Genomic DNA, 72,089 nt, shown 5'->3' with positions numbered 1-72,089 from the left:
GGTGGACTCTTTTCTTTCTACCCTCACCCCATGTTTCATTTTAACTACCATTATTTTACATGTGTACTAATCACAAAGATACTTGTGACTCAGCTACTCAGGGTCCCATGTTCAGACAGGAAATAAAGCCATAGACTTAATTGCTGTGGCTGTTTTTCCTAGTCAGTTAGCAACCTCCTAGCCAAGCCAGCAGTCTTGCTGCTGCCTTCATTCCACCACAAGGAGGAGCAGTAAATTTAGGGGTCCAGTCTTTTCTGTCCAGGGACCAGGCTGAACCTAGCAGGTGCACTATTTTTATGGTCCAGGGTAGGAGAAGTTCTTAAAGGTGGTGGTTTTGCAGCCCCAGGCTTTCAGAGGATAACCGCAAATCATAACCAAGAGACAAAGTCAAATATTATACCCACAAAGTCAAAGAAGCCACTGTAATAAGGGCAAGAAGTTTTCAGGGAGAAAACAGGAAAAGATCCGGAATCAAAGGGCAAGGGGAAAAGGTCCAATACATCAGCTATAAAATATGAGAGGTCCTGGGAGCTCTTTCTTGCCAAATGCTGACCTTGTTACCTGGAGGGAGTACTTCACATCTGCAGGTACAGAATCAGGCAGAAAAGAGATGGAGTAGCCGTAAGTTCACCTCCATCCCTAGAGCTGTCCAAATCACTTTCAATGATGGTTTTTGTACTGGTACACGAAGCACAGTATTTAATTATGTAGACTTTCAGATGAGTGCTTCAAAATCCTTTTAGTGATCTATTTATTTTTTGGCAATTCCACTGCCGATATAAAATGCATTTAGGGACAGGGGTGAGCATCAGAAATGAGATACTGTTTAACAGAACAATCTGCACCGAGGAAATGACGTTATCATTGCCTTAATAACTCCCACGCGTAGCTTTTGCAACAGCCCAAGAATCTACTACACATTGGAGGCTGTCCTGAGTGAAATAAAGATTTCAGGAATTAAAAACATCCTATGGAGGGGCGGGTTATAGCTCAAGTGGTAGAGCACATGCTTAGCATGCATGAGGTCCTTGGTTCAATCTCCAGTACCACCTCTAAAAATAAATAAATAAACCTAATTACCACTCCCTCACCAAAACAAAAATAATTAAATAATACAATAATAAATAAAGTATTTTTAAAAATCCTGGGGAAATTTACTTTACGAAACAAAGGTAGAAAAGAAAGAATACAGCATTGGGCAGCGGTATTTATACACAATTTGCATATCAGTATCTACGTAAGCAGTGCCAGAGATTGTGAACTGCTTCTGGCTTCTGAGAAAGAATCCTTCGAGAAGCACCCACATCCACATGAGGTGGGAGATGGGGAAATGTGCTAGAAATGTACACTGTGATAACCAGGGAACGTCAGACACCTGGTTTGTATGACGTTCCTTTCCACAGTGTACTCTTCCTTTTCCACTGCAATTACCAGTTTCTGGGGCTCCAAGTTACAAAGATTATTTGTGGCAAGTTGTCTCTATAACAACACAGTGCAGGTGTACTGTCTTTATTTGCCGTGATTTCATTTGTTTGAGGGACAAAATAGATATGATTAAACTTGTGCTTCGAACCAACACAGACTGCATCCTCAGAGCGCCGGTTTCGGTGAGTCTGTCCTAGCTTCAGCATAAATAAATAAAAACGTAATCTGTTTTCATGCTATTTATTACTCACTAATAGGATCACAAGTGGAATAAAAATGCCTTTGCATTTCTCACACTGGGACTTTTTTTTAAGTCACCATCTACTCAATTATGAGATTGAGGCCCAAGAGGGATCAATCTCTGATATTCCTTCCTCAGAAGGGTTTTGTTTTCCTTCCCTCATCCTCGGTAATGACCTCTGATTCTATTTTGTAATGAGATTGAAAGGAAGCAAGTCTATAAGCTGAGAGCAAATAATTGTATTATTCTTTAAATGAGCCCATTGAAACGGCAAAGAAGGGACATTATAAATCTTTTTTACTGGGATATATATTGAGTTCATATAGGCCTAAGTTTGTGAAATGCTACACCGTATTACCATTTTCAGGATCCCACTGAGGGCTACCAGGGTAATAATAATCTCAGTAATTATAGGCGTAGCTAGCAACCATCTCCCAATCAGTCAGCTGTCTCCAAGCAACCAGGTTTAACAAGCCTGACAACTGCCACCTCATATATTCATGTAAAAGTAAAACTCTCCGACTTCAGTCATTACACAACGAATGCCTTAAGCTTTCTGACCCCTAATGGATTCGTCATTCATCTCCAGTGTCTGAGATTTAAACTGGCTCTTCCAATTCATGGCAGTGATCATTTGTTCTCTTGGCGCCAAATACTTGATGGTTCATTCAGATGTCATTTTTTTTTCTTTTTACTAAAAGCCAGACATTGGGCTTATTACATTCATTATAAATCATTCTTCCCACATACACGATTTCTACTGGGAGTTAGAATGTATATAACCATAAGCCATAGAACGGTTACCATATGACACAAGTCAACCTGCCTTCCAATTTTAAGCCATGGGGATTTACTCTTTAGGTCACAACTCCGGATTCAGCAGTTTTGACTGAATTAGCAGGACAGTTAACCAAAAAAATTTAAAGGAAGCCATTTTAGTCTGTGTGAAAGTTACTAGCATATTGCTGACCAAGTACCTTCTGTCCTTTAAAATCAGGGATCAGAGGACTTTACCCCGGAAACTATAAGCATATACTTTTATATCAGCTGACCTTACATTTGTATAATACTTTAGTTCTTTCCCTACCTTTTTCACGTACGGAATCGACCCTGTAAATCAGGTAGGGCAAGATCCTTACACTGAATTTTCAGGTAGGAAAAATGAGACACTATAATGTCATACGGCCTACCCAAGGTCAGCGTGGCAGAGCTCAGAGAAGCACCCATGGGACCTGATTACCAGCCGTTCTTTTTCCAGAAATATCACATTGATGATTTGCTATCAGCCAGGGGTCAGGTGTCGGGGAGGGGGAGTGGAGTCTACTCTCTGCATTCGCCAGGCTGCACTCTTTTTTCCTTCTGGGTTCACCCACAGCCTCACCTGGTCCCCGAAGCTGTATGTCAGATTAGAGAACTCGCATTTTTCCTAGTCCCATGTCTCCCTTTTGGCTACAGGAAGTTTGCCCAGTTCCGTATAGGGCAGAGTCTATGAGATCTTCCTTTGTTTTGTTAATTTGGACAGGTCTGCAGGGACCTTGCGTCTTACGACACGGCTCACTCTCTGGGAAACTGTCTCTCTGACTGTGCTGTACTGTTCCTGGTTTGCTTAAGTAATGGTGACATCTGGTTGAAAGAAAAGCCCTCTCTGTGACCACCCTTCACGCTGTCAATACACCTGCACACACACAAGGGACGGCCAATGGGGATTTACGCTCTCTTCTACTCGTCTTTTTTTTTTTTCTTTTTTTTTACTGTTGAAACATCTCAAATAAAACAGCAGCAAGTGGTCATAAATGCGGTCATATCTCACATTTGTCTACATAATGGAATCTATTCAGACTGGTGCAGTAGAAACAACCTGATTTAGCAAATCTACAACAGGTTCCTGGCCAAGCATGCCTGTGAGCGGGACAGAGTTTATCTGCAGGACGTTCCCTTTTCTGGATCCGCTACTCGGCTTAAGCCGGCTTCCCTGGCAACCAGTGCCTTTGCATCTCTGCTTCATTCATGGCAGATGGGAGAATTTCAAAGGGATTTATTAGAGTCTGCTAATTTAACTAATTCTCACTGACGTGTTAATGATATCTCAAGTGAAATATTGGAGTGTCAGTAGTGGTTTTGGAGCTTTATCCTGAAATATGATTTGGGATAACAGAACACTTCGTCATCTGTCACGGAGACGTCACATATGTTGGGGCACAGCTGGACTTCCATCCCTCACGTAAAATCATGATGGTAGCTCCTTAATGCCCCTATGATGAGTCATATTAAAATCCTATATTTTTACCTACTATATAGCACAGGGAGCTATATTCAATATAATAACCAACAATGGAAAAGAATCAGAAAAAGAATACGTATGTTTATGCATAACTGACCCACTTTGCTGCACACCTGAAACACACAGCCTTGTAAAACAGCTATAAGTCAATTATAAAAAAACCAAAACCTCTATATTGCTGTAAAACAAAAGGTCCTTATGGCATGGGAGAGAAACATACATTCTAGATGAGCACTGAAATCAGAATGTTGTGTAGAATTTCTCATTTCCCCTGATGAAACTTCCTTCAAAGTTTTGGACCTGCTTCCTGATTTATTTTTTTTTTTCCAATACGGGTATTTAAGGCTTCAGAATTTTGGCAAAATGAACCCACCCTCTATTTTCCTATCTTATCTCTCTTTGACAGGCAGGCCCAGTAGTTAAGGTAAGTCTCCTCTGAAAGGAGGCGGCTGTGGTAGTCACATGCCTTTAACACATTCTGTGATACCAAAGCACATGACGTGTCTACACCCTACAGGACTCTTACATGAGGTCTGCTGCCCTCAGGTCTACAAACTTCTGTTCTAGAGATGCGGCTGAGCTTCCCTTTCAAATGAGAAGGCTTACTTGTCTTCACCTTAGTTGCTGCGTCTTGCCTTCAATCTCCTTCCATTGCATCTTCTCCAGGGCCGCTGAATCCAGCATTTAGTAATTAACTCAGCAACCATGTGAGGTGCTTTTGTATATAAGTTTCCTTTGGGTATAAAATATGCACATGGTATATACCTGGCCTTCTAGTAGCCTACAAACATTCAGTATTCACATCAGAAAACATAATAAAATATGAAAGTGAATTATGCATTCCATTGTCCTAGATCACGGACAAAGGGAACTTGGCCCAGAAGAATACCTACAATTTCACCATAAGGAGAAAGGAAATGAGAAACACAGGCATCGAGACTAGAATAAGGAGAAGGGTGGGTATGTTGAAGCACATTAAAAGTGCAATGGCCTCCAAATCTGGAATCCATTAAAATCACCCAGGGAGCTTTTTAAAATGTCTATTTCTGGGCTCTACTCAAAACACAGAGAATCAGAGGCTTGGGAAGATGGGGCTCCAAAATCCCTATTTTAATAGAATATTAAATAGAAATTGTACTAGTAGCATGACTAGTTTCGGGGAACCAATGATCTTGTTTGCTGGGTACATTTATCCTTTCAAAAATTATTTATTGGTAGTATGCGTCAGTACTGGCCTGTGTCAGGCATGGCTTAGGCACCCGGACAACACAGACAAAGATCCTGTTACTGTGCGACTCTCCCACTGGAGGTGTGAGACAGATGCTGTTCTAAGGGCAACACCTGGATTAACTAAAATTCTTCTGTGCTAAAACCCTATCAAGTCTTCCTGTCCCCTACGAGCAAAGCTAAGGCACAACGAGTTTAAATAATTAATCTAAGGTTACATAACTAGTAGAAGGGGGACATGGAATTCTCAAATGCGATCTAACTCCAGTGCTGTCATGCATGGCTGGCTATATAATTTGCAGAATCCAGTGTAAAATGAAAATGCCGGGTCACTTGTTCAAAAAAAGCAAAGAGAAACGGCTGTTAAAGGTACTAAAATGTAAAGTGTTTTCCTTCCTCCCAGGGTCTCTTTTGCAACTTGCGGTTTTTTTTTTTTTTAATTTGCTATACAATGTCATTCTAAGGAAGACAAAATTACATTGTAAATGATTACATGACTGTTACCATTCATCTTTATAACTGTACAATGCCAGTTTTAAATGCAAATAAAAAAGCATTTAACTCAAAGGCAAGATCACTGAAATCACACAATTCATATTTCACAGCTTATACATTTTTGCCAGAACAGCAGAAATGTTGCATGAGACCAACTCAACTGTTTTTATTCCACGTCTTGACAGATACACACATTCTACCGCCACTCTTTCCCTTGACTTGGGGATGAGTAAGGAAGGACTGAAAGAAAAAGAAACTCTGGGCTGCCCTTTTCCCCTTTCCCACTATTATTTTCAGTGTAAGCGACTGGCTAATACAAGGCAAGGCATATGAGTAGGAAAGGATATGACAGGGTTTCTTTGTCAATCATGGGTCTTAAGAGTCATTCCCTTCTTTCTGTGTTTGAAAAAAGTTCTGGTTCAAGTGGAACCTCTTGGCTGGCAGCCTCCAGATGTTCTGAGCTGCAGACTTAAGTACCACGTTTACGTTTCACTCACTTTGAGTCTGGCTGGACTTTCACAAGGGTGGGCCCTCCAGGATTCTGTGCTCATGGTTCCTCATGATGCTACGTGGGAACCGCGGACATGTATCTCGTGTGTAACTTCTCTGCTCACACACATGCTCTATTGTCCAGCAGGACTTCGACCAAACACCCACTTAAAGATGAAGTTACGCAAAATTTCAAGATGGCTACAGCGGGGTGTTAAGCCAAGCGCGGGCCCTCTGTATAACTGTGTATCGGTATAACTGCACGGCTCACACCCCCGTGATGCCAGCCCCACCCCACCTTAACCACCACCTATGCTGCATCCCACTTGAGTTGGCTTCAGCTTGCATCATCATTCTTGTCTTTCTTGTTGAGGTTGATTCTTATTTGTAAATGTCCTTTTGCAGTATAATGACCGGGATGGAACATAATACTCTAGATCTGTTTGTTCTCAGGACCCAAAGCATTATTCTTTCCTTGCTTAGATCCTCATACTAAATGCACCCTAAGTTCCATAACTTGGAAGTGTTCCATCTCATTCTCCTCCTGACAGTACTCATCCCCTCTACTCATTGTAATACTACCAGTATTATTATGAGCACATACTCTTCAAAGTGCTTCACATAGTGCTTCTCTTAATCCTCACAGCAATGCTGTGAAGTATATACTATCTGTGGTAGACAGAACAACGCACGACCCCCATCCCTGCCCCACCAAGAGATGTTCCTGTCCTAGTCTCTGGAATCTGTAAATAGGTTACATTAACTGTCAATGGTGAATTAACGTTGCAGGTGGAATTAGATTTGCTAATCAGTTGATCTTAAAATAGGGAGATTATTCTGTATTATCTGAGTGGACTCAAGGTAATCACAAGGGTCCTTAAAAAGTAGAAGAGGGAGACAGAAGAGTTTGGAGTGATTCAATGTGAGAAAGACTTAATCCACCATATCTGACTTTGAAGGTCAGAGGGAGCCAAGAAGCCAAGAAATGCTGGTGGTGTCTAGAAGCTTCCGGCAAGGGCAAAGATTTTCCCCTACAGCCTCTGGGAAGGAATGAAGACCTGCCCACACCTAACTTGTAGCCCAGTGAGGCCTGACCAGACTTCTGCCCTACCGAACAGATGCCTCGCATTGATGGCTCTCATGATATTTCTGTTGGAGAGTGCTGATACAGAACACTGCTTTATAAACAGTAGCTTAAGAAGCGATTTTAAATAAATGATCACTTTCAACAAAGAACAGTCTCTTTTGCGAAGTATGATATAATGCAGTGATATTTTATATTTCATATCAATATTAAGCATATACCTTTATCTCCACTGATGAAGAGCAATCAGAGAGCATGAATCAAATTGTATTTTTGTAAAAAAAAAAAAAAAAAGGTAAAGAACACAGCAGAAACCTCGGGCAAGACTTTTTTTTTTTTTTTTTTTGCTTTCCTTATCTTTTTTGTTGTTGTTTGAAATTATTGCCTATCTGATAGACTGCTGGAAAATGTTTTAAAGAAAGAAAATAGAGGATAGAAGTAAGCCCTTTTAGTGCCTGCAAAGAAAACATCACCTAAGAGTTGTTAATTTTGTTGTGAACCAAGCAATTAGCTGAAGCTGGTAATTATTTAAGAAGCTTCTTATTATACCTGCCAACACGGTAGCCCAAATCCCAGGTTAAATGAAATGCGTATCTCTTCTAAGCCTGGCTTGCGGTTTGCATGTTTAGATTTTTCAGTCTCCCGGTACCCTGTGAATGCACACAATTTTTTATGTCCCCTGTTCCTTTATCACCTGCTCTCTCCTTCCTCCCAGCACTGCTCTCGCTTCTGCCAAGGCCTGGAAGCAAATAGGCAGTTTTCACCATTGAGAAGCTACCAATCCAATATTCTCTGCATAATTTATATGTGCAGCAGGGGGAAATTACCAGCGTAATTCCACTGTGTCGTTTCCACAGTTATACTCAATTGTTCTTCCCTCGAGGCACCAGTATTTTCATTTCCAAATGTTGCCTTTTGTGCCTCTGTCTTCCATTCCCTGGTTATGTATTGGACTGTGTTCCCACATCCGGGAGGTCAATCGGAAAGCCTTTTTGAATTGGTCTCTGACTTTCAGTCTCTTAGCTGGTTGTGACATCACAGGCCAGCATGAAGCACCAGAGAAACGGGCTGTGTTTACCTTAAGTCTTTGCTTCTTACGAAGAATGCAGGCTATAGATTACATTCTACATTCTGAAGGTAACTTTCTTTTTTATCCAACCTCTATAGTTTTGACTTCAAACGTTGGTTTTAAAAGTAAAATCCTCTTGGCTAATTACCATTTTCTGATTGAATTTAAGTGAAATCGAGTTTGTGGAGCCCATCACATTGATGATGCCTGTTGAAATCCTCCAATGTAAACACTCTTCTCTGAGGTCCTCCTGATAACCTGCAAACCGGTCACCTCTCTTCCCTCTGCCTTCCCATTGTCCTTTGGGTTTTCTTACTCTACCTTCAGCATCACTATGTTTCCTTAGGTAATTGTATTTATTGAGGAGGTTCAATCTTTTGTTTCATCTGTATGGAATGGTATTATTTCTTCCTGCAGTTGAACTGAACTTTCTTCTATTAATGTTCCCTTTCTCATTAATTAGTGGCTCTGTTAATTAAGTTTTTGCCAGCTGCTATACATTTTCAGTTACTATCATTACTAGCATAGGTGCATTTTGATATTTAAGACTCAGTTCTGTTCATTTATTTAATAAAAGCCTGCAACCTCAAACAAGAGTCAGGCTCTCATTTCCTCCTTCCTACATCAGGCGAACGCACAGAGCCCAACTTCTTGGTGAAGAGGAAGGGATGGGAATGGTTTGGCTCTGAGAAAATTCCTCCTCCTTTCTTCTCCTGGGAAGTTATCATTCCGAGGCTGGAGACTAGGAGAATGGATAAAGGAAGGTCACAGAGATGTCCTTATTTGATCATGGACACCTAATGACTGCAGAAATGGCCCTGGCCTGCTTCTGGCAAATTCAATCTCATCCAGGTGGTTTCTGCTGACGTGGAGTGGAGGTCTGTGGCAAGGCAGCCTCGTGGAAATGTGACCTTGCAGTTGGGCAAGGCCTCCTAGTCAGAAGGGCCTTGCACTCTGACTAAATGCTTGGCTGTTACCATCTTGAAATTCTCAATTTTTGAACAAGGGCCAGTGTATGTTCGTTCGTTCTTCTTTCTTTCTTCTTTCTTTCTTTCTTTCTTTCTTTCTTTCTTTCTTTCTCTCTCTCTCTCTCTTTCTTTCTTCCTTCCTTCTTCCTTCCTTCCTTCCTTCCTTCCTTCCCTTTCTTCCTTCCTTCCTTCCTTCCTTTTTAAATCGAAGTGTAGTCAGTTTACAACGTTGTGTCAGTTTCTGGTGCACAGTGTATAACGTTTCAGCCATTCCTATATTCCTTCTCACATTCCTTTTCATTGCGTGTTACTATAAGGCATTGATTACAGTTCCCTGTGCTGTACAGTATAAACTTGTTATTTATCTATTTTACATACAGTAGTCAGTATCCACAAGTCTTGAACCCCCATTGTGTCCTTTCCCATCCCCTCTTCCCACTGGTAAGCATGAGTTTATTTTCTGTGTCTGTGAGTCTGCTTCTGTTTTGTAAATACAGCATATTTCCATTTTTCATTGGGCCCCCTGGATTATGCAGCTGATCCTGGTCTCTGTGTAGGTAATGGTCTTGCTTCTCCCTGAATACTATTCAGTTCCATTGGGCACCATATTTATTAAGTGTCCCCCTCAGAGGGGATACTCTCTCCCTTTGCTCATGCAGCCACATTAGCCCATAAGCCACACTTTGGGTTGGGCTTGCCATCTCTTGATCTAGGTATCCATGAGGCTACTCCCCCAGGAATTCCTCTTCACATTCGCCACTGGAACTAATCAGATAGTTTTCTGTAATTTCTAAGGCTTGCCAAGAACTGGGATAGATAAGGGTTGCCTCATCCTCTTTCCAGACATAATATAATGTAATTCCTTCATTTTAATAAGAAATAAGAAACTTAATCAACACAGATAAGTGTTTAGGAATTGAAAGATTTCTATTATGGCAATTTTAGCAAATTATTTTAATTCCTTGCTAGTTATATGTCAAAAATCACACCAATGCTCTGTCAGCCATAATTATTTAATAATCTATCAGATGACAAATTGCATAGGTTCTTTTTCCACTTAGTTAAAAGTGAAGGATTAGAAACAACTTAACTTGGAAATGTATGCGTTAGCTGTTCATTAGAACCATTCATTTCTCTTTAACTTCTTCACTAATACTTCAGTTTGTCCTTTGTTTGGTATTCCAGAGGAATTAGTACCAAAAGCCATGCACGCACCACAGTAAGATGCAGGATGCATGAAAGTTGTGCTTTTCTTTGTTAAATCGGGGAAAGGTAATTGTGGAAAGGGTGAAAGACTAGGATAAAATTAATGTAGGAAAGAACACCTTTGGTATGCTGTTGAATTAAATCACGCCCTGCCATCTAAAACAATAACTCAGATCCATAAATAGTGAGATGCTTCTAAAGATTCCATAACTAGTTGATTCTTCCAACATGAAATTGATATTTAGTAAGCTCCATATACATCAAGGGATGAGAGTTCTGAGTGAACAGGATCTATTTCCTGCACTCATGGAACTTAGGGTCTAATGGCAGGTGTGGATTTTTTTAACCCAGACTTTCTTCTTTACCATGAAATTCAAAGGGAGCACATGGTCTTTGGCTGTTGGAAGCAACTGGTGTTACAAAATGGAGAAGCAGAATGGATACAGAAGACAGAGTAATAGAATCATAGCACCCTGAGAAAGCCGTGTGAGCATTCCACTTATCATTCTCAATTTACAAACGAGGGCGCCCAGCTCAGATCCAAGAAAGGTAAGCGATTCTCCCAAGGTCCATCAGTAAAACAGCCTCCACTGTTTTTGCCTACCCAGCATTCATTCCTCCTACAGTTGGTAATGACACCCCTGTTTTACGCTGAGTCCTCGAACGCTGGCTGTAACTCTTGTCACAACCAATCAAGGAAAACTACCCATCCCAAGTATCCAACCCAAGCCAAGACAAGCAACTGCTTCCCACAACTGGCAATAATTGGGGTTAACTCCTCTCAACAGTCTTCCTAAAGAAACTCTCCATTGTTCCTGATACCGAGCTGTAATAGACTAAGAGTGACCATAAATTACTTGCAACCCTTCCCAGTAAGAATAGGCTATTTCTTCACTCTTTGAATCTGGGCTGTCCTTATGATTTGTTTTGAGCCACAGAAGGTGGCTGAAATGACAACGTACAACTTATAAACTTAGTCAGCACAGAACTTGGCATCTTCTCTCACCATTTTGCAATGCTGTTGCCATGTGAAGAAATGAAATTTTTTTAATCTGAAATTCCTCTGCGACTTCTTTGCCATATACATTTTTGGGGTTTTTTTTCCCCTGATTTTAGGAGCTCCTTATATAGTTTAAATATGATTGCTTTGTGGAAAAACATGTGGGAAATACCTTCTTCCTATTTGATACCTGTCTACGAATTCTGTTTAGGATGTCTTTCGTTGAGTAGAAAATTTAATATTAACTTGGTCAAGTCTATCAAACTTTTTCTTTCTTTGAAGTTTGTTTAATATCTACCCACACTTGAGGCTTACTAATAAATGATCCCAAATTTTCTTTTAAAGATTTTTATATTTAAATTTTCACATGTGGACTTTTAAAGCACCTAGAATCAGCAAAGGATGCTGACGTGGCATGGTTTATTAAGTATTCCATTTATTCCCACCAATATTTAAGTGTCTCTCTTACATTTCGAATTTCCATAAATGTGGGTAAGTTATTTGTTATTTTTCTGATCTCTCTAATCTATGTGTTTGATCTATAAGTGTCTCTGCATCAGTAGTACTATCTTGTCTTAATTAGGTTCACTTTTTAATGCATCTTAGTATCTGATAGGGTGAATCTCCTAAGCTTATTCTTCAGCTTGTTTTAGTAGCTGGCCCTTTAGTCTTACACAGGAAATTTAGAATCAGATTGTAGAATTCACAGAACAGCTAATTGCAATGTTGGCTGGTAAGTTTTTCAATTTATAAATTAGCTTTGGAAGCTTGACATATTTACAATATTGAGCCTTCTTATCCATGAACATTATTTACCTCACTTTTAATTTAGGTCTTCCTTAATGTCTTAGAAAAGAGCTCTGTAGTTTTCTACAGTAGGGATTTGCACGTTTATTACAGATCTGTTCCTGGATAGCCTGGAGTTTTCGTTACTGTGGCTGCTTTTTCTGCAGTCATATAGATACTAATTATCTTACTAATTTTCTTGTCTCACTCATAGACAATAATTTGCACACAAAGACGATTTTGCCTTTTTTGCTTTAATTCATGTAACTCGACTCTTTTTTCTTATCTTATTTTCTGCCTAAGATATCCAGGACAACACTAAATGGGATTAGTGTCAGAGAGCATCCTTGGTTTGTTTTATTTTTCCCTGAATTTAATGAGGTCTCTAATGTTTCTCCAAGAGTATTATTTGTGCCTAATATTTCTAAAAATAGATACTCTTTATTAGATTATGGAAGATTTCTTCTTTCCTTGTTTTGTGAGCGTTGTTCTTGAAAGGTCTATTGTATCTATGAATGTATCCATCTATGCTATGCCCCCATTCTGTCGTTAAATGTTTCATGAAGTGAACCATGACATCAGCTCAACCCTGGTGTTATCTCTGAAGGCACCACTCCTGGGAACTATAATTACTACTGAGAATGTGATAAGAAGTCTAATGCTAATTATTCATTACCTACCACAATCATAAAACACTGCTAACTGACCTAAGAAAAGTGCCTGATGATCTGAAGACTTAAATAAGTATGATCTTTATCATTATTAATGCAGTTTGCTATCTTCAGGATTATCAATACAGTTTTGTGATATATTTTGCTTCCAGGAATGTTTCTTTGCTTACGTAGGAGCTTCCGTGAAGAATAAGCAAATATTTTTTTCCAGCTTAGAATTTACGCTCGTTAGAAAGTATTAAAGCAACAATGGCTTAAAACCTAACTCACTAGGGAAATTTTTATACACCTCAGTCACTAGAGGGACTTAGAATTAGCAACTTAGTATCACCCAACAACTATTATATATAAACAACCCAAAGGAAATAATTATCACCCTTATGAAAACACTGGGGTAAACAAAATGCTAGCAAGCCAGCATTATCAAATTATACTATACCTTTTCATAAACAATAGTAATAGTACAGGAGTCTTTTATCTCAGTAAAGCTAAGATGTTAATTTAATATATTATTAATAAAGGAGTAATTTAATTCCTTGGATTAATAAAGGGATTTGATATTTCAAGTTAATATCATTCTGCAATATTTCTTTTAGGAGACACTCTGCAGACTGCAAAAGAACCTTATTTCAGTAAACTGAGTATGTGAATGCCCTGCAGAGCAATCATGGAAGATGGGGTAATTTCCCTTTGCCCTTTTCCACTATTCTTTTTATTATAGCTTTATGGAATGTTGTAATAATCCAGAGAAGGATGCTCTGAATAGCTTAAATTACTGAGCACATAAAGATTTAAAGGTTAGCCTTAAGGGACATTATTATACTTCAGGTCAATAATACCTACTAACCTTTCCCATATCTATTGAGAATAAATAAAAGTTCTATAATACTGAATTTTGCTCAAACTAAAAATTTCTAGAATGTCTGCTTTGAGGTTAGGAGCTCGGGACAGAGTTCCTAAGAGAATTTTATATAAGGAGACCAAGAACATATGGAAAGCCAGCAGTTCCCCTCACGGTGTCTCTGGTTTTAATTTAGAAGGAAGGTGCTGATGGGACTGTTTGCTCCCAGTGAAACTTCCTGGGATCAATTTGGCTCCTCTCGCCTTTTAAAGTGGTCCATTTTGGAACAGGCTGTGGATAAAACTGCTTATTTTATGAGCTTTTTTGAAAGATTGGTTTAGTAAAAAGGAATGTTATTATAGCTCTGATGAGCTACTCTCTTCTCTATTCCAAGAGGCCAGCAAACGAGCCACGGCCCAGGTCCAGTCCACCAACGTGACTTGCCTTGTTAATTGTGAAGTCACATCAGGCCCAACAGAGCGAGGAGGATCCCCACTGCAGGATGCTCACGCTGTCTGAGGGGGGCAGCACTGAGCAGGGTGGGGGCCAGTTGGAGGCTGTTCTCCCTCTCTGACCACCAGCTCTGGGCCATTCTGGGCCTCAGTTTCCTCACTGGTAAAAAAGCATGGTTGCTGGATAAGCAGTAGTTTGGAGACACTTGTAGCCCTAAATTATGATCAGGTGTCCACAGGAATGCAGGTTTTAATACTCACACGTACTCCTGTGGTTAACACTGTAGCTCCATGGGCTGGACAAACTACAGCTCATGGGACAAACCTGGCCTGTGGTCTGCTTTGCACTGCCTGTGAGCTAGGAATGGTTTTTGCATTTTTAAAGATTTGCTTTATATACAAATATAATGACAACTATAAACATATTTATCTGTATGTATTTATATAGGTATATATAAAGAATAGGTGACGGAGATCGTACGTGGCCCATGAAACGCTAAAATATTCACTATCTGACCATTTACAAGAAAAGTTTGATGACTCCTGCTAGACAGTAATAGCTTAGTTACCTTCTAATTTATCCATTTATGCCTTATTATTACTTGGTCAACTTGTAATAAAAAATAAAAAATAGCTTTTAAAACAAATAAATGGACTTTTTTTCACTCTCTGATTTTCCTCTTTTACTCCCCGTTTTGTGTCCCTGGGTGAACAAAGCATGAAGTAGGCTATGGATGTTTGTTTCCTTTATATTTTTCACTTTTTGTCTCTTTTAAGAAACGTTTTTGGCCTGAGGTAATAGAATTATACTCCTGGACAGCCTTCTCAAATGTTTATACTTTTGCTTTTTCCATCTGAGTCTTGAATCCACCTAAATGAAATTTGGTTTTGGACTGAAGGAAGGCTTGGGATCCAGTGCAGTTTTTTCTCTCCATGGCTAACCAATTATCCTTACCTTTGACTGATCCGCAGTGTCATCATTCTCATAAATCAAGGTCCTATGTTCACAAAGGTTAGCTTCCAGACTTTCTGTTCAATTGGTCGGCATATCCCAGGCCCAAGTCTCTTAAGTATTATTGCTCTGTGGGAATAGAAATAGGTACGATCACGTTGGAATATACATCGGTATTGTCTAGTAAAGCTGAAAATGTGCCTGTCTTCAAACCCAGCAATTCCACTCAAGAAACATATCCTAAGGAAAGCTCTGTGTGTATGTGTGCATATGTATATATAAATAAATATACAGATATACATGAAACATGAACAAGAAATATTTCTAGAAGCATTATTTGGGAAAAAATGTAAACAACAAAAAAGTCTCATAACAGAAAAATAATTTTAAAATAGTTGTATACTTCTTGTAAAAATTATACTGAGCAAAATTAAGAAGAACGCATAGAGTATGCTTCTATTTATAAGAGGTATAAAAACATGCAAAAGTAAATGATGCATTTGATAAAGATACCCTTGTATGAGCTTTAAACAAAAATGAAATCAAAAAATGAAATCAAAATGAAGCCAAACAAAAAAATTCAGGATTATGGTGACTTCCGAGGATGAGAGAGGGTTAAATCTCAGAGAGAAAACACAGGATCTTCCAGGGAATTGCTAACATTCTATCAGTTAGAAGCTTTGCATATATTTAAAATGAACTATAAATAAATAAATGGACAATAAATTAATTATAGGCATACAGATATGAAAGTTCACTAATTTTAAATCCAACACATTCACCTTCACATTAGATTGATTTTAGAGTATATTAAAGTTTCATAAAGATTATTAAAATACAAAATGTTTCCTTTCCATTTAACCACCATAATACCATACTAATTAGCATTTCTTCTGTACGTATTATGTACCACGCACAACAGAAAAGGCTTTATAAACATAAACTCTAGTCTTAACATCAGACATGCAAGGTAAGTATTGTTACATACATTTGATAAATGATGAAACTGCAACTCAGGAAAATTAAGAATTTACCCCAGGTTTCACAGCTAGTAAATGGCATAACTGTCTTCTAAACCTACATTTATCTGGTTCTCAGTAACGTGCTCTACACACTTCAAATGTGCAATTCCAATGCATTATAAAACACAAAGTACAAGATTTGCATAATACCTAATTTGAAAAATCCACAAGACTGTCTCCACGGGCCATGGGAATTTGAGAAAAGAATGGATTGAGATTGGAGTCCAAAACCTGGCAATGTTTGTTCTGATTTGGTCTCTGTTTGTTTATTGCAAAGGGATTTTTAATTATCTCTACTAGCTCAGGTGGAATAAATGCAAACAATCTGAAATAACTAATGTTTGGTTGTAGACTGTAACCTTGATGTGTGGTCATGTCAGCCTCTCTACAAATTCCTTCCAACTTAAATCTTAACTTAGATGGAGTTGGGAATGTTGATCATTTCCATAGTCTCACTCTCCTTGGGCCAATCATGATGATCTAAAGCATGGTATAAACTCAGACTAAATATATAACTTATGAGGCTAAATGTGGTCTCATCTCCAGCCTTTTTTGGTGAGGTCTTGGTTAAGCTTCTGAGCTTCAAATGGTATTTTTAAAGGAACATAATCCAGGGGCAGAAGAGGAAAAATGGGAGAGAACTGACCTGTTTTTTTTTTTTTTTTTATGCCTACTATGTGTCAGGTAATCTACCAAATCTTTTCCATCAAATACTAAATGATCCCTTCCAACTTTATGGATGAAACAGTTATCACCTAATTTTTACATTTGCAGGGGAAAAGACTCAGGTTAAGCCATTGTCTAGTGAGCTTCAGATGACAAGTGGTAGAGCCAGAGACCAACTAAACCTTGCCCTTTGAATCTTATGTCGTGCCATAACTTTATTTTTGAACTGTGTAGATCTGGAGTATCAGTACAGTAGGCACCAACCACTGGTGGCTCCTGACCACTTGAAATGGGACTAGTCCAAACTGAGCTGGGTTGTAAGTATCAAATGCACACTGGAATGCAAAGCCTTAGTAAGAAAAAGAAATGCAAAACACCTCATGAGTAATATTTTATATTGATTACATGTTGAAATGATAATTGTAGGATATATTGGATTAAGTAGAAATATTATGAGAGTTAACTTCACTGATTTCCCTTTACTTTTTAAAATATGGTTACTGGAAAAAATTTAAATTACCTATGTATCCTGTATTCAATTTCTTTTGGACAGTGCTAATATAGACCTTTCCAGTGGGGAGCCAGGAAAATTTAGTTGGGGAAAACATTTATGCTCCTTACTGGCTGAAATACCCTGAACAAAATTTTAGTTGAACTGTGCCACGCTTTTTCATCTAACAAATGTGGACCATAACATACGCCCTGTAGGGCTGATGGTAGCACTGGAGGCAAACAAGGTAAGGCGTTCTCCAAGTATCGGGGACATGATGGGAGTTTGGGAAAAGATAACGGTATTATATTAGTGGATTTTATAGAGTTTTAAAAATCTTTAACGTTTTAATAATCTGTGTGAAACTTTAAATACTGCAATTGGAAGTCTATTGGACTTCAAAAGCTATATTTTTCTGCTTCTCACATCGTTTCTATAGAAAAAAGATCAACTGTACCTTCAGCATCATGAGACCCAAAGAGGAAGGGGAAAGATGAGGATATTAACGTTTCAAATAAGTAAATGGTTATGCAATGCGAACCTTCAAAAATGAAAGATGACAATAAATAGAACTTTGAGTTTGCTGTGTAGACCTTGACGCTAGCCACCGGTGGCTCTTGAGTGCCTGAAGTGGGACTGGACCAAACTGAGTTGCGCCGTAAGCATCAGATGCACACCAGAGTTCTCCAGAGCTTTGAGTGTGTATTTCTTGCTGACAATAAACGTTTCATCACTATTTACCATAGATAATCTGCCCACAGATAATCACTAACATTTCCCACGTCTGCTTTATTTATTTAATTATATGCAAATTCATTCAAATGGTGGTTCTTACCTCTTGCTGATGAAATATATAGCTATATGTTATACCAATTCAGAGTCCTGACTGAGGTGGAACAACACAAAAACCTTGCTTGAAAGAGCCAACTGGGGCTATCACTGTTCCTGGAGTGGTCTTGAGCTGCAGGATTTATTCGATATACTGAAACCCTTTTTTATGAGGATGACTGTGCGTACATTTTAGCATAAAACATTACTGTAGATAAATGATAAAATTTCTGCGGTGGGTTCTGATATTAATCAATGATTTCTTCTCATCAAGAAGTTCATGATAATGTTAAACCAGGGTAGCAGAGAAAATACTTTTTAATCTAGTCTGGGGCCTCTCCTGCAGTGCCATGTTTCTTTCTGTGGAGAATTCTTAGGATTCTTACTACTAACTGTAAGCGATCTGTAACACTCAAAGGACAATTATTAAGGACGAGTCCTCAACCATTGACTGCTGCTCTGAAAGCCTTTGCTCTCCCACCAATGAGCTCCACTAAGCACCATTTACCTGATTTTCTTATTATCCCAGAGCTCTGTGTGGTTCTCCCGGACACTTCCTCCGATCCGAGCACTCTATCTGAATTCTCTCAGAGGAGAGATCGATCAGCATGTGGTGCTGCTGTGACGATCAGAGGGTTTAAGCAACTTCGGGCGTGGAGAGTCACTCCTGGATGCTAATCTGAGCTGCAAAGGATACGCCATTGTAGAAATGAGAGCTCTCTGACAATTCCTGCTTTATATCATGAAATATCTCCTCTGAAGCTGCGAGGGGATGTTAGCACCCAATTACTCGGGACCCAATGTTGTGAATGTTACATCTGCAAACAGCTATTTTCCTAGAGATCATAATGATTATTTGTATCCAGAACCTCCTCTGCCTGTCTTATTATCCCTCAGCTTATTTTAGAGGGTTGTCCTCTACACCTTGACGAATCCTCTGTGTACAAGAGAACAAATGTCTTTATATATATATATTTATACATACTTATTTATATATTTATACATTTATTTATATTTATATATTTATTTACATACATGTTTCATGTACACAAATAAATTCATATATATATGTATGTGTGTGTGTGTATATATATATGTATGTGTGTGTGTGTGTGTGTGTGTGTGTGTGTGTATATATATATATATATATATATATATGTATGTATGTATGTATATATATATGAAAAGGAAAGTTTGCCTGAAGGGAAGTTCAGCCTCTGATAAACTCTCAGGGCAGCAGGCACCCCAGCTGTTTCGGCAGCCTGCTCTCTCCTCCCTCAGCAGAAGGCAGGGATGATTCTCTCTGATTTGGAACGAATTCCCAAGACGGACAGCACAGCACGCTCTGCCTCCTGCCTGTGGGTACAAGGTTCCACTGCAGAGCGCCAAGGGTTTAACAGAGGTTAATCTCCTCAAAGAAGCAGGTGGCCCTTGCCACGGCTATTTCTGTTATTGTCCAAGTTCCCCTCGAGTCTCTGCCAGTTGCTCGCCTGTCAGATTTGGCAGAAACCTGGAGTTTGCATGACTCCGTTTTTTACTCTTTTATCATCCTTTTTTAGTGCTCATCTTTTTACACGTTGTTTATTCATTATCAGAGTCCAAAAAAAAAATCCTTAAATAATGTAAGTTCAAATTTGGAAAACATGTGTCTCATGGCTTTATTTTTCCTTTGACTTGACCAGCCTCACCTCAGGCTGTATCCTCTCTTCCTCTCTAATGTGCAACTCAGAGGCTTGCAAATCCACACACATCCACCTTCTGGTATATTACTATCTATGTGTAAAATTGAAGATCCCCAAATCCCCAGTCTTAGCTCTTCATGTGAGTTGAGAAGGTTTTATGATGAGAACGTATATTCAGTGTTAAATTTTAAGGAATTGTCTTTCTGTGTGATTAAAAAAGCATGCAAATCCCAAAAATGGATTCTATGAAGTTGCTTCACATAACAGTCTTTGACTGTCACAAAGACAGGTAAAATTGGCATTTATTCTCCTTTCTGCTTCAGCTCCTGGTTGTAAACTCCACGTGAATACCTCCGATCATAATCTACAGCTTTCTTCCAGAGCTTATTATAAACAGGCAGCACAATGTGGACTATAATTTTCCACAAGGAAAACGCACTGTAGGAGATGTACCTGAGTCCTCAGTGAGCTTCAGAAACAGTAAATACCAAAGACCCTGAAGAAATTGATTCCCTGTTTCACAGGTAAGTAGAAAGTGACTGGATTGTTTCATATACATACATTTATTGAAAGGCTTTGGAACAGCAGAGCCAAATATAAGGGGGGAGAGATTCTGCTGGAGAATCTGAGTTGTGCTGCTGGCCAGACTGGATATGATCTAGAAAGCAGTGTCTTGGGAAGACAGTATTACACGATTGTATGTGCACTTTTTTATTTATATGGTTTGTATATTTAGAGCTAACCTGTTTCCTTCCTGGATAATGTATGTGTTTAAAGACATTACTGGGAAAAAATTACATGGGAAATAAATAGAGAATTCAATTTGGTAATAACCATCCTGAGAAATTTTCTAGCTGGTAGTCAATATACATTGTCTTGATTCCTATTTTTTTAGACTACTCAAAATTAGACACTGATTCTCATTTCTGTGCAGAATTTTAAATCTGCCCAGTATCAAGCAGATATCCAATAAATATTTCCAATACATCCTAAATGCCACACAAAATAATTGTCATTAGAAACTGTTCAAAATGCATACAACACAGATAAAATAAAGGTGTATGTTTTAAGACCTGAATAAATAACAACTATTTTTTTTAAGTTTGAACTATGTGTGTTGCGTAGGAGGATTACACCCACAGGTTATTATTTTTACTTCAAGCTACAGATAAGCATCACTGCTTTCCCTCCTTAGTCCCATCTTTCTTCTTCCCTATATTTCCTCATTTCCACCTCTAGGACTACATCACAGATTTTAGGTTTTTCGTGTTTTTGAAATTACATATATAAATCCATAAACTGTATGCAGCATATTATGAGTTTGGATTTGAATGTATGTAAGTGATATAATGTATGCAAATGTTCTGCAACTTGTTCTTTGCATCCAAATAACGTTTAAGATGTATCCTTGTTCATGCATTTAGTCAACTCATTCATATATAGTATTATATATAGTATTCCTATACGGTATTTCTATTATTGTCCCTTCTCTTTCTGATAGAATGTTTGGCTTGTTTTCTGTTTTCTTCTCTTGCAGACAATACCACAATGAGCAGAATTTCACATGCTTTCTTGAATACACTGTGCTAGAGAGTTCTAGGTTATACACCTGAGTATAGAATTGTAGGGTCCAAAGGTGTACACATCTTCTAGATATTGTCAACAGATAAGTGAGCAAATTTACACTCCAAGCAGCTGTTTCAGTCATCTTTACCAATAGTGGATGGTCAGTCTTTTTAACTTTTATCAATGTAGTGGTTTTAAAATGGTATCTCACTATTATCAATACCTGTGTTTCTGACAGTGGTTGTATTAGTACATTCCTCTTCTTTTCTTCTTTTATTTATTTTCTAACTTTTCTTTAATAAGCATGCATTTATTGTGAAAAGTTCCATCACATTTTATAAATCTGTTTTTCTTTTTTTATCTTCTACTTTCAATTCAATAAGCATGTATGTCAGCATTGTGTTGATTGCTATAGACATAGGCAAAAATTAATTTAGATAAAGATATAGTCCTTGCCTTCAAAGAGCTTGGGTTCTAGTCAGGCAGACAGACAGACATGTAACAAACCACAGTATTGTTTGTAGCCAAAAAAATAAAAATATTTGAGAATGTAGAAGTAGCAGAGGACCAGGATTTATTAGCACTAAAAGGAAATTCCAGCAAAGTCCTTCTGGAGATGTAATGGATGAGCTCATAGTAACTTTTCTCTGAGGATGCAATAGGCTTCAGCTTCAGATCTAGGTTCAGGTGACTGTGAAAAATAGTAATATACAAGCAGAAAAATGTGGAGCAATGGTGGGATCACCTGAAGATGAAAGGGCATTAATGATTCATTATAAGAAACAGGGTCAGAATAAACTGAGGTGGACAGGTTGACTCAGGATTCCTCCCCACCAAAGCCTCACAAAATACCCATTCTGTCCAAAGTTATATGGGCAAAGTTTCTGGGACCAGGTTGTAGAAGGAAGTAGAAAAGGAAGAGGAAGCTGATCACGACAGCCTATTACAAGTTCCCCCAGTTTCTGATCAGGCAATCACAAGGAGCAAGGCTGTGTTCCCTCCTGGCAATGATAGATGACAGCCCCGTGACACTACAGATAGACCGATGCTTTCTGGTTCACCAGGCACTTTCAAGTTATTGTTTCATTTATCATTCCATATGCTCAATAAATGGGGGAAATGAGTCTCAGAAAAATTCAAGTTGTCCAAAATCATGGAACTAAGATATAATTCAACTGAAATGAAAACACAAGGCTTTGAAATCTAACTCAACCTTCGTAGAAGGCCTTCCATTTTCCTTCTTGTAGAACTTACTTCTAAATGCAGATATTTGCCCATAAGTTATACAGATATAGATAAATGATACAGCTGGTGGGAGTATAAATTTTTTCCCACATATACAAGCGCACACACACACACACACACACAAACACACACTAATAAAGGATTACTGAGTATCCATTGATTCTCCATTCTTCAATGGTAAGCATTTACAGAAACATGAAGATTGTACACCTTCAGAATTATACCCTTACACATGTTGTTCTCTCACTGAAATTTTGTATTTATTTGCAGTTTGGAGATTGATGGCATATAATTAGAACTCAGAATTGTAAATGACATTTAATAAAGTTGATGATTGATTAAAAGTATTTCAGCCAGTAAAGGGAAATACCCAAATTAATAAAAGTGACCTGAGAGAAAAAAATGTCATTTTTCTTTTTCCTTGTAGTGAAAAGTGATTTAATGATGCAGTCTGACAAAGAGATTTATCCATGCATCCAGTCAACAAATATTTGTTGAGAACTCACTATGTACCACTCAGGGTTAAGTATTTTATGTAAATTATCTCATGCTAATTTCAATAGCAGCTCTGTGATATTGGTATTGTTAACTTTAAGATAATGAAACTGGAGGTAAGGAGATTAAATAATTTCATCAATGTTATGTATTTTTTTAAGGAGTAGAACTAACCCCCAAGTTTATTTCCGATTGTACCCGCTGTACTAGAAATACGTTTTGTTATAGTTGAACAATTATTTTCAGGTCCGTGGACTTGAAAAGTAATAGATCCCCAAAGAGTAACAAAAGATGTTCAAATATCTACATTTCTAAAGCATAAAATCCTGAACAATCTCATTAATGAATAATTGCTAACAATTTAAATAGTTTTTTACAAAAAACATAATGATAGAGGAGTTCATGTACTTTTGACTGAAAAAAGGACTTTGTACACAGGATATTAGTTTTTGTCAAGTGGTTGATTGCATTATTTTGTATTTTTCAAAACCTCAAAGCAGTAAGAGGAATAAACAGCACCGCCACTGAAATGCAGGGTAACTATGTGTCCAGTTCCATGAACCCAAACCAACTTAAGCATGACAAAATGGAAATATGTTGTAAAACTTTGTAGATCTACTTCCTAAAATGGTATTTATTTGACTTCTCCTGTTCCTTTGAAATGTTCTACATATGCAGCTTATAATTTTCACATTGAAAAAAATAATAATAAAGCTACTGGTTATTGTAAAAGGTCACCTTTCTAATTGGTGTAATAAAGCCCAGCTGGTGAGCCAATCTCCGGAACAACTCGGGGCTGGCACAGCGGTGGCAGAGTGAAGAACGTATTTGGTGAGAGGGAAGTGATTTTAGCATATGTCCTTTATTCCACATATTTGTGACTATCAGTCACCAATATCTAATTTTCCTTAAGGGAAAGCATCTTTGAATGTTCAAGTGATTTCTGCTGCAACCTGTGTCCTCGTGTTAAACATAAAAGGGTAGGCTTATCGTGATGACTATAGAAAGGGAAGTAATTGATTCTTTAGTCTGAATTTTTTTTTTTCTCAGTTAATAGATTTCCCCTTTAGCAACAGCAAGGCAAAATAATGAGGAGGCATCCCAGATACTTAAGTACAGCGAGCTTTGGCACTGCTAGTCACTAAAAGCTTATCTAGGATTTCCAGCACTCTTCACGAATGCTCCTTCTGCTCTGTGTTTAGAATAATGGAATCTTGTAGCTCCATAAATGTTAACTTCATCTTGTGGAAAAAATAATAAATATGAGTTTGACATAATGTGTATTTCTCTATTTAGCCTCTTGACATTTAAGAAAACTGTTATAAGGATATCTATTCAGAGATAGACATGCTGCCTCCTTTTAAATTGTGATAATGCTTAACAATTATAATATAATTCAGGATCCATATGAAATACAGTCTAGTACTTTTCTGGCCATAATATATTCTTAAAAAAAAACAAACCTCAGAGGAACCCTGGTGAATTCATCAACCTTGAAAATATTGTCAAAGTGTTTGCACAATATCAAAAAAAAAATACTTTAATATGACATTACAATCATCTTATGGAAAAATCAGGTTTTCTTTGGTTTGTTTTGAAAGTTTTTTTACTGCTTCAATGCTATAGACAAAATGTGTGTAAATACATTGAAAATCTAAGAAAACTGCAAACAAACATAAACTCAAGTGGAGCTATGGGGGCAGTCCTTCAGACAAAATGTCTTTCCTTCTCTGCACCAGCCATCCTGTATTTGTGGCAATTCGTACAAAGCTACAGGGTGCATCACATCCCCAGTGATGAGGCTGAACAGCAGTTTAGCTCACTGTATTACTGGCATGAAAAGTAGACACTACAAGATTATTTTCCAAATTATTCTATTCTCTTGAATATCTCAGTTTGAATTGTTTACTATTTCTTTACCTCTTCTTCAACATTATAAAGATTAATTGCATTTACTAAACAAGTGGTACCTCTATTCAATTTCATCTTTCACACCAACTACATTTTTTAACATAGAAGAATGCCAACACAGAGTAGACTACATCGGCTGTTTTCCACGACATCCATGTTAATGGAGTGTACCGCACAATATAGACACCGTGGAGAAAGAGAGAGATTTGTAATAAATATTAATTTTCCTTTTATCTAGATAGTTAAATTTTGGTGATTTCGTTAGATTCATCTTTTAACTTTTAATGAGTTTTAATTCTTGCATTTTTATAATTAAGATGTACTTCTAAAAATTCCCTTAAATTTTTATTCTAATATTTTCCTCAATATCTCAAAACCCCAAGGTGATAGCTTCTGAATATTGCAACAATAGTAGTGGGAAATTTCCAAAAGTAATTTTCTTCATGGAAGAGCTCATATAACTTCTTACTGTTTAATTAAATACAAACAGAAAGTACTTTTAAGTATCAAGAATTGTAGCACATACTTTGGTGAATGAAAAAGAGCACTGTTTCAGCTGAGATTGGAATACTTTCTAGTTATCCCAGTCATTTACAAGTGTAGTGTTTAATGAATCTGTAAGTAACACCTTACATTAAGTTATAACATCTTGTATCTACAATGAGTACCTGTGTAGCGGTGATTGGAAGTCCATCTGTAAGATACTCGCGGATACTGTAAAAACAGATTTACGTTCTGTATTTCTTGGCAAGCAGGGCGAGCTCAGGCAAGGATGTGGGGGAGGCCGCTGATTTTTGCTCAAGACAATCTCTCTTTTATACTCATTCACTCACACTGTCTCCCATAGAGTCTTAGACATTTCCATCCAATGATTAAAATTTTCACCTATTTATACCCAAGATGCATGTGCTGTGCTGTGTTGTAAAACAACAAATATAAGAGTCTTGCTCTCTTTGTAAATATTTTCACCATGTTAGGCTATGGGATGGTAATTATAATTCCTTCATCACAAATAAAAATTACGTCATAGACTGGTGAATTTCCTAAGAAGGAAATCAATGGCAGAGATCTCATTGATACAATGCCTGAAATGCCTGTTATAGAAAGGACCATCCCATGATGGAGGAGAGCCAGGTCACCTCTCATTGCCATGAACTGTTTTTCTAAGTTATCCTCTACCTGCTCCTTCCTTCTACCTACATAAGGCCCCAGGAAAGGTCAACTACTTTCAAGTATGATACATATCATTATCCTTATGCAACATTTCTCTAAAATCATATTTCTGTGCCCTTTTAATTTCTCAAGGTAAAAAAACACAAACAAAAACAAAAACATGCTTAGTTTTATCTGAAAATTTCACACTTTCAAATGTTACGCTGTTAACAGTAGCAGGAATAGACAAGGGGTTAGAAATGGGAGCGCAGATCTAACTCTAGTTCTGAAAACTCCCATTCTCATAATTACACAATTGTCAAATCAGTATTACAGTTAAGACACTCTTGCATTTTTCATGAATATAATCATTTATGTAAATTAGAAGAATCTAAATCAACGGATCTCATGACATGTCCAAATGAATGAAATGTTCTGGAATACGTCTTAACAGCAGCCACAGTACAGCTGGCAGGATAAGGATGGAATGAAGAAGCGGGTGAATACAGAGAAAGGGGACAGGGGAGCACACTGGATTCATCTTTTTGGTAGCAAGGGCTATAGGCCCAGACCTGTTGACACACAAGACATTTCCTCCCTAATTGCCACATTTATGCTTGAAAATTATGACAGTCAGATTCTGATGGTCTGACTGACTTTACAAATAGGCCTAATAACAATATGTCGTCAACCAACTTCATCATTAAAGTCAGGCAGTGGGGAGAGGCAGAAACATCACTGGCTTCGGAGTCAGAGAGCCCTGTATTCAAAGCCGGGCTCTTTGTTTACTTGAGATCCTTAAATTTACTGAATACAACCTCCCCCTCTATAAAACATGAATGATAAGGTTCCTCAGTTGCTGGCTATAAAATTTGTGAAATGCTTGGCTCTGTGCTTTGTGCAAAGAAAGGCCTGAATAAAGAATCCAATGTCATTATTGTTTCTGTTTGGGTGACTATGTCGTCCACTCATTACTCACCACAGTTGTGTCTGATGAAGGCGCACTGAATACTAAACTAGTGAATACTGATTATTGCTCCCCGGGGAAATACCAGGATGAGGCTCCTGCAAGCCTCAGGGCACTTTTTTTTTTTTTTTGTCAACCAAAATGTCATCGTGTTATGTAAGTTCCCTTGCCAGCATCCTTGTAAAGCAAGCCAGTCTCATCAATATTGAAAACATGCTCTTTCTCCTACACCTTTTCCTGGTGACACTCAGAAGGTAGAGTTTATTGCCATCTTCATATTTGCAAATTTGCCTACTTGCTTACATTGATTCATAACCCCAAGGTCAGTCATCACAGCACATTCTCTGTCATTTGAAGACATGTAAAATAATAAAGGTGCTGAAAAACGTGTCTCCTGGTGTGCACGTTCCCAGGTTGTGAGGTTGAAAAAAGTGAGTCTCACCTTCTCGTTTCAGCTCTCTTACTGGAAACAAATGTCCTTTTGGCTGCCTATTTAGTGGCATGGGTTTTGCAGTTCTCTGCTTTCTATTCGTGATTTCACTATTTCAGATGGCCCCCAAGCACGGCGCTAAGCATGGAAGGCCGTGATGGGCCTTGTGGAGAAAACACATGTGTTAATTAGTCTTTCTCTTGGCTGTATGTTTCTGGCTGCTCCAGGCATGGACTTTATCTGGTCCAATCCAAAACCTGGGAAAACCCACACAGGTTTATTTTGGTCCTGAAAATTTATGAGAAATTTGAGAAAAATTGAAGGCATTTAATCCTCAACAAATATTTTAGGTAAATGTTATTTCCTTCATTTTGCAGAGAAAGTAAATGAACATTTGATACGTTGAAATGGATATTAGTCTCATCCTCCATAAAAATGATTTTCTGGTTATGAAGTGAAGAAAAACATGAAAGACTTCACTGCATGAGGTTTGCCCACAACCAGTCAGGACTTCAAATGCTAGATGTTCACTATGTGTTAGTTCTTAAGAGATTATGGCAATCACCTTGTTCAATCTCCTGTCCCAATCAAGATTTTGTTTTTGTACTCCATTGTATATTCTTGCCTCCTTTGTCGAAGATTAGTTGACTAAAAGTTTGTGGGTTTATTTCTGGGCTCTCTATTTTGTTCCATTGGTCTATATGTCTGTTTTTGTACGAATACCATGCTGTTTTGATGACTGTAGCTCTATAATATTGTCTGAAGTCTGGGAGAGTTATTCCTCCAGCCTCTTTCTTTTTCTTCAGTAACGTTTGGGCAATTCTAGGTCTTTTGTGATTCCATATAAATTTTACTATGATTTGTTCTAGTTCTGTGAAATATGTCCTGGGTAATTTGATAAGGATTGCATTAAATCTGTAGATTGCCTTGGGCAGTATGACCATTTTAACAATATTGAATCTTCACCAATATATAATTCTCATCATTACTTAATATCTACATTGGAAATAAGTTTCATTTATAATAGGGAGGTCATTCCACTCTAAAATTACTTACATATTTAAAAGGTGTTTTAAGAGTTAACTAAAAAATTGTAATGCCAACCATTAGCCTCTATTTAATTTTTACAGAGAAAATACAACCTTGTTTTTCTTTTCACCTGACAGTTTTTCCTTTCATGTGACAGGAGCTTCCAAATGCTTCCCTATTTCATTCCCAGAGTATGCTAATTACTAAAAATAAAGTGGGACTGACTTGAACAATTTTGATAAATTTAACAAATACAGTTGTGGAAAATCTTATTAGTTGTAACTACCACTGGATCTATATTATATATTATGTCTCAGTAAGAAATCAAAAGAGTTATTAAAATCTTTTGTTAGTGAAAGCAATTTAAATAAGATTAGTTTCATTGTTTTACAAAAATCAACCTATACTAAAAGACTGATGCATGATTTAGAATTTGAGTCTATGGTGGATCATTAAAAATAGTTAACCACACAATAATTTCCTTCTTCTTTCTTGCAAGAAAGAAGAAAGGAAGGAAGGAAAAGAAGGAAGGATGGAGAGAGGGAGAAAGGAAGAAGAAGGAAGAAAGATAATCTAAAAGGTAAATTGCAAAGCGGGAGTCTTATGCAATATATTTTATAAAGGTGGATAGACATAATATACAAGGACTTTAGTACATAAATACTTCTTCTATGCCAATAAAAAAATAGTAAATTGCTCAAAGAGATGAGCAGTCCCTAAGATGTGTCCCAATAATTCCATCTTCTGCTATTCATGCCTTTATGCAATCCTCTCCCTTGAGGGTGGACTATACATAATGACTCCCTTATAGTGAAAAAATTAAGCAAAAGTGACAGATGTAATTTCCGAGATAAACTAGAAAAAGACAGTGGCTTTCACGTTGGGCACTTTCACTCTCTAACTCGCTCACCCCTGAGGAAGCCAGCCACCACATCCTGAGACAACTCTGCGGAGCGCACACACGGCAAGAGACGGAGGCCTGACAACAACCACACGAGTGAGCTTGGGTGAAGAGCACAGGTGACTCTTCAGAGGAGACTGTAGCCCTCATGGAAACCTGACTGCGACCTTCTGAAAGACCTTGCGCTAAAGCATTCATACATCCTGTTGCTGTAAATCTGATCCACAGAATCTCTGAGATCATTAAGTCTCGTTTGTAGCTGCTAAATTTGGGAGTCATTTGTTACACAACAGTGGATAACTAATACATGATATTACAGATGAGGTGATTCACCAAAAAAAAAAAAAAAAAAAAAAACTCATCAACGATATGTGAAAATATGTTCAACATTATTAGGAATTTAATAAAAACAAATTAAAAGACCAATGACCACTTTTACACATTAAATTGAATTATCAGAAAAATTAAATTTTTTTATTAAAAAGGTTCTTAAAAGAAATAGTAAGCATTTGTGTTTTGAGTATGTTCCTGCATGTGTGTCCTAAATATATAAAAATTTAAACTTTTGATTTATTAAATTTCTAAAGGATTGTGTGTGTGTGTGGGTGGGTGTGCATTTGTGTTGGGAATTGGGTGTGTTGTAATAGCAATGCACTCTGTCTCATAAAAATGACTTAGAAATATTTCAAGATTTACTTATTAGACCATACATCACTTTGGATTCTGTCTCTTCCACGTGGTAGCCTGGAATAAAAAATTAAGTCTTGGATTCAGGCTTCATCTGTACCACTCTTTAACTTTATAAACTTCTATACAAAAGTTTTTCTGAGCCTTAGTTTCCTTTTTTAATGTAAAGTTAGAAGAATATGTACAATTTTCTGCACAAGCTCATAAAAATAATTGAGACAATGTAAGTGAAAATGCATTGTAAATAGCAAAATGATATGTACACATAAGGTGTTATTATCTTGTAAGTTCTTATCCTGCAAGTTACTGGTGGCACCGGATAAAACCATACACAGTGAAAGTAAGCAATTTGGCTTTACCCACCAATGAGTTCTAACTTTAGTCAATTATGTTCTTGAGTGATTCTAATTCTGAGTGAGCAGAGAACCCTATAATTCATTAAAACTTAAAAGCACATGCCCACAATATCCCATTCTCACCCAATAATCCTTATCATAGATGGGTCATCCTAGAGATTTATCCTAGAGACAAATACATTTATTTCAGTGAATCACAGTTTTTAAAGGATAGTCACTTATAGCCACATACTGGATCTGCAGTATGACCCTGATAAAGGCAAGGATCATTGTTTTTATTTATAAATGAAGTAAGTAAGGGGATAAAGTGAGTTGTCCAATATCACATCCCCATAAAATAATTCAAATTCAAAAATTATTCATTCTAGGGCAGTGTTCTTGCTGTGCTTTTCACAGTAACACTTATATTGATGAGTAAGTGGAAGCAGCTCTGTGTCCAAGAATCAAGGATTGTAAAAATCAGTTATGGTACAGCAATAAGGCAGAATTTCATGTAGATGTCTAAAATAATAGTAAAGAATGACACAGTCAATTGCACTTCAGGTACATTCATAAGTATTTTATGATAATTGAGATTATTTCTCCAGGAAACCAGCTGCAAATCCAAAGGACAATGAGAACCAGAAAAAGATACTATAACATTTCCTTTTTTTTCTTTCTGTTATTTTTCAATTCCCAGTCTTATCAGAATAACTTTCGTATTTATACCCGTAAGTTTCTAAATTAGATGTTTTCTCAAAAATGTCTATTCTTGGCTCACTTTAAAATTTATGTAAACCATCTCTCTATTCCACCTGTGCTTTGGCATTTAGAAAGAGAATACTTCGCAGAAGAATCCTTGCAGGAAATATTTCTCAAAGACAGCACAGTTCCCAGAAAAAATGTTCTGAAATTAGTCTTCTGAGAACATGCATATGAAAGGATAATATTAGAGGAAAAATGTTCTTTTTATGGCTAATCAAGTTGTTTCAATAGCTGAATGCAATACAGATTTCACAGAAGAAATCTAAAATCTTGTTCTGAAACATCTATTATTTGATTTCACTACAGGTTGTACTTAATGGGTCTTTATTTTCCCTAGAAAGGTTATTCACAACTAGGTATATTTCTGAATATATCTAATTAGGAGACATCTCTTCTTCTTTGCAACTTTGTCATTCCTTTCTACACTAAGGGGGCGTTTCCTTCACCTGAAAATTCATGCTGATAATATAAGCCGTTCACCTTAACATGATGAGGTTGACTGGCACAACAGATTTCCAAACTAAAGAAAGTGGTGGAGGAGAAGGGTTGGGTGTTTAGGGAGGGCTTCCATCTGTGTTCTGTATTTACGATGTTCATTTCATTGTATTTCCTTGGCTTTTAAAACAACTCCTTGGGATGGTGATAGGAAAAAGGAGGAACGAGGCCAGCACAGCCAGCTTCACATGCCCTTGAAATAGATATTCCTGGATTTTGCAGCTCACATAATAACTGATAGCAGAGAATAGTCTGGTTTTTTAATTAAAATTTTAAAAATAAAGCAAGTCCTTTAAAACACTCTGAATATAAATGTTCATCCAATTAAGAAAGTGCATTTCCTTTCAGGCTACAATGTGGATTGGGTAAGGGACAGATAATTGCAGCTGTCTGTGTCAACCTTGTAAAGAGCTTTCTAAAATCATTACGCATTTGGAAATTTTATTCAGCCTGCAGAATTTTTCTTCACTGCACTCACATTTATTAAAACCACTCCCTGACCATTTTCACCCACTCTTTGAACCCTCCGTATCATTAAGTTTGGGCCTGGCAACCGTTTTCCTGCAACAGATAATGATATTTTTCTCACCAACATAAATTTCCATCAAGATCAAAATGAAGGACACTAGAAAGCTGCCTCAAAGGATGTTAAACTTCCCTCAGGACTGTAGCATGATGGGATTAAAACAGCCATCTTGTAAAATTTTTTTTTTCATTTTGCACTATGTATGCCATGTAACTGATTTTATACAGATTTTCATGGAAATGATCATTTGCTGTGGCGTCATATGGGTCCAGTATGCATTGACTATCAGATTCCTATTTTAGATCTGTTTTACCTAGGCTAGTCCCTGTCTGTGGAATCTAAAGTTTATTTTCCGTGGTTAAGCCATAGAGAGGACACACAAGGAAGAAGACATAAGCAAATAACTAAAGAAGCAAATAGCCTCCCATATGGCCTGATGTACCATTTCCACCCCATCCTGACATCATGTCAGTAGCTCTTTATTTTGTACTTGTTATGGTGAGGGGTTTTCTTGTCATGGGAGTTTCATGTATTTTCTCCCTCCGGCAAAACTACCATCCTGAACAAACATCTATTGTTAAAATCAGAAGTTGCAGACTTCGACTCAATGCCAGTTGTTATTCTGAAAGACATTTCCCTTCCAATACTAGTATCCTCATTTGTATTTCCCACATCAATTTGGTAATTAAACGGAGCCAGAAAACACTAGAGTTCCTCTTACTGCAAATTATAAACTTTAAAAACAACCAGGACACATCCCATTGGCCTCAAAACTGCCCGAGGTTCAGCTGCCACTGTGCGCATTTTATTGTCCAACATTCAGTGCCAAGCCGGCTCCTGCTGGGCCTTGTCTGGGTCCTCCGGGTATCCGAGTGAGGAGCAACGTTTAAAATTCACACTCTGTACTATCCAGCAATGGTCATTGCTGGAGACTGTTTTTAGACCAGAAAATGCAGCACACTCGAATAATGGGACATTTTCTCCTACTTCTGAACTGGAAATGAAATCTGAAAGGCACTTTGTTTCTCATTTTCCAATGAGATCTTTAAAAACAGGCTGTTTCTAAGACTTCTTAGCAATTCATTTAATTAGAGGCAAAGCTCCGACAACAAAAGTCAGACTTCCGGCAGGTGGTACCCAGGGATGTGGTGGAAGACTGTTCCAGTGCAGCATTATGGGTAATTTCTGAGATGACGGTGGTGATGAGTCAGACTTCCGGCAGGTGGTACCCAGGGATGTGGTGGAAGACTGTTCCTGTGCAGCATTATGGGTAATTTCTAAGATGACGGTGGTGATGGCAGGGACGATGGTCATGATGGTTTATTAATTTTTTTTCTCTACAGAGAGTTGTTAAGCAAAGAGAGCAGCTCTGTATGACACTTAGATTTCCCGCTATATATGACTTCCAGAAAGAACAACACACTCTATTGCTTGTAAGGCAGTCCAGTTTGAAGTAGAAAGTTTCCATCAATCACTCCCCATGTAGCTGAGCAGCATCTAACATCATACAGGAAGCAGAGCCTGAGACAGATGAGAATGAAAAGTGGCTGGTGTGTTTTAAAGATGATAAACTAAAAACCTTTGCTATCTTTTTGGAAAGAACCTATTGCCTAAATTTCCTTTGAAATGCAGTTGGATTTGGCAGATTCATAGAGTTACACTGCAGGGTAGTGAAGAATCAAAAGGTTTTTAAAAATATTCTATCTTCACTTTCCAAAATATACACATTCATTTTGTTGACTCACTGTTGCTTGTCTGGAGATCAGCAAAAATTAATTTCTCAGCCTGATTTCATCTTCTTTGGAGTCCCTAGCAATGTTTACAGGTGACTTGCGATGTTCATCACCACTTCCTGGGGCCAAGAAGAGCTCGGAAATTGTTCTTTAAAGTGTTCTGCGGGCCAGTTGCAGCTCTTTGGGCTTTGGACCAAGTACAGGTTTGTGGTGTAAATGTAACCCACTCCTGCACAACTAGAAGCTGCCAAAGTGATGTCTCCTACCTGCAGGATAGATGTCATATGGCAACATCCTCAGCAGTCTTGTTCCTCAGAGACCAGCTGTTGAGTGGGCTATTTCTGGTAGTGGCTCAGAACAGGAGGCAGGCGATGCCAGAAATAATTAAAGAAAGGAAGTGCCAAGAGAAGGCACGCACAACAGCTGGAAAATGTGCGGAGGCCTTCAGACACGGTACTCAAAACTTATGACAAGTACCTTCATAAAAAGCTCATAGCCAAGCTTGGAACTCTAAAAGGAATGGAGGAATAAAAGGCTCATGGCAACCGTTCAACTTCCCTTTCAAGTAGTATGTCAAAGAAACCCATTAAGAAATAGAAGAAGGGGCAGAGGGTGGTGATATAGCTCAGGGGTAGAGCGCATGCGTAGCATGCATGAGGTCCTGGGTTCAATCCCCAGTACCTCCATTAAAAAAAAAATAGAAGATATTTGAAGGGAAGGTTTATTTTCTACATTCAAGTTCTCCTGCAATTCTTAACTTAATGTTCTCACACCATTATGGGGGAATCGAATTGTCTCCCTCCAGCAAGAGAGAAGCCAGTAACCTTTAGTGTAAGAGCGGGTAGACATCTCAGAACGTCAGGTGAGGAGACTGGTGCAGGGTGACCCAGTGCGAGCACACACGCGCGCACACACACACACAGGAAATAGGAAATGCAGTGGGACCTCATCTACGAAGCGCCCAAGGTGGCGGTCAAGCCTAAATACCAGATACATCTGTATATCTCAGCTTTGGATCGCGATCCCTCCAGAGACAAGAGGAAGGAAAAAAAAAAAAAAAGAAGAAGAAGAAAGAAAAGAAAAAATCCTAAAACAATTTAATACAGCTCTGGTTCACTTTCTACATTTTACTTATTTATTTTATTTTTTGCTAAAAAAAAAAAAAAAAACACGGTCTCAACATTTTCCAAGTGTGAGATGCTTTTTCGGCTTGTTCGTTGCCGCCTGACTGTGCCTTCAGTATTGCACTAACGGGCTGGCAGACCGTCTGACAGTCAACTCAGAACACTGACTCCAGCCAGAGGCAAACACCTCAGGACACCTGATGTTCGCGGTGAGGTGGAATGTAATCTGGCTTCCCAACCTGTGAGGTGCAAACATTAGAAGCTGGTGAAGAGAATCTTCTAGTTGAGTGCTTTTAATATCCTGTCACAGGAATCTCGAGCACGGTTTCTACGTCTGAGTGCTTCTCTTAGTAGAAAGTGCGATGTGAAACTTTATCCAACTTACCATACCTAGTTGGCGGACAGTCAAATTGCAGTCCACAGTACTTGTTAGTCGAGGCATGCCTGAGGTCTACACAGTTTTGATTTCTAGATCAGGAGGCTGAGCATGCTGGCAGCTCTTCGCAGAGCTGCCCGAGCCGGAGGGAATGCAAGTCTTCTCAACCAGAAAAGATTACCTTATGTGATTGGGTCAAGAGAAGGAAAACTAAGGCTGGGTCTGCAGACCAGGTGGCATCCTCTGAATTACAATGTACCGTGCTTTTAATACAAATGCCAGCAGTAGCTTTCATCTTTATAACAAGTCAGGTTGCTGTTGATTCAGGTGCTTTGGGTGTCTTTCAATCACATTGCCAGAACTCCTCCTCCATAAATTTTACTCATAACCGGAACACTGGGGACACTCAGATCTGAAAATACCATCTACCATAGAGTCTGAATTCCAGAAAAGTGTTAATCAATCCCTTTGTGTGTGCGTACCCATCTTTCATTAAAAGAGGCAAGTACCCTGAGCTAACAACTCTAAATGACATCTTTTTCCTGCATCATTTCTGATAACAAGCAATTTTCAATTCCTGCAAACTGAGTGATACAACAAGGCAACAGTAAGCAAAAGGGTAAATGAAGAGGCACTGGGCAATAGTGTGCTGTGTTTCCTTTTCTTTAATAATGGAAGTGACAAAGGCAGGTGTGCAGGGTATAATCTAGCTGGTCCAGGAGAAAGGGAGTTATCCATGGTAGTGGAAAATCTAGCCTCACCTTAATCTCTAATGTGTATGTAACTATGTATATCCAATATGAGTTGATTTATTTTGCATGTCATAGCTCCTCAAATATAATGGCACTGAGCTGCCTGTGGTTAAACAATTAAATCTTTAAGGTTGGGTGTCCAATATCCTATTTGTCTTTAAGCTAGTCTTAACCTAAATCAGCCAAATCATCTCCAAATTCTTGCCAATTAAAAAACACAACACAATAGAATGGGAAATTTTAATGGTGGCAATCTCCTAATTTAAGAGAGGGAGAGAAAAGTATTTTCCATTTGAAGATGTAAAGAATCATAAACAAAGTTCCAAGACTCCTATAGTAAAAATATTGCTTACAAATACTGATATATATCGCCCATAAAATTAGTCATGTGTTATTATGCAAAATGCTGTGTGCTTGCTGAGAAGACTCTTCACTGAGCTTGATCAAGAGCATTAAATATGAAAATAAGGAAAAACATTTCACATTGTTGAAAATTAATTAAAAATATATTTCACCATGTGTTCCTCTGCCATCAGTTCACTTCGGCAAAACAAATTTCTAAAGCATTCATTATCCCCCATCATTTTTTAAAGAGGCCTAATGTTCACTTACGGCACTAAAGCCATGCAGATAAAAACGTATCAGCTCTGAAACAAACTGGAGGAAATTCATTTGCCTGAAATGCAACAGATTATATGCAATGAGCTGAGGTACGTGTCCTTTCCCCTTTGATAAGGAAACTGCTGGAAAGGATCATCTGTACACATGGAGCACACTCTATTGACGGAAGGTCACTTAGAAGGCAGCACAATCTGCATCACTTCTTTAATGATGTGAAACCTGAAAATATACCATCTATAACGGGAAATGGCTAATCAAACCCACAGTTTTCTCTTAAAATCCTATAAAATCCCTCTAAAAGAGATGTTCGTTTTACGAGTTTATCCAGCATGATTTTTAAACTCATGGAGCATATTCAGAAGACATTTTTCTTCAAATGATGAAGCTTCATGCTGGCAGAATAGAATGTTTGCCAAAGAAAACAAAAAGAGAAAATAAAAAATGAGTAACTGTCTCAAAAATATGAACATGATACAAAGCTTTTTGGATGGAAGTAACACCTCTGCTGTCCTAGGACCCACATCCCATAATTAAAGCAGAGAGACCGCGTCCTCCCCCGGGGATGGCTCCACAGCCTTCACGCTGCTGCGGCCATCACCAGCTCTCACTCAGCTTGCCTTCTCTTCTTACAAACTGACTCCTGGAACTGAGGCTCCAAGAATATAAAGCCCAAATTCTGACTCTGCCTATACTCTGTCCATGTCATAAACAGTCGGGTCAACAGACATGACACAGAAGGGGAAAAGCTTCCTGTACAAATGTGGGTAGAATGACCACTTACTTCAAGGAGTACCAACAAATAAATAATTAGAAACTTTAAAAAAAATCACTAGTAAAATCTTCTTACAAATTAATGCTGTTTTGGACATAAGATCCTAAAGTGCACAATCGGTTTGATATTACCCTCTATAATCGTAAAACTTTTTCCTGTAAATTGAAACAGTAAACAAACAAACAAACAAATACCCCTCCCAAAATACCCAGAATCTTTTTTTATCTCTAGCTCTTTCTCTTTCAAAGATTTTCCCTCTAGAACTCTGTTTTCCTAGGGCCTAAGAGGAAATTTTGAATACACAGTGGCACTGTGCAAAGAGAAAAGAACCTGGTGGATTCGGGTTGACAGCTTGGCATGGAATTTGGTCTGGGTCACGGCATCCTTCACACCCTCATCACGGAGAATTTTCCATTTTTTGCAACGCACAATCCTATGCAGCAGTGCTTAATGAATGGATGGATGGACACGTGGATACACAAATAGCTGGCTAGATGACAGACAGACAGAAAGATGGACAATTATGTATATTTTAAAGGAGAGGGCTTTAAAGAAATAAATTAGAAAGAGAAAAACTGATGTCAGTTTATCAATCTGTTTTTACTTCATTTGAGAGTATATTCTCTTTATTTTTTAAAGCGAATATACTCTCAAATGATGATGTCTGAAATTGCTGGTGAACAACTCAGAGTCTGGAGTAGGATGTGCCTCAGAAGGGAGAGGTGAGAGAGAAGAATTGGATAAGGAACTAAAGTAAAAAATGTGGTAAATCCATGCTTAGTCTTTTGAGGAATCTCCATACTGTTTTCCATATGATCCAGCAATCCCACTCCCGGGCATATATCCAGAGGGAACTTTAATTCAGAAAGACACCTGCACCTCAATGTTCATAGCAGCGCTATTTACAAAACCTAATACATGGAAACAGCCTAAATGCCCATTGACAGACAATTGGATAAAGAAGATGTGGTATATTTACACAATGGAACACTACTCAGCCATAAAAATAATAAAATAATGCCATTTGCAGCAACATGGATGGAACTGGAGATTGTCATTCTAAGTGAAGTAACCTAAGCCAGAAAGAGAAAGAGAGTAATGAAAAGATTTAGAAATAGTGGTGATGGCTACACAACATTATGAATGTAATGAATGTCACTGTATTCTACACTTAAAAACAATTGATAGGGTAAATTTTGTTATAGATTTTACTACAATTTAAAAATAAATAAAGGCCAATGTCAAAAAAAAATCAATGTTTTGTACTTTCACATGCTATTTCCTTAAAACATCCTTATGATAGGCTTATCATCAGAAACTGTATTTTAACCAATAATGTCACTGAAATGTAATATTACAGAATTCCAAAAGTATTTTTTTTCACTTCCTTTCTATGGAAAATGAAAGGTACTTATATGTGCATTATGACACAATCCACAACTTCAAAGGTAATGGAACTTTGCATTACATAATAAGGAAAATCAGAAGTCCAAGAAACACTGGTATATTGGCCACTGAATTCCCAGATGCTCACCTTTTAGCAAACAGAAATATACATCAAAGTAAGACTTTTCCAATGCATCTCTTACTTTGGCATTAAAATGATAAGGATATATTTCTGTGATTTTTTTTTATTGTACACTTTTACGCACAAATTATACCGACCTGCATTCTCATTGTAGAAAATTGGAACATGAAACAAAACAAACACCCTCTCCCCTCCAGACACAGTCCCCAGGGCCACTTCTCAGAGGAGATCACTGTTTTCAGTTTGTTGTTTACTCATCCAGATATCAACACATACTCTGAGGTTTTATTCTTATATCATTATGTTTATTTGATTAATTCTATGGAAAGTGATGATTAAAAAAAAAACCAGGGGGAACTATTATATTTGAATGCCTGCTACAGATACTAAACACTTAACACACATTATTGTATTTAATGCAGCAAAACTTTAAGGTGTAAACTGTTATTCCCATTTTACACATGTGAAGACTGAGGAGGCATTCAAGTATATTTCCTGTGGTTACACAAGCTAGTAAATAACAGAATCAAACCTTCTGATTCTAAAACCTATGCTTGTAAGTCAACTATACTTCAATAGAACTTTTCTTAAAAAGTACAAAAATAAATTCTGTGCTTGTAGAACTGCCCACGATAATCTGAAGGGCATGTTAGAGTGAGCGGCTCATTGCTAAGAGCTTGTTCTGCTGTATTCAGAACAAAATTGAGAATGAAGGGTGCATAGGACAAAGAATGTTTGCTTCAACTTTCACAACAGTTCGATGTCTGCAAATGTGTCTCAAGGCGTTTGCTGTTTTTTTCTGCAGACAGACTTTTGTTGGGTATAGTTTTCTGTGACATTAACAGTGGTGACTATACAGTAGAAGTTGTCTATCAATATAACTTCCTCATCAATCTACAGTGACAAAATAAGATAGAATATTTATCTCTCTCTATATATAGATAGGAGAAATCAGTTCTAATTTTTTGATAATCTCCAATAGACAAAAGAAAATACAGAGGCACTCTCCACTCGACCAGAGGTGGCTAAAGAATTTAATCATGCTCATTTAACTCATGCTCATTTGAGAAGATGGTATCTTAGTCAATGACAAAATACAAAATGCTTAAACCAAACTGGTTACACCATGATTCCCCAGACCTCCACCATTCCTTTCTGCGTGAGGGGAGACCCTGACCTTCTCTTTGAAAACAGGAAATGATGACATAGAGCAGACAAAACAGTCAGACTTTGGTGTGAAATGGACGCAGATCTGTCTGTTTTTTAAAACGAACTCACCAACCAGACTAGCATAGCAGGATCTTTTTAGTCTTCAAAAATCTGACTGATCTACAGCAAAGTAATCTTGAATCTCTTGATTGGAGAAATTATTTGACTAAGACTTGAAACAACAATGTTCACTCTATCCAAACAGTGCCCCCTAATGAGTACACTTTGCCTCTGGTCTCCACGGGGCACCTCTATGTACTTCCCTGTATAGGAAGGAGTGTGTGCCCTTTTCTTCCGAACCACGTAGTCTGAATTTTAGCAGATGGTATTAGAGTGATAGGGCTAATGTAATTTACACAATGACAGATGCTTAAGGAGTCCACTGTGCACTTCTACAAAGTTCATATTAGGAAGATTCAGTTATTTACCAGAATGAGTTCATTTGGATTTTAGCTTAAACTTCACCCTGAAGGTTAGCAAGACCAGAATTCTCTTGTATTTATAATGATCAATTTATATATATATATATACATTTTTAAAAGGTATGACGTACTAAGAAGAAGAAATAGCATTCCCTTGTTTGTTTTGTTTTATTTTGTCGAGGCATGTTGCCATTTTCAACAGCTTAAAGATAGTAGTCCCCCAAATCTCAACATTCCCTGAACAGAATCCCTAACTCAACTGGCCTCCATCCTCTACAATGGCAGGTGGGATTCAGAAATATCCAGCTCAGTTTTTCAGAAATTTCTTTGTTAAGGAGAAATCATACATTTTCTCTGCATTCCTGATCCTAGTCTGGAATTCTCATGGAATGAAAGGACCTATGGCCTACCCGTAAATCACTTAATCATTATCATTTAGTGGCAGAGACATTTCTCTTGAAAAAAACAAATCCCTATCATATATTAGAAGAAAATACTCACTTCCCTTTTTGTCTCTCATGGCTGGGAATCCCATAGCTAAATTTAATACTTAATTGCAGAGATATATTAGCCTAAAGCATTATGTTGACTCTCTCTAATTTTATATTTCAATAATGTTCTTATTTTTATTTGAATGGCATTATTGTATTTGTGCTTTCTGTTATGTCACTGCAAAGATATTTTGAGACAGTTGGATTATAAGTAATAAATACAGTAAATGTCTTCATACGTTATAATTTCCAAAAGGAAAAATCATTAACAATATTTAATAGTCTGCATAAAATAGAAACTGTAATTTACAAGAAATAGTGGATCATTAAGAATAGATTAAATAATTAATGCCACTTTGGAACAGCATACCCATCAGTATGTGTATCTGTCTTAGAATAAGACATATTTCAAAACAGTATTGCTTTCCGCCCTGTGACGGACCACCCTTCAATTCTCTGAGTTAAGTGATTCAAACCAAATCACAAGATTAAAGGTGAGGCCAAACGAAAGAACAAAACTTTGAGTAAACTAGGAAATAATATTTACTAAAAGGAGGAGTTTATCTTCATAATGACAATTATCATAGGCAAATGATAACGAAAGATATTTGGAGCTACTGGAAGCTTCGGATGGATAATTTACTGTGGTAATTAAGCCAGGACCCCAATCCTTTAACTGCTATTTGAATACTCAATTTTAAAAAATTGAAACAAGGGAACTGTACCATTAAAAGATCACTTTATAAAATTCATAACGTTATATCATTCAAATGATTATTCCCGAATGGATGTACAAATATTTTCCTTATTATTGAGGGCTCCCTTTTCTAAAGTTATACGTTGTATTTTCCTTAAGAGATCATAGCATCCTGTCTTCTCTTCAGTCCTCCAACTGCTTGGAGTAGAGGAGAAAGAAGTAAGCAGAAAGCTGACCTCTGGTTTCTGGTCTTCGTGCTCTCGACAGAAGTTTTCTTTTTCACTTTAATGCAAGCGACACACAATGCAAAGAAAGCCCCCATTCACTTTAGCCCTTATTCATTGTTCCTTCCTCCAGCATCAGATGCTCACCAGCTATTCACAGTTTCATTATGTGCTAAGTCCAGGCTGCTGCTTCCAGCCTAAGGAAGAAGAGCACACTGGAAAAAAGCTTTCAGATGACAGGGCTTTATTTCCTCACACGATCATTTAAAAACCTTTTAAAGAGCAGTCTGAGCCTCTGATGGTAATGCCTTGCCTAGCAATTAGCGGCAGAGGTGCCGGGCTTTAAAAGGCTTTTAAATTATGTTATGAAAGGTCCTCCTACAATGGGCTTTCATTACGCGGGGTAAAGTCCCCGCACTCCACCCATTTCTGGGGCACAACTACTAAGCTCTTCTCAGGGAGTCATTCACGAAGATTGACAGCTTGAAATTTGCTAGACGCAAGATTTTTCAGTCTAACACGGCTGCAAAATGATGCCCAATTTCACATGGAAATTGCCTTTTTTCTTTTTTCTTTGAGTGGACTAACGAGCGAACTTCAAAAGTTCCTTAGATTTGATTCCTGCTTATCTGAAGTATATCCAAGGGCATCCATTAGACTTTGAACCGAAGAAAAAGCACGAACTCCTTCTTCAGTAATAGGCCCAAAGGGCTGGAAACCTCAGAACTTGTCCAGTCGTATCCCTGGCAGCGAATCGGTTAGAACAGACTTGCCTGAACTCTGAGCTGCCCCAGCCCATGAACAGAAAGAGGAGGGGAGCTCACACACTCCACCAAAGAGCAGAAGCAGCTAAAAACGGCTACGTAGTTCTCAAGCAAAACCAGCTCTTCGCAGCGATTGTCCCTCATTCCCAGTCACACTGGAGGAGGTGCGGGCTCAAGCTCTTAGCATCTCCTATTGTCTCCAGCGGCCTTTTCACTTTGCTACTTAGAAGAAGTAAACAATAGCCTGAGTAGTTGGAAATGTTCAAAGTAGATCTGGAAACTGGCTTTGCCATCTAAATGTGATGTCCTTAATTCTCTTACGTGTCTTAACGACTGTGAACTTGCTTGCAAAGAGAAATACAAGGCAGCCAGGCCGAGCCTGACCTCTGAGCTGAGCAGCACTGAGAAGAAAGGTTAAAAAAAAAAAAAACCCAGTGGCTCCAGGATGTCGGGACCAAAGGCTTTTTTTTTCAGGGGAATCAATCACAGAATCCAACATCCTCATCAGACGACAGACTCTTAAAATCAAACCCAAAGGGTCATCATTCCTTCTCTCGGAGATCTCCTTAGCCCTGCAGGTAATCCAACACCATCCCTCTCTGCTTCCAGCCTCCCCAGAGTGAAGCATCATTTTCCCCTTGGATTGGTTTCTTTGGGGATAACTTTTCTCAGCAAAACTGATTTTTCTATATCTGCCTGCAAATTGCTGAGTTTTATTTTCTTCGTTAGGCTGATATTTCGGACCCAGGGAACATTCTCGTTCACATTTCAGGAAATAAATTTTGCCTTCTGGGTAGGAGTGAATTAGAAGTCAGAAATCCTGAGGTTTTTTTGCCCCAGATTTATTACCGATGGCTTCGGTGAACTTCAAAATTTCAGGAATTCTCTACGTTTCAGTTTTTGATTATGATTAGATCAAAATCATTACTGTATTTTTGTTGTCTACTATTATAATTTTCATAATGGGATTTATTGCCCAGCTGGAAAAACATCTTATAGAAAGAAAATACAGTTTCAATTTTTTCAAAACAAGGGGTAACAAATCTTAGAATATGGACTTGATTCACTGTTTTTTCCCTCACATCCTTTAATATATATGCACATAACAACACCTGCCATGCTCTCAGTGCCTTTTGACAATTGTGTGAGTAAAATAATAAGAAAACTTTATAATTTGAATAGAAAGATTGGAAAATCAATCATTTGCAATTATTCCCAGGAGAATTTGGCTTAATTTCTGATCTTCCCGGTGGCTTTGATTTCAGAGTATTAAATTGACCTGCCTCTTGTTCTTGAAATAGTCAAATCAAAGACAGGGAAGACTCGGCCAATCCCCTCAGCAGACTCAAGACAAAACCTACTAATCTTATGTCTACTAAGAAAGGATGGCAGCAAGCAACAAGAGAGACTTGTACGTTTTCACAAAAAAACCCAGTAGTTTCTGTTCATTTTTTCTGTTAATGGATGTGAAACATTACTGTTAGGTAGTTAGGTAAGTGGGGGCACTGGGCAGATAAGGTGGAGGAGAGGGAGGATGGTCCAGACGATGGCGTTATGCCCGCCTTCAGCATAAAGGCGCTCTACTTCCTCTAAATGAGTGGCAGCAAGAACTGGTTAGAATCCAACAGCTGTGACTGTGCACCGGCAACAAGGACTTAACCAGACATGACCCAGTGCTCACTGTAATATAACTGGAATTGCAGTTCAGACCTCTTCCACGGGTTTTTCTGTGTGCATCATGGGTAAGGACACGCACAAAAGGGGACGAGCGTGACAAAGCTCTCCAGGGGCAAGAGCCGCCAATCAATCAAAAGACCGCCTCTAAGCGAGGGTGTAAGAGAAGGGGCAAAGACTATTGCTACCTGCCGCTGGATCAGCCCACCTCCCAATCTTGGAGGTGCACTTTCCCTCTGCTAATAAACCCTTTAAAATCTTTCACTACACAATGCTTATCTCCCGTCTGAATTCTTACCTTTCACGTATGACAAGAACTGGGGTCTTTTCCCTTCCTCTTTTGGGGTAACATTACTGCAAGATTATACCCATTACTGATAAACTGTTTCAGCAACTCAGACTCCTATTCCTGACTGAAAGAAAGTAGATCAGAACTCAGTAGCACTGGTTTCTGGTCCTTAGACACAAGTGACAGGTGTGGGCTTATATGAGTTGCTCCAATTTTCCTTGCTTCGGTTTCCTCATTTGTAAACTTGACATACTCTACTTTCATAGTTTTTCAGGAAAAGATATTTTCAAATTATTTATTAAATATATGTGTAAATCTTTCTTATATAATCATGCAGATAAACACATACACTGCAGAAAATCAAAAAATCGACTGTATACAGGGGTGATGAATCAACCAAGTATTAAATGTATTCTGTGGACCCTCTTATTGTCAAGAGTAATCAGTCGTTAATTTGAGCAAGACATTATACCTTGATCATACATAGATGAGCACATAAAATTATTGAACAAAGCTGGGCTCCTATTTTTATTTTATTTTTTATTTTTCCTACATTAAAAAAATTAAATATAGTTGATGTATAATATATTAGTTTCAGGTGTACAACATAGTGCTTCAATATTTTTATAGCTTATACTCCATATACAGTTATTACAGAATAATGGCTATATTTCCCTATGCTTTACAGTGTATCTTTGTTGTTGATCTATTTCATACATAGTAGTTTGTCTCTCTTAATCCCAAAGCAGTATCTTAAAAATTTTTTCAGAAATTCTTGTGAAAATTTAAGAGTATTCCTTTTGATTATTTAAGGGCACTGTCTCCAATGAAAGAAAACACACATGCTCCAATTATAGCATTGGAATGGAACCACTAATATGATAAATTCCCAGGATATGATAATCATCTTTCTTAGAGCAAATAACAGCCAATGTTGTTCTTACCCAAGTTTTCCTCACAACACGTAGCCTGGCTGTAGTATTGAGAATCTGCCTTCTTCAAATTTCTTTTATCTCTTTAAGGAGGTGAACATTGACTGGAAATTAACTGGCATTTTAAAAATACCTCCAGCACAGCTTTTTTTTTTTAATAAATTATTCCCAATGTTTGAAGATACCTTGGAAATCTTACAGATGTCGGGATTTTTAATTTAACACATGTATATAGAAAAGACTCCGAAGTGTGACAATATAATAAAAGAAATATGGTTTTAAAAAAAATAGAAGAGTTCCTAATTCATATACCTTTGCTTCTGTCTCTCACAAAATTTTATGACCTCCCTTGCATTTGTCCTACCTGATAAAATGACAGTCTTTCTTCAGCTCATCTGTTTCCTAGGATGTCACATTGAGATCTCCAAAAACAGTTGTTTCCTGGCAGGTGCTGCTTCAGAAGGTGCTCACTCACCATGGCGGGAGCAGAATCGTGAAGCAAGATGACAGCAAAGGTGATGCACAAGGAGAGCACTTTTTAAAAATTACTTCAGCCCTTCAGCCTCAGAGGTAAGGGAGGACCAGGAACACTGGACACGAATTATCAGGAAAAGCACAGACATCATAAGTCCAGAGAAGTAAGAGTTTAAATAGTTCTCTGGTGGGTTTTGCAACTCCTCCCATGTCTCCACACGAATGCATTAAATCATACGCTATTCCAATGGTTCACGATACACCATCTGAGACTGAATCTGATGATGAGAAGCACAGATAGCATCGCTGCTTCTGCATCTCAAACCTAGTCCTTAATATTCCTCTTTAACAGGATGCCACTTCTTGCCGTTACTGAGTGGAGTCATTATTGTTCCCAAAATAACTTGTTGTTGGGATCACGATTACAGCAGAGAGAGCATTCTCTAAGCCAGGCATCACAAAAGGCATGGATGGGCTGCATGGTATTGAACAAAACACATTTTAAATGTAATATGAAATATTTCATGCCTCTGAAATACTTCATATATGTCCATTTTTGTTTCCTCTCTCTTTTTTTTTTTTTGAGTCCTCTCTGCATATTCTTCCAGAAATTGTGCAAACTTTCTGCAAACTGGTTTTTCAACCGTGAGTTGGGAGAAGAAGAGCACTGCCACAAGAGCTTGGATCAGGGGAGCAGACCTGCTCCTGCTGCGGCCAGCTGTGCTGTCCTGACCGCGGCGATGTCTACCGATGGTCTGCCTCTCCAAGCAGGGATTCCAAGGTGTCGCCGGGGAACCTAGGCTATACTTAGTCCCGTGACCACTGGGATGAGCTGTTGCAAGTGTGGCTTGTGAGAGGAGGGGCTTTTCTTGCTGGAGGCACTGCAGTAGCTCGGGGCTTGCTCCAGAGGTGACAGTATGACACAGAAGATGTCAGGGCACCGTCTCTGTCTGGTTTGTGACCACCATGGAATCTTTACTTCGATAATTTATCATCTGAACCCTAATGACATTAAGCATTGTAAAATCTCCTAGGGAGATGTATCAGTAAATAGGCAGCAGCAAAGATTTTGGAATTCATGGTTCATTTAGACCATTTATGACCAAAAGCCTGAAATGTCACAGCTCAGAGCTACTTGACCCCTTGGCAGATTAAAGCTACACCCACAATAATCTGGGCAGGGGTCTATATGCGCTCATCTAAACCCTCCATCTAGACCAGGGGTCAGTAAACTACAGCCTATAGTCCAAATCTGGCCTCTTGCCTGTTTTTGCAAAGTATTATTGGGACAGAATCACACACTCATTTATCTGCCATCTGTGGCTGCTTCCCGGTTCCCGAAGCAGAGTTGAGTGGCTGGGGCAGCCTGCAGACCCTAAGGTATTTACTACTTGGTGCGCTACAGAAAAAGTCTGCTCGCCCTCTGGGCCAAATCTTCAGGGAAAGCTCAGTATCAAGACATGAGGAGGAACAGCTGAACACGTTAACAGCCCAGGCAACCATCCCCAAAGGAGAGCTCGTGTGCCCCCGAGTCCTCTCTACTGTCACAGCCTGGGATGCTAGGGGAAAGATGGTGTCGCCACATTAGGTTACTCTGAGAAGGCTCTTCTGAACAACGCTGCACCTTAACTCAGTTTCCATTTACGTTATCCCACCCCTTGGAAATGACACTGTAACTACCAAGATGACAAGACCTAGATCTTCAGTGAGCCCAGGAAATGGTGAGAGAGATTTATTCGTAAACAATTACAATGCAGTGCTCAGGGTACCATCAGAGATCAAGGGGAGAGTGCTGTGTTCACGGGGCAGGGAGAGCGATGGGTGAGAGAGAGAAGTACACACAGGGAATACATTAGACGGCCTGGGTTTTGAAGAATAAACAGGAATTATTCAGGTAGATGCAGCGGCGAGTCATACCTGGCCAAGGCACTAGCAGATGGAAAACACATCCTGTGAGTTGGGAAAACAAAATGTCTGCGGAGTAAGAGGGAGTCAGAGAGAAGAGTCAGATACTGGAGAGATACACCTGGATCAAATCCAAAAAGTCTCATGTGACATGCTAAGAGGTTTGGACTATATTCTAGAACAGTATTTCTGAACATACCATTCCATCGCCAAAGTTGTTCCTTCTTCTTAAAGAAAGGGGATGTGATAATCATATCACTATTGCATAAAGATCATTCTAGGGGCTATTTGGATAATGAAAATAGGAAGAAAACATTTCAAGACAAGGAGACCAGCCAGCAGGCTTCGGAAGAACTAAAGGAAACACTAGTAAGACCCTGAATTCACTGCCTTTGAAACAGGCCACAGGTTTGAGAGCTATTTCTTGAGTAAAATCAACATAGCATATTCGTCCATGAGGAGACAGGGAGGCAGAAGAAGACTCCATTCAAATGACTCAAAAAAGAGAAGTAACAGGTTATCAGGGATTTATTTGTCCAAATTACTTTCTCTCCAGGAGTATAGAATACTGAGGGAATGAGACGCTAATTAAACAAAACAATTTTTCCCTAGTGGCAAATAGGAGCAAAATCACTGTAACAGGGAGTAAGAAATGCCACTGGACATAGGAGAAGAATCTGAGGACAAGGCATGGGGGCTCAAGGCACTTGCAGGGGTCTTGAAATGAAGGAGACAGATTTTGAAAAGACGATTGAGAACAGAACGAAAGAAGTCCACCTAGTTCACCTCAAGGTGGACTTCAGCACAGCAAAATGTGCCCAGTACCATTTTGATTAGGCAAAAGTTGTTTCCAGTGCAAAAGAAAACACACACACACACACACACACACACACACACACAAACACAGTGAAGGCAAACACAATAGTTGGTACTTGATATATAATCTTTTGGAGGTCAAACCATCAATGGCAGTGTAAGGTTTTAAATTTGTACCCAAAAAAATTTCCTGATGATAAAAAAACAGTATTTAGTCACTTTATTAAATATGACAACCATACAAAAGCATAAAAAAGTAAATAAATATAGCAGCCAGAGACATTTGCTGTTAATATTTTGTTACATTCCTTTTCAATGCATAGATGTAGACTATTTTTAGGGCATCCTACGTATGCTGTTTTGTTTTCTATTATTTTCCATTTAGCATTTTACTGTCCCGTATTATTAAATATAGTTTGTCCAAGTCTTCCAGTTGGCCATCTTTTTCCTTGTCTCTTAAGCTAAAATTGACTCAGACATCAAATTACTTAAAAGTAAGAAATCTAACAAATGCTTTATATATTTCTGGAAATTCTTCGAGATTATCTTTATCTGAGACAACCAGTTACTGCTTCCAGTGAATTCTTGATATTCTCTCTGCATTTTGCCACTCTTGGGCACATCCTTTTTTTTCATATAATATTGCTCTGAACAGCCTCTAATAAATTTATTTCACAAACTTCACCAGCTCAAGATTATGTGATTAGTATGTTTTGTGGAAGATTGAAAACAACAGAAGGCAATGATACTGTTGGCCAGTACAAAAAAAAAGGTGTCAAATTGAGTATTAGATATTCCTGTTCTTAAACTCTTCTCAACCATCAAGGTGTTTTATTAATCCCAAACACTCTCTTTCCCAGGGGAATGCTATCATTTGTCCTTAAAATAATATTTTTTCCCACCTACTTAATGATAAATAAATCATATTTCCCTTGCTCAAGAACACTTACACCAGAGCATCAGATAGATGTAAACAAAAAGTTTAAACCCAGTCTGATAAGTCCAGGAATTGAGGTTGCCCTGGGAGCTTTGAGAATGTAATGGAAGATCACTGAGCTCAGCCTGAATGGGACGAAGGACCAATAACTAGTCACCCAAGATTGGGTCTTGGTTGAGATTAAGAGGAGGGAAGAGAGGCAGTAAGGCAGAGAGGGCAGGAGCAAGAGACAGCCTGGTGTTTCCAGGGAGCAAAACTCAGCTGAGCCACGTTAGTGTGGAGAGGTCCAGGGGAGAGGAGGAAGGAGGTAATGTCACAGAAGGTCTGTCTTTCATTGGAGGATGTCTGTGCCTTGGGCTGAGAACGAGCAGCCATTAGAACACTTTTGAGAAGACCACGTTCACATTCTAGCTGTCTCCCGGTAGCATCATGACGGAGTGTACGTTTGAGGGGGGCAGGACTGGAGACGCATTTTGGAAGCAAAAGCAGGTGCTGTTGCAGACAAGGAGTAATAAGATCTCAAATGTGAGCAACAGGGACACAAACACAGGAGGAATCAAATTGGCAAAGCTTGGGGGGTGAATGGCTGTGCATAAAGAATTCACATAAGACAACCGATGGGTGAAAGGACTAAGGCCGACAGGACAGTGGATGAAAATCCTTTCTTGGTCAGCAGACTACAGAACGGGCCTGAAAGATACCTTCCTTGGCTTCCATGTAGGAAGCCGAGATCCATTTTAGTTATTTATAATACCCAAAGAACATCCTGCAGCCCTTTGCAATCATTTCAAAAGTCATTTCTTACTTAACGGGGAACTCCAAAAACACTTTCAAAAGTTGCTACGAGTTGGGTAGTGGTGGGAAGAGTATACACTTTTTTTCTTGGACTTTTCATACGCAATCCTATTTGTGCAATAGCACAAGTCATTCACGCTGCTAGGCATCCTAGGGCCGACCCAATATAGTTCAAATACTTTTATTCTCCTCTGGCTTTAGCACCTCTAATGGGACCCTAACTTACATATTCCCTTTCATTCTTCATGATTTGTTTCCAGGAGAAAAATATGCCTGAAGCACTTCTGTACTCATACAATCTCTCCTTTCAACTTTATATCTCTCTAAGAAAGAACTTTTACAAACTAGGTTATATAAGACTGTCTCAGATGTAAATGTCAATAGGGAAGAGAGATACTGCAACTCGAGAAAACAGCCTTTAAAAATGCCCACCGCACTTTCTTTGAAAGCAAGAAGTTGCTATCAGATTCCAGCGTAATTGCTTGGCCAAAGGATATCAACCTGCACTTTTTCGAAACAAAACTCCTCAAAGCTAACCGTTGCATGAAGGGACTTCAATAATACTCAGGAAAATGCAAATGAAGACAACAACAAGACATCACTGGCAAATGTTCGAAAAATGGAAAACGCCAAGTGCAGATGGGAATTTGCAGCTATAGGTGGCTTCCTGCCTGCTGGAAGTGTAGGCTGGGGCAGCCCCCTCAGACGGCAAGCTGGCATATGGTCCAGGTCAATACACACCAACCCTCGTGACCCGATATTCATAAAGTGTGTGCGTATCCCAGACTTACACCCCAGGCCACTCAAAGGTAAAAACAGCACTGTTTGTGCTGGTAAGCAATCTAGAGTAACCTGGGTATACAACATTGTCGGTGGATGAGTAAAACACAGAATGTGTGATTTTGCAATTATAAGAAAAATCAATGCACACGTGGCAAGATGAATCTTAAGAATGTATTATTTTAGTGAAAAATTTAACACAGAATAAAATGTATACCACAATACTATTTACACAAACTGAGATACATTGCACATAAAACAATGCATATTCTGCAAACACACATGTCATAAAGACTAGTCAAACGCACTAAAACAGCCACGTGGAAGAAGTTGTCAAATTTGAATTGGGCCAGAGAATAAAGGAGAATAAATACATTTTATGTCCAAACTGTCATTTTTTCTGACCCTCTGCATTTCTCTCTCTTTGATTCCTGAATTCCCTTCACATTTCTTTCCCTCTCCTTTATAATTCTACCAACAGTTTCTCTCAAATTGAGAAATAAAACTTTGGAAAAAAAATATGTGTTGGAACTCACAGAACGTGGTCATGCTTGTCTACTTTCTAGCGATAGCAGAATCACTGTCTGCGGTTCACTTTAATGCTGAAAGTGGTTTTTCATCAAGTATAGGAAGTAGATCATCACTAGTCAATCAATTTCAGTCTATGTCCACTAGTCCTTCTTCCAAAGACATTCTGACGATTAGAACCCAATGTTTCTGTTAAACACATATTCCAAGTCCTCTTTCCCAGTTTCCTGATGAGTTAGATTCAGGAGGCCCAGTGTGTGGCCAGGAATCTGCACTTTGCATAAACATCCCAAGCAACTGTATGATCAAACTGGCAAATACTGCTGAAACCCATCCAAAATGTTCTCCCCTTACCAGAAGGAAGCTGCTGCTGGACTAATGCTGCTTTGCCATGAAAATAACTTTTTAAAATGATAGCTACCATTTTCGGGGTGCTGACTGTAAAACTGAGGGTGCACACCTCTACGGAGAAAGTAACATTATCATCCACATCTCAAAAATGAGGATAATGTAGTTTACAGCAGTAAACGAAACTTGCCATATTGGTGAAACAAATTAATAGTAGAAACAAGCCTTGAAACTGAATTTACTTCGTGCCTAAGTGTGTGCTTTTACCCAGGGCAGCAGGGTTTGAGTTTTCCTTATTAGATTTGTTTTACAAGGGTATGCATGGTGGATTTTAAAGTATGTATTAGGTTTTTGCATGTGTGTCTTTTGCTTTTCTGTCAAATACCAAGAAAGGTTCTAGTTTTAATCAAAAAGCAATTAACTTGAGACCTACTTCCAAGGTATAAAAACCAGTAAGGCACACACGACTTGGCCACCTTTGCTTTGTGTCTGGCTATTCCCTAGCCAGGACCTACGAGCTATGTCCGTGACTGCCCAGGCAGCCCAGGGGTTCTCGCAAAGCCTTTTATTTGCTCTGGGCTGTAACTATCTCTAAGCACCTAAATTCTGAGTTAGTAGAGTGACTGTCCTTTCGGAGAAAAAGGAATAAGATTGCTAAAGGCCACAGCTAGACTAAGCTAAGTGAGGCTCTCAGGATAGAAATGGGATCTCTCTATTCTTAACCAATTCTCTGGAGATTGCTGTGTTCAGAGGGACCATCTATGAAATTCCTTAAAAGAGTTGAGCCAGCTATGAAGGCATGTTTCTACACGCTGAAGGTGAGTTAGTTCAAGGAATTGTGGAAAAATAATGGAGGAAATTAACAGCATTTAAAACTGTTATATTTTGACAAATACTGCCATGCTGAAAAAAATATAGAAAATCTCCTTATAGATTGCATCTATTTTTTTTATTTGTTTCAAGTAGTAAGATAGTAAACATAATACAACTCCTTTATTTTTTATGCTCTTTATTTTTTTAATGAAGGTACTAGGGGTTGAACCCAGGACTTCACGCATACTAAGCATATGTTTTACCATACTAAGCATATGTTTTACCACTGAGCTATTTCCCGTCCTGCCTACCTCTTTATTTTAACTTACAGGTTATGAGCCATAAAATGTGGCGGCTTGGAAATAGAGATTAAAGAAAAAATAGATATTATAGATATATATGTGCCATTCTGAATAAAAGACAGTATACTTAAGGCCACTCCTAGCTTATAAATTAGCATTGCTAACAGTTTCTAAAAAGCGAAAAAAAAATTAAAGATAAAATTTAATTTCACACAGGATTTTGACTTAAACATTCATAAAACTCCTATTTTCATCCACATTTCTACCAATGGAAATGATAAAAAAATAAAAAATAGGAAACACTTCATATACTCAGAAAATGAAGAAGAAATACTGATCAAGTCATACAAGGTATGGGAGCAATGGGAACAGGTTGAACATCTGAGGTTTAATATACCCCTTTTCTAAGAAAAGCATGTTGGTGATGTGGGAAAAGGTAATCTTGGCACGACAGTGTCACATCTCCCAATTTGAAAAGTTCCTCATCAACTTTCACCAATTTTCTTTATTATTAAATAATGAACGCCACTGAATAGATTATTTCATCACTTCTATTACAAAATGGCGATTTTTCTCACCCTATCATTCCTACGACTGTTAAATGGGATTTTTCTGTGTAGGACTTTCCCTCTCACTATATTTTTCAAACAGGAAAGTCAAGATCAATGCTTAAGGATTCCCTCTGATGGGGTTCAGGACAAACGATCCCCAAGTAAGGCACGTTGGCATAGTGAACATCTTCAGCTGAAGGAGTCTGAGAAAATGACCTTCCTCCTGCCCTTCTGCCCGAAGCAGGACATGAAAACCTCAGGTGAGAGATTTCCTCCCTGTAGCCAGAGAAAAGAAACTGTCCCTATCTCCAAAGAGACAGGGATACACCTGATTGTGAATAATCTTAAGGGCAAGTAATTGTTTTAATCAGGAGAATAAAATGATCTGATCTGAATTTTTATAAAGAAATGAGGGGGGAGATAAATTTGGACTTAAGGATTAAGAGATCCACACTACTATATATAAAATAGATAAACAACAAGGACCTACTGTACAGCACAGGGAACTATATTCAATATCTTGTAACGAGCCATAACGGAAAAAAAATCTGAAAAAGAGTATATTTACACATATAGTATAACCAAATCACTTTGCTGTACACCTGAAATATTAAATCAACTGCACTTGAAGAAAAAAAGAATCTGGAATGCGAGAGAGAGCAGACTAGCAAGAGACCAGTGTGGTGTGAAGACTGCAGTAAGGGAGGAGCCCTGGAGGACTCTGGAAATCAGACAGCAACTGAGTCAGTGTGAATGCGTCCTTGTGTTCATATGTAGCAATAATCAAAGACACAGGGGACATCAGCTGGAAGCAAATAACTGGATGTGTTCACAAAGTTACATTGGTATCGAAAAATTATCAGAAATAGGAAAGGAAGGAAAAGAATTTCTCATTCCATCTCACTCGTCTTAGTCAATAAATATTTATTGAGATTTACTATATATGTCAAAAATTACTGGAGATATTGCATTGAACAAGACAAACACTGTCCTGGTGTTTACGGACCTCGCAATCTTGCAAGAAGAAAGAGTAAATGAACAAAATTGATGAAGTTCTCAAAGAAACCTTTTAAATTCTAAATGTGTTGGATAATTTCGATGTTGCTGTGATTGTGGTTGTTATAAATCTATATTCCAGCTGTTGCACAGGCAAGATAGCAAAGCCATGAAAATCTGGGACCACCTGTCTCTTCTTCCATACAGCTGCTTATTTCTCAAAATGATGCATATTCACCCCAAATGCGATCTATCCTCTCCCTCGTTCTTAGACCCAGCTTGATAAATGGTCAAAATGATCAGGCAGGAAACCCAATAAACTAATACTTCCAATGCTTATTCAATCTAATTATCTTTTAGAGATGACTCTTTGGTAAAAATTATTCCCCTTAGGATGATCGGAATTTCAGACCACAGAGTGCAGAACAGAAGAGGAGTTATTTTGAGTAAAGTGGCGTGTTTTATAGCCTCTAAAAACACAACAGCATCAGAGACCATTTTTCACCTCTGGCGTGGGGCTAGCCTGACTAGACTGAATGCCAAAGGTAAAAATCTGTCTTTGTATCTCTCGTAGTTACTCTGAAGGCTCGCCTTGAGAAGACGTCGTTCCTCATGGTTGTCTCTGATTTTCTGAGTCTAAACAAAAATCACTGCTGCTTTGGCTTTATAAAAAATAAGCATGTATATAAAAATTGAGTCGCAAGATGGTGAAAGATTGTTTCTTAAGATCTCTCACTTGACACATCTTAAAAACCAGAATAAATAAGGAAATTTATACAAGCTCGCCTTGATTTTCTAGAAAATGGGGAGAAAATTAAACCCCTGAGTAAACAGACTTTGGAGGCTTGAGGAAGAAGTTATTTGGATCAGCTGTTTAAGAAACTGAGCTACGGTAATAGCATTAATGCATTAATTACAGTGACAAGAAGGGGATAATGCTGTTGGTGTGGGAATGGAAAGTGATGGAAAGGCAAAGAAGTTCTACTATGGGCTTGGGGAATCCAGTAGATAATAGTAGTTGCTGACATTTATTGAGCATGTAATATACCTGAAGCACTGCTTAACATACATTACTGAATATGTTCCTCATAACAAATCAATGTGGTGGGTATTAAGATTAGATCTTATTTACAACAGAGAGTTTGGGTATCTTGGCCAAGCACCACTATTTCCAAGTGACATAACTTGGACTCAAACTCAGCTCTGTCATCAAGTTCATCATCATAATAATTACACACCCCTGTTTTGTTCTGTTTTGCTCTGTTATTATTAAATCGAGCAAAGAGAGTCTTGGTTAATATAAAGTATGACAAATGGGAGATCCCACATATGAAGCCACAAGTGGGAAAAAGAAATTAAATGGAAGGTGAGGAGCTATAAAATTACTTATGACTATGTAGTCAATATGAATCAATCCACAAATGTATTTTGGGCAATAAGCATTCACCACCCACGTTAGGGTTTTGAAGGACTTCAGGGTCAAAAAGACATCCTTAAAAAAACATGTGTAGGGGGGATGGATAGGTGGAACTCCGGAAATTTGTAGGGCAGTGAGAATACTCTGCATGATACTATAAAGACAGATGCAAGTATTTACACATTTGTCCAAACCTGTAATATGTACAACACGGAGAGGCAACCATGATGTAAGCTATGGACTTACGTGACTGTGATATGTCAACGTAGATTTACCAGTTGTAATAAATGTATCACTCTGGTGGGGGATATTTATAATGGGGTACATTACAATTTTTTAAAATTTTGCTGCAAATTTAAAACTACTCTAAGAAAATAAAATAGTCTTAAATGTAAAAAATATATAGGAGTTAGGTCATAAAAGAGAACAAGTGAATGGTGCCACAGCCTATATAAAACCTGAAAGTTAAGAAACTGGTGGATTATTTTCCTCTTAATGTTTTGGCTTGATGTGTTGTACGTTTGTTTTGTTTGGTCATTTCAATACTTTTATACATTTGCTTCTCACACTTTCTTTTTCATGACTTTCATCTATTTTAAATTAATTTTATGCTATGAATTTAATCCTACTAATTTCTTCTGGCTTATTTTATTTTACTCTCTACTTGCATTTTACGCTTAGTTATTTTTTCATTCCTCGTAGATGGGAGTGTGAATCAATACAATCATTTAAACTGTAATTTGGCAAATTGTATCTGAAACCTTAAGAATATTCAGAAACAATTAACTATGCAATTTTACTTCTAGAATTCTCCTACCTAGAAATAGCATAGATTGTACAAAGATTGAGCTTCAAAGATATTCACCATGACATTTATAATAGTGACGTATAGAAATGCCTAATTGTCCAATAGGACATTGATTGAATAAGCTACTAATTCCAAGGCTTAACAAACATAGATCTCTCTCCTTGAAATATCTGTTCTCCAAATGTGGGGCCTAAAATATTCTCAAGGCCTCACTTGAGTCTCTCCTCCTCCAAGAAACCTCTCCAATTGCTCCTAGTTGGCTTGGTTGACCCTTCTTTAATATTCATCTAGTTCTGTCCAAATGCTGGCACTCATCGTGTAGTATAATTGTTCTTCTATTTGCATGACTAATCTCCCTTTTTCTAGATTACGAGGCCTTTGATGGTAGGAATTGTGACTTACTCATCTAGCACCATCCTTAGCATATAGTTGACATTTTAGAAGTCTTTATTGGATGACTACATGAAGGAATGATTGTGGGTTGGGCAAATATTTCAGATGACGTTGAATGATAGCACAACAATGTTAGAATATAAAATGTCAATAGAGACATACTTCTTAGCTCAACTTGGTCTCATAAATACTTTCTATAATTAGACAACTAAAATAAGTTTATCCTAGAAAAGGTAGAAAATAGGCACAATTGTAGAGAAGAGAATGTAAGTTTCCCATAATTTCAGAAATCTACCTCTTCGTTGATTTTCTTCTAGTTTTCTTTTTTGTAAGCGAAGATAAGTAATTACATCGGGATAGATGATGGATGGATGGATGGACAGATAGATAGATAGATAATAGAGATTAAAATAAATTGTATGTATGTATCCATGCATAAATACATACAAATGGACCCCCTTTTTTTTCTGTATTTGAAGGATTTTCAAAATCTATGAAACATTCCAAGATTTTTTGGTCATCATACTAACATTTGGAAATGCATATTTCACTTGAAAATATTTACAAATAGCTTTCTTTTCTTATTTTACACTTCAAATAACTTGCGACGTAGAAATATTTTCACAGTCTAGAAATTTTCTCACTATTTATCTAAGGGAAAATGTTTGAAAATGTAGTTTGATGATTAAATCACACTTCAGTAGGTAATTTTCCAGTTTCACTTACAATAAGCTACTTTTTCCACAGGCCTCCTTGCTGGCAAAATATTGGAGATGCCTTGATCTCATTAATAATTTACATAATAATGGAGGATTTAGGGGTCACAGGCAAGATTACACTTGTTAGTATGCTTCTATTTATGGATTATGTTTTGTGCTAAAATTTAACCAGAATGTCAATGGAGGCCCTACCTATGCTTTAGTGTTGGAGTAACCAATGTCAATGGCCTGGAGAAATCAAAATCCTCACCAAGATTCCCCTGACTGCCTGGTGATTTAGATCCTCCTGTTTCTCAGCGCCTTTGACTGCAATATCCACAAGGGCTATGTGCAGTTTACCTTGGTCAGGCCAAACACAAAATCCTGTTTTTATAAATTTCCAAAAGAGAGTCAATGATATAAAGCATTTTTTATAGCTATCTACTTTATTTAAAAATTGGCAAAGAAGTTCATGGGGAGGGTTATGGTCTTAGCTGAAGAGACGCTAAAGTAAAGATGGGGTGGAAAGTAGAAAGACATCAAATCACAGGGGCCACCATTTTGTTCGTACATTTTCCTGGGCTTTCTGAATACAGAACAAGGTGTGATTTGGAGAGGACGGCAAAGACAGAGCCCAGGTCCAAGAGCAAGGGGCTGTCTTGTAGAACACGTCTGAGTAGTGCCGCTAGATTTTGCAAATAAAAATACAGGAAGCACAGTTTGGTTCCAAGTTTTGAGTCAAACTGGCCGTCTTGTTTGTGAGGGACAACGCTGTGCTTCTTCCCATGGAAGCCATTTATTTTAAAATCAGCTTCGCTTTCTCCCTCAGAAATACTAATTGCTATCTAAAAAGCAGGTTAAATAGGATTCCATGACTCCTCTGGTTCTGATTTTTTTTAATAGAACACACTGGATGTTTGAAATGTCCTTGGCTGGAAAGAACTGTATCACCTTATCTCATGGATGAAAGTTGAAGAAAATTTACAGGTAGTCAGAGCAGACCTTATCAGGCTTAAAGAAAGGCTACTATATTAAAAGTGGCACCTCTCAGGAAACAACAGATTCACATGCGTTCCAGTCTAAAAAAAATTACTATTATGTGTGAGGAGATAAGAACAAAAGGCAGTTAGCATTTTGATACAGCATCACGCAGAAGGAACTTCTTCAAAGACGAATGTTCTTGTCAACCAAAGCTATGTGGGCAAGTTCGTTTAAACACTCTGACTTCCCATTTTATTTCTTGGAAAAAAAAACTAAAGGTAATAATACATGCCAACCATACTACCAACCACGTGCAGTTCTTGTGAAAAACTGGCTTAGGGGAGAGGGGAACCATTTTTGTCTGTGGTGTTTGGCTAGAGTAGAGAGATTGTTGTTTAAGATTTTTTTTCATCTTGTTCATCTGCCTCCATCCTGGTCCTTCAGCTAGAGAGAGTATTGCTAGCTTCTTCAAATCCAAGTCTTAGATACACAAGACAAAAAGAAAACCCAGGGAACGTGTCACCATTTCGTTTCTTGGATTCTGAGTTCCCCAGCTAATTTTCCTTCTTTTCTCCATATTTCAGGGTCTTTTTAGCTTGTTTTATATATACAGCTGATGCTTGAACAACTCAGGTTTGAACTGCACAGGTCCCCTTATACGTGGATTTTTTTTCAAGAAATACAGTACCTGCATTTTCATTTTACAGACCTTTAAATTAACTGAGTGTGGGGAAAGTTGGTATTCAATTAGAGATCACAAAATGTGGAAAAAGAACTAGGGTTTGAGTCCTGATTCTATCCAAATGGTTTCAGCTCCCAGACCCTGGGGGAGTCATTTATCAATTCTTTTATTTTTGAGGCAAAGACAGCAGTTCTCTGATTTGTGATTGCACAGGGGGTGGTATCTCTAACACCTGCATTGTTCAAAGGGCAACTATAATGTCCAGAGATTCTAGTTGCACTTTGTAGGAATAGGGAAAAAGTATGTCTGATACAAATCATATTAATAACCCACATATAGATACACAACCACTTTATAAATACATTAAGCAATGTCTTTTACAAATGTGTTTTATAATTAATATATGCAGTTTTAGCCACCACCTCGCAGGGTGGAGAACCATCTATGCAGCTGCTCAGTCCAAGAATCAAAGTTCTAGAGATTACTAAGTTTTCAGAATGTTTAACTAAAAAGCCAGAGCTACTTGAAAGGGCAAGACAGGTCCAGCCCAGCCCAGGCCACCATGCTGTCCATCTGCTGTCCCTTAGGGCCCATAAACACGCTTCTCACTGGGTCCCATTAAGAGAGTGACCAGCCATTTCTCAAACTAGCCTATAAGGAACTTATATAAGTTTTGCAGCAGGAAAAAGAAAGATATGGCCTATAACTAAATTCCTCAAATTTGAAATATGAGGGTGTAATAGGATAGCTTTCTCTTTGTTTTTCTTTGGCGACTCACCTGTAACCTAACCCTTTTTTCTACTTTATATCACAAGACACATTGCACACAGGAACTGACTGGCAGAGAGGACCCCCATTTACCATCACGATGGACAATCACTCGGGAAGCCCAAGGATGCAAGTAGCAGTCTTTCTCAAACCATCTCTCCTCTTGTCTCCTCTGCAGCAAGGTTACCTACCTCTGGCTTAAGTATATGAGCTAATCTAAAACACACACATCACACACACACGTTATAAAAGCCCCTGAAGTAATTTATACTTTTTAATTATTCTAAAAGTTTAACAAGGAATTATAAACTATTTTGAGAGACAAATTACTAGGGGGAAAGGAGAGATAAAATAAATAATCAGGAGTATATAAAATTATAAATCCTGTAATTAAACCGTTTCAATTAGACCGATTAGTCAACTGAAAGGAAAATCAGTTATTCTGGGAAGAAAGGAAAGAAAGGGAGGGATGGTTTGCCGAGCGCGTCCCATGAGCTCAGGGAGTCAGCAATGCTCCTTGTTCCTGCTCTTGTTTAATTTTCACAAGCCCACGAGGTAAGCGTTATTATCCCCCATTTACAGATGGAAAACATGGAGGCTTAAATTCACTAAGTAATAAGTGGCTGGATTCAGCGTAGTGGCTTTACATGGTAGAAAAGCTTATATTCTTTCTGCTTTATCTCCAGAAAATATGACTGCAAACTTAAATTTGAATAATATAGGGGAATATGGTTTGTTTTTTTCTGGTGATCTTAGTATTAACAAGTATGTTTTACAGCTTAGCCCAGTCTAAAGGTGCAGTCCCATATGGAAAGTTTGGGGGAAGAAAAATACCCTGGAATTACAGACGATCTCCCAGATAAATGAATGATTTAATGGTGGAAGGCTAAAAGGGCAGGGCATTCATGGTAATAAGAGTTTATTAGAAATCACGGGCAGATGTTTGTTTAGTTTCTCTGCATGCCTTAGATGGAAATCCCCTACATTCCCCAAAACACTAGAGGATGAGTGTGAAGCTCTTTGCCTCCTTAAAGTCCACTTCACAAGACTCAAGGTCAGGAGTTGGCAGCAATATACATCCACCCTCTTAGAATTTCAGGACTCAGGGGGCTTCAAAAAACGCAGTCCTCATGAATCCTGCTTTGATTCCTAACACATAAGTTCTAATACCCAAAACATGAGCAGGAACTCCAGGAGGCTCTAAACAGCTCTGGCTACCTGCGTTGGGTATATTTTATAGGACAGTCTGTTTCACAACTCATGGATCACAGATAACAAAGCAACCTATCATTTTAGAATCTTGGCCAAAGCACCTATTTCCATAGAAATGTTATGGGATAGCTCATTTCCCTAATGGGATGCCTACCCCTCTTTCATGGTTCAGCCCGAAAAGCCAGCTAAAGCCTGAAATTCCCTTCCTCCCTTGAAGCTGAGTGTGACTACGGATCTAGGTTCTAATCAGTGGAATTTGAAAGAAATGACGTGGAAAGCTTCCTCATCACCTTTAGAGAAGAAATTGTCAGTTTGCTTCTGAAAAGTTAACAGACAAACAGGCCTTAAGTAATAAGAGGGGGCCAGGTTCCTCTCTACATCAATCACACAGTATCGACGAAAGAAGTTCAAGTAGCTACCTGCTTCCTTTTATAGTCTCCATTCAGTGTAAACATAAAAATGTAACTTCTCACTTGTTTCTAAGGTTACATAGCAAAAATCACATTTCTTTACAGTTACATTTTTCTGTAACTTTCCATTCCAGTGAATTCACAGTATTGTTATTAACAAACTCAAGATATGAAATCTGCCTTTTGAACCCATGCTCCTAAATCCTATTTTTCAGGTAGCTACATTATACATCAATATAAATTACACATAAATATCATCATTTAAAATACTATTAGACTTCCTCTCTGTCATTTATTGTCTCATAATTACTCATTTTTAATATTAGGTCTAGAAAATTCTTTAGCTGGCACTGTTGAATCATCCTTCCTTTCTCCCAAAGAATCTCTTGCTCAAACAAAGAAATCTTATTTCTGAATGCTCTAAACGGCACGTAATGTTCATCTATGTACTTCTCTGTGGCTCTGAAGCACTATGCTTCTAAGTGACAAAAAGAAAATACAGTTTCTCATCATTTACTTAGAAAAAATCTAAAGGCTTGACTAAACACAATGATTGTGCTCAAGTATTTGATTGATTCAATTATGAAATATTTAGAGTCAATCAGAAAATGCCTACCTATTTGTGTGTTGCCTTTCTGTTATCCTGATACATTAGGACTTGGCTTCCCAGTAATTCCAGACTGAGTAATGGGAGCTCATCAGGTGGTCAGTGAGAAGAAGAGCCACCCTCGTGGACATCCCAGGGCCAGCTCAAACAAATCTAACAATTCCCCTATTGTTTCAGAAGATAATTTTTTTGGTCACATCTTTAATAGCTCATTTCAGGGGCATGCGTCTAAAAGGCAGCACAGAGCTCCTGATAACGTCTAAAGTAACAGAAAGGGGGAGGGTATAGCTCAAGTGGTGGAGTGCATGCTTAGCATGCAGGAGGTCCCGGGTTCAAGCCCCAGTACTTCCTTCAAGAATAAATAAATAAGGAAACCTAATTACCTCCTCCAACCAAAAAAAAAAAAAAAAAAAAAAAAAGCAAGAACTAAATAACAGAAAGATCTCAGATGATGTCTTAGTTATCTTTTGCTGCAAAACAAATTACTCTAAAACTTAGTGGCTTAAAAGCAATAATCACTCGTTACCTCTCACAGGTCTGTGAGCCAGGAATTCAACGGGTGAGGGGCGAGTTCTGCTCAATGTTCCTCATGTAACTGAAATCAGAGACTGGTTAGGGCTATGATCATCTGAAGCTTGAGTGAACCTATAGGGCTGCTTCCTAGGTGGCTCAGCATATGGCCAGTTGGTTGATGCTGACTGTTGGACAGGGACCTCGGTTTCTATCCAGCTGAGCTTTTATACGTGGCTGCTCAAGTGTCTTTACAGTGTAGTTACTGGCTTTCTCCAAAATGCATGATCCAAGAGACCAAGGCAGAAGCTGTAACGCCTTTTATGATCGTGCCTCAGAAGTTATACAGTGTCACACTCACCGGGTTCTGCTGGTCACACGAGCCGCTTCTGATTCAGTATGGGAGGGGACTCCACAAGGGTGTAAATATCGGCAGGAGAGACCACTGGGGGACATAATATTATCTGGTTAAGACAGATTATCCAAAGCTTGTCGTACTTCATAATTTTGAAGTTTTTAACCACCAAAGTGTAGACCTGTCTAAAAAGGTAAAAATTTTTACTTCATGCATTCTGCTCCATAGATTAGAAGGGATATATCTTCGAATGTATACCCTTCCCAGACCTTGACTGAGAAAATAGTGAGAAAGAGAGAGATTTCCCCTAAAAAAAAAAAATCACATAATATATAGTGTTTTGCAGCAAACACTTATATTTTACTAAGAAAGGTAGTATAACAGCAGTATAGATGGTTTAGTAAATCTAAAAACTGTCACCAATCATAATACTACGCAACACAACTCTTCACTTTATGTGCTCTCAGTGTTTGTTTATATGCATAAATATGCTATTTACATGGTCACAGTAATAATGTAGATACGATTCACGTCCTGCCTTTTTGTACTTAGCATTTACTTAATATTTTCATGTTCCACAATTATTATTCTCTTAGTTGCATAAATTTCAGATGGTGCTGGAAAAGTTTGGTGTAGGCATGTAAGGGGATAGTTGTATTGATTTGTTATCAATCAGTGAGAATGCATGTGACCACCAAATTATCTCATGAGTCTCTCTAGTAACCTAGAATTTCCAATGTATAACCATTATACAGAAATACTTTTACTGCACTCCAATATGTTATTTAATAAATAATACCATAATTGTGTTGTAATATACTTTCCTAAGATTGTTGTTTCTTAATAAGCTTCCTTATTTCCAATTGTTGAAATATTCATTAAATATGGCAATATTTGCTTATAGTATTCATACATATTTTTATGTAGATGAGCAATTTAAATCCCAAATATTTTCTTAATTTGTGGAATGATAAACATAAGGGATTCTCAATTTAATTGGGAAGACAAATAGCACATGCTGTAGACAAGTGACAGAGACAGGAGACTTTATGCCAGCAGGGAAGAAATAGTGTAATATGGAAGAAAGCTCCCAACTTGATCTAATTTAGAGCCCAGAAGACCTTTAGGAATGTCTGAGAATTAATCTTTCCATTTATCCAGAGTGAAAGGAGACAATTAAGGTTAAGAAAACAAAATGAAAATGAGCAGATTTTTTTCCAAAGCAATATTCCACCCAGTTTCCTAATAACTGAAGGTTTATAAAGCCAAAGTTAGTGTTAAAATATTTTGTATTTCTTTCTCATGGAAAGAAGAGAAAGTGATTTTAGGCTGCATACATTTATATTAAAAAACAAATGGATAATCATCAAAAAAGGAGTCAAACTTGAAAATTAGATACTGAAATTAACATAATGTATTATAGTAATTGGTTTATATGCCTTTTTTTCCCTATTCACCTGGGTGTTCCATCAGAGGAAGATTCATCTTGTACTCTTGTCACCAAGGAAAACTGTCTAACATAGAGACATGCAAGAAACACTTGCTAAATTAATTTTCTGAGTTGTTTTCTACTTTGAAAGGAAGTAGAGAGTCTCAGCTAAGTGAATATAAAACTCGCCTCTCTTTCCTAAGCTACACTTCATTCTGTTAATTTCAACATTTTGAATGATCGGACTTTGGCAACTGACTCTTGCCAATTGATTGAAGTTTGGCAAGTTGAAATTGAGTGGTCTCCTGAAATTGATTGAAGATGACGTTTCTTGTATTCTTTCCTATAATTACTTAAAAGTATACCAAGAGTAACATTTAAGAATACGCACACACGCGCGCACACACACAAATACATGGGCATGTTAAGAACTTAAATAAAATAGGATAAAAATCACCCTCTCATCCGTATCTTTAACTCTGAAATCAACCTCTTTTAAATATTTATGTTTTAATTCTTTTTGACAGCTGCCTCCACTTCTCTAAATAATATGTTTTATTACTTTCTTCGGATTTGTTAACTTTAGACCACATTTATTAACTTGCAATCAAGAAATCACTTGATTTCCTTCTTCTCCCACTCGGTGACAGTTACATTTCATTTCTAGTTGTTCTAGTGTTTAGTTTTGGAACTTTAACTGATAGGCTTCTACTTCTATTTCCTGTCTCTCTAATGCCAATCAGTATCTTGACTCCTTGTTGGGAAAGAAAGTCTGCTGTGGGCTTCTCGTGCCACACCCTTCTGTAGGGTATGTCAAGGAGGTAAGGCCTGATTGCTCTTTCCAGGGTTGTACTTGCAGTGAGCAACCTTGAGAGGTGAGGTAATGTAACAGGGAAGAACAACTCTGACTCCGTATTAGATCTGATGCGTAAGCTCCATCCCTGTGCTCTGTTTCCTGTGCTTAGTCATGCTGGCTCTGCACCTTTTGTAAAAGAATGTTGCCTACAGCAGGATAGCCCATTCTCGCGGCTCTGACCTTAAGGGTATTAACACTTTTCCATTCATATAGAGATAAAAAGTTGCAGAACAGAGAACAACATTCATTTGTCTCGTTGGAGGTTTACAAGAACATCGTGACCTGACCTACATGCTGCTGCAAGAACAAAGGATTCCAATACTAAGAAGCTTTCGACTACCAACCGTACCTCCTCCCCATTTAGTATAAAGGGAGCCTGAATTCTGACTTTGGGAAGATGGTTCTCTGGGACATTAGTCTGCCATCTTTTCAGTCTGCTGGCTTTCCAAATAAAATGATTATTCCTTGCCCCAACACTTCATCTCCTGATTTACTGGCCTGTCACATGGCAAGCAGAATGAGTTTGGACTCGATAGCAGTAATGTATACTCTGGGGCAAAGAGCAGTCTTGTTTAATGCCTGCTAAAAAAGATGTGGATTCACCAAGCTCGGTGTCCCTCACCTGTAATGCAAACCCACTGCGTGCAGCAGCATTCTGTTAGACCCAGGGAGGAAAGAAAAACTGACTCAAACAAGATGCTCACACTGCTCTCTGTGCTGTGAGTAGTAAGTCCTTTGGCTCTGACCCAGTAGCCTTGGCTTTTCTACCAGCTTCTGTAAAACAGCAACAGGCTAACTTAGCTCATAACCTAGAGTAAAACTGAGTCACAACTCCTGACACTCCCATCTGTGGAAAATGATGTAAAATGTGACTGGTCTCCTTGTCCTTTCCGCAGCCTCCTTCAGCTCAGATCTGATGCCCAGACACACATTCCATCTAGCTCAGCTATGCTCTAACTTTTACATTATTGAGGTTTTAAAGATCTATTTCTCATTCTAAAACGTTAATTAAGCTTTCTGTGCCTGGTCCTAAATTGGCTGTATAATCTAAAATCCAATAAACAGTTTACATTATTAATATCTATTAAACATTTAGTGTACTATGATTTTATGTTGCTCTCTCTGAATCCAATGTTCCATTCCCTGAACCAACCTAAGGAGACGTCTCCGAGCATCAAGAGCCCCTTCAGTATGAAGAGTGTCTCCTTCCTCTGAAGGTTATCTTCTATTATTTTCCTGATATTTTCTTCCATTTTCTCTGCTCTCTCTTTCTGTACTCCTTTTAGTCCATTGTTAGAGTGACTATTCATCTATTCACCTGCTTTTCGGCCTCTTGATTTTCGCTCTACATTCTTAGAGACATGCTTAACTTTAGTTTCATAACTTTTAATTGAATTTTTATATTTATTTTCATACTATTTTTTAATCTATGAGAATACTTTCTTGCTCTAATGTAGATTTTACAATTATACAATTGTATCTTTATTGGTATAATGATCTGTTGCATCTCTTGGACTGTCAGAGGTTTCTCCCCACCCATCTATTTTGCAAATTGATTTTTTTTCTCCCAGGGTAGTAGTTTTCCATTTATTAAATTTTGTTTCTATCTCATACTTTTTTCTCATACATCTGTGGTGTAGATTAGGCTATGGTGTGTCAATCATATTTCCCCTGTAGGATTAAAGTATTTATTCCCCCAACTGCTGCGCTAGTTGTCAGCTGACCCCTCTCAGCTGTCAGTCCCCTGCTTGAAATGCCTTAGCTGGGTGTTCCACTTAGCCAAAGGTCATGTGCTTTCCTTAGGGCAGCTCACATGCAATGTCTAATCGACAGCAGTAAGTAAAGCCCCAGAAAACTTGCTCCAAAATCTTTGAAGGAGTATAGCAATTTCAAAATTCCCTGGAGGTTCAGCTCTGTCCTTGTTGTAAATGAATCACAGCACCATTTCTCCCTTTACCCAATCCCACCACATCTCCCTACCTACACATGTTGATCCCAAGACCTCTCCTTCATAAACTTCCTGCATGATTACTAAAACAGAGTCAACTTGATGGGAAACCTAAATTTCAACATGTCATTCTTGGTTCCCCAACATACAAGAATTAAAACAGAGAGTGTGCACATTGTCTGCTACTAGATAAAATGGTAGGTGTCCTTGTAATTCCTTCCTCTGAGCGGCAAGTATTTCTGGAGGGGCTGCACAGCATCTCACTAGCAGGCTTCAATTTAGGGTAAGGCGATTAAGAGACTGTATCAGATGTGCCCATCCTCAGAAGCCAGAAATGAGGAAGGCTCTACTTTGTGAAGCACAACAATCACTCTAGAGGTCTTAACTCTCCCTCAAAGTTATTTTTAGATAAAGGGCCAAAAAATTGTTTGGAATGAAGAGGAATTGATATTTCTATGTAAAGGACTTCAATTAATTCCTTTATTTTCAACTCAGTTTTTTTAATCCCTTTCTCTACCACAGTTATTTCCTAAAGTTTTACCTAACTGCAAGTAAGTTCTATTTATTCCTGTAGTCTCCTCTAGAATATTCTGGACTCGGATGTGTTTTCTCCATTAACAATCTTCCATGTTCTAACTTCCAAAAATATGTTACAATGTCCCAGTCTCCAGTAGCTCCTCTTACTGTTCCCTTCATTAAATTTAGTTTATATTCCTTTCTGTTTTTATTTCACTGGGCTCTAAAAACGGATCAGAAGTAAAGAAGTACTCAGTTTGCTATGCTAAACTGAAACTGCTCACCCAATTTAAACACTTATCCTGCTTAAATGAGATTTCATCTTGTGTCTACGCATTGGTAGCATATACCGTGGTAGCAGTAGCACTGTCCAAAAAACCAGGAGGCTTGAGTTCTAGTTCATATTTCAAATAATTAATTGTGTGGCACTGGGCAAGTAACTTCACTGGGTTTCATATTTTTTGCCCAAAGTATTTATTCAAGGATAGCTATTTAAAATTTGGAGAATATTCTTAAAGTTTGTGATGATTCCAAATTTAGATACACAGCTACAGGGAAAATAATAAACAGCAAATCCAACCTTATATTTTCATAATAACTGAAGGCTAATATTCTACTGCAATGCTTTGAAGGACTCTAGATCTGAAAATCATTTAGGTGCCAACTAGAACTGGTATTTAACTCTAACAGCTTCACTATGTAAATTGGAATTGGCCTAATTTCTGAAGAAATTACTTGTATTTTTTGGTCCTCTAAATTATCCCTTCAGTTATCTGTCCCTCCTGTGTCCATAAGGTAGCTATTGATACGACCCTGGGAAGTCAACTTTCTCTAACTGTAACTCTGTTTTTCAATTGTTAAGTGAATTTATGCATTCGTGTATGATATGGTTCAGAAGAGGGGCATTCCATAAGCTTCATTTGCTCTTGATTTGGGCATTCCAAAAATGTTCTGGCCTAATTCCCTATCACATGCCAATTAAGCTTATTCTGATGGATATGAGTCATCTGCAATTTATTGAACAAAACATGGAAACAAATTATTTTTAAAAATGAGCAAAACTGGATCACAGGTCAAACATGAATAAAGTCTTTATCATCTTTCTTGGAACATTTTTGTCATTTAATAATTGAAGTGTCTAATACAATTCCAGCCTTTTAAATGTTAGTCATCTATGTGGATCTGGAGGAAAAACACTGTAAAATTTCTGCTCCAGTATATTTGCTGCAAATTATTATAATAAAGCTTTAGTTTCTTACTGTGAATAGACAGGATTTCCACATAACTAGAAATAGTGTTATAAAATTCCATCAAACAGGACTCATTTATGAACTGGTAGGGACTAATAATGACCTTGAACTATGTGACAGCATTAAGCATTTTGAGCTTGCAAATTCACTTCATAGGAAAATCTTTGCATATTTATTGTAATTGAATGTCATAATTATTTTTCTAAAACAGTCAAGTAGGAAATGTGTAGAAACATTAAACGTCTTATTTGAAGGAAACTATAAAACATGGAAAAATCTTAAAAATGTAGTTCTGAATAAGAATTTCCCATGTCATTTACTTCCAGATACCCTAAAAAGAGTTCACAATATGCCCTCAAAATCATTTTCAGATCCAAATGTTTTTACATTGAAAGTAAATTTTTAGCTAAGTTGGATTCATATTTTTACCATTTATTTAATGTCTTTAATTATGCCATTGACTGTGAACCAAAACTAGATTTGGCAACTGACTCTACTTTTGGTAAATATGTGACCCTGAGTGAGCTATTTAACTTTACTGTGCCTCTGTTTTCTCATCTGTAAAATGGAGATGATAATTATTTCTACCTCAGAGGAATGATGCAGAAATTAAATGAGTTTTTACAAAGTAAGTTCTCACGAGATGCCTGACATACAGTCAGCTTATAATGAATGTTTGCTATAATGACAACAATTATTACTCTAATGGCAAATAAAGAGCACATGTTTCCTTTATTTCATCATATTTCTAGATGTTTATTAAATGACATTGGCGTTTTTCATCTCAAAACTAATACTCCGATGTCTGCAACTTTTGGTGAAACTCTAGTAATTTTCAAATATTTAATCACCTTAATTTTATGCAAAATAATGCTTATTAGTGTATTTTATGTGCCAAAAATTATATTAAAAATATGGAGAAAGTAATCACTAATGTGAAACTCCTTAAGGAGCTTACAAGTTAGAGGACTGCTGCCCAGATAAATAGAGCCTCGTGGAACACGTAGACAGTCTTTCAGTTTGGAATATGATAAAAGCACAGAGAAAGAAGGGTTAAATTCCACTAAACTGATAAGATAGGTGACATTTGAGATGGGCCGTGAAGAATGTGCAAGATTTCAAGAGAGAGTATTGAAAGGAATTTCATTCAGGTAAACTTAAAAAAAAAACACTAGCAAATACGTAAAATAGAAATCACAGGTGTATCGAGGGGAAGGCAAGTCATCTAGCGGTCTAATCAAACTTGAGGTCAGAAATATCTAAAAGGAAACAGTTTTGTAGTCATAAGGTTGATTATTTCTTATTTTAATAAAATGTATAGATGTAAATTATAGAACCTGTTTAAGTACCTTCTGTTAAAGTTCTTATCCAAATATAAAATTAAAGCTTTTATAAAACACATTAAAAACTACCACATCAGAAAAATTCATATCAAGAATATTAGTGCAATATAATAAATGATGTATTTGCAAGTAAATCACTGCTCAAAATATGAAAAAGTTAAAATCCAGGTCCTTCTGAATTTGTCATGTCTGTATATTACCACATGCCGTGTGAAAACTCAGTTGTCCCACTGTTCTTCTATGCCCAAACCACCAGGATACCCTTGCTTGTAGAGTACAAAGACATTAATTAGCAACTGTTCGTGCTATTACATGATTTACATATTAAGCCAAGTTCTCTTCTAGGTTCCTTTCAACATTTAAGGTAGTCCTTCTTGGTGCCAATAATATTATAAACACAAATACAAATAAAACATGAAAATAATGCAATAGATGATCCTAAATATGGTTATATACATATGCACATATATTTAGAGAGAGAGAAGGAAAAAGAGCTCAGACAGCTGTCAGCCGGGGGCTGGCCTGGCACCCACAGCCGGGCCATGGCTTCTCCTACTGAGCACAAACAATTTCACAGAACACCAGCCTTGGCAGAGACTTCTGTGACCCTCATGGAGCAAGACAGAGACAAGTCCACTTCATACTCATGTCTGAGCACAGATAAGACAAGATCA

At 37.9% G+C, this 72,089-nt stretch overlaps 1 long non-coding RNA gene across 1 annotated transcript; it reads left to right on the top strand.

Moving 5' to 3' along the window:
• Positions 1-35,646: 35,646 nt before the first annotated feature.
• On the top strand, positions 35,647-59,223 carry LOC116659517. Its single transcript, XR_004314876.1, has 4 exons — positions 35,647-36,064; positions 37,287-37,290; positions 42,653-42,660; positions 59,214-59,223. It is a non-coding gene; the product is annotated as an uncharacterized LOC116659517 (long non-coding RNA).
• The last annotated feature ends 12,866 nt before the right edge of the window (positions 59,224-72,089 follow it).

Source organism: Camelus ferus, chromosome 24 (assembly GCF_009834535.1).
Source record: "Camelus ferus isolate YT-003-E chromosome 24, BCGSAC_Cfer_1.0, whole genome shotgun sequence".
Classification (NCBI taxonomy): domain Eukaryota; kingdom Metazoa; phylum Chordata; class Mammalia; order Artiodactyla; family Camelidae; genus Camelus; species Camelus ferus.
Note: the sequence above shows the minus strand (reverse complement) of the source record. Positions and strands in the feature narration are given on the sequence as shown.